This window comes from Marmota flaviventris, chromosome 3, assembly GCF_047511675.1.
Source record: "Marmota flaviventris isolate mMarFla1 chromosome 3, mMarFla1.hap1, whole genome shotgun sequence".
Classification (NCBI taxonomy): Eukaryota; Metazoa; Chordata; class Mammalia; order Rodentia; family Sciuridae; genus Marmota; species Marmota flaviventris.
In genome coordinates this window covers 9,499,460-9,570,308 of record NC_092500.1, presented here as the reverse complement: position 1 = coordinate 9,570,308, position 70,849 = coordinate 9,499,460, and the positions used below count along the sequence as shown (strand labels likewise).

The 70,849-nt window shown below is 49.3% G+C and overlaps 1 protein-coding gene and 1 long non-coding RNA gene across 2 annotated transcripts; both read left to right on the top strand.

The window, feature by feature from the left end:
* Positions 1 to 40,206: 40,206 nt before the first annotated feature.
* Positions 40,207 to 52,074, top strand: LOC114088481 (DNA dC->dU-editing enzyme APOBEC3-like). The gene is made up of 8 exons (XM_034635773.2): positions 40,207 to 40,469; positions 41,418 to 41,574; positions 42,752 to 43,034; positions 43,199 to 43,319; positions 50,069 to 50,327; positions 50,900 to 51,167; positions 51,413 to 51,589; positions 51,836 to 52,074. The coding sequence occupies exons 1-8, from the start codon at positions 40,339 to 40,341 to the stop codon at positions 51,886 to 51,888; spliced, it is 1,449 nt and encodes a 482-aa protein (XP_034491664.2). The 5' UTR covers positions 40,207 to 40,338; the 3' UTR covers positions 51,889 to 52,074.
* On the top strand, positions 47,376 to 48,675 carry LOC114088366 (uncharacterized). The gene is made up of 3 exons (XR_011707014.1): positions 47,376 to 47,758; positions 47,878 to 48,124; positions 48,380 to 48,675. It is a non-coding gene; the product is annotated as an uncharacterized lncRNA (long non-coding RNA).
* Positions 52,075 to 70,849: the final 18,775 nt, after the last annotated feature.

The following is a 70,849-nucleotide window of genomic DNA, read 5'->3' as shown; positions in this document are numbered from 1 at the left end:
TAAAGCAGTTCCCGCTTCAACCTTCAAGTTGCTTGTCACCTCCCGGTTATTTGGCCCAGCGGGACTGCGGCATCATAGTAGTTTCCTTCTCCACTGTTCTCATGGCCTGGCCCGGGCAGGGCACATACCGCACCCTCCCTCCCCTCCCCTGTATCTCTGAGATACACGTCCTTCCAGCCTCTCTCCCCCAGGCCGCAGGGTGGGCCTGGAGTAGCCTGCTTCAGCCTGCTCTTTGCAAGATCATCTCAAGTGAACTGTTTTCATTCTCTGCTAGTTTCTGTAATCTCAGTAGGTCTCTTCCTCTCAACAGGCCAAGCCAGCTCTTAGCTCAGCGGGTAACAGTTAAAAGTTCAAAATGGGTAAAGATGTGCTACTTGTTTCCTTCGCTCACAACTTGTGCCACGTGACTAGACACTTAAGAAGCAAATAGTTGCTGGCAAGGGGTTGCTCGCCTATAATCCCAGCAGCTGGGGAGGCTGAAGCAGGAGGATCTTGAGTCCAAGGTCGGCCTCAGCAACTTAGTGAGGCCCTAAGCAATTTAGCAAATCCCTGTCTCTAAATAAAAAGATAAAGGGCTGGGGATGTGACTCAGTGGTTAAGCTGAGTTCTATCCCTGGTACCCCTCCCCCACAAAAAACCAAACAGTTGTGAGCAAGTAGGTACCAGATGGTTCTGTATGCAGTGGAGCCCAGGTCTTTGTCCTGTTAGGTGCTCCAGCCATCATCTTATACAGAGGGTTGGAGAAGGTGGATGTGACACCACCCCAGACCAGGCTGGTGCTCCTGAGGCTGGCATTAAGCAAACAGCAACTGTCCTCACCATTGTTTAGACAGGAGACCTTTCAGGGCTTGGGCATCCAGCCACATCACTAAGTGTGCAGCCTACAGGACTTGCTAGATTTCTCTACCCTGTTTATACAAGGGTAGGGAGTGTTGCTCAAGTAAATTGACAGATCTTTGATGTAATCATTAGAGCCTTTTACTAAGAGTCATCATGCCAATTAATGTTAATTTCATTTTTTGACATTCAATTTACCAATTAGGAAGCCTGAAGTGTGGTCTAGGTATGGATAGCCCAGGTGGTTCCTGCCTTTGGATCTGCCTTCTAATATGATCCCAACCACCCCCATAGTCCATGACAGACACACCATCCATGATGAAATATTTTAAAGTGATCACAGATTTTTTTTTTTTTGTACTGCAGATTGAACTCAGGGGTGCTTAACCACTGAGCCACATCGCCAGCACCCCCACTTTTTTCCTTTTTAAGTTTTTATTTAGAGATAAGTTCTTGCTGAGTTGCTAAGTGCCTTGCTAAGATGCTGAGGCTGGCTTTGAATTCCCGATCCTCCTGCCTCAGCCTCCTGAGCCTCTGAGATTACAGGTGTGCGCCACAGCACCCGGCTGATCACAGATATTATAATAAGCATTTTGAAGAAGTTCTATAATGAGAATTAATTTTTGTGGGGAGGTGTCCTCATTTTGCCTCCATCTTGAAAGATAGTGTCACTGGGTATTAAAGTCCAGGTTGAGTATTTTTCTCTTTTTATCATTTTGCAGGTGTCTTATAGCTACTGGTCTGCTGCTGAGAACCAGCCATCCCTATTCTCTTGTGGGTGACCTGTTTCTAAGTTGCATTTAAACATGTCTGGAGACTGTCGTGGGCACAGGTGAGACATAAAGTACAACAGTGTGGCCCAGAGTGAAAGCTTAGGTTGGTCTATAGGATTTCTGAATTAAGGTCAAGCAGAGAACTTACCAAGCACACAAGAAGCCAAGCTAGCCTGAGTAAGAGCTGGGAGAACGGCAAGAACAAGAACGTGTGGACCGCAGGGACTGTAGGTAAGGGAACTGAGGGGTGATCTCAGTTTAGGGTTCTAGATGAAACTATGTTGTAAAGGGTTTGAGGAAATAAAAGACATCAACACCAAAACCATGGATGAGCACCAAGAGACTAGCAGCAACAAGCAGGTGTGTTTGAACAAAATAAGCAGATGAGACTTTAAAAGATAAAAACATACCAGTGGAACAGAATGGATTAAGCAGTAGATTAGAAATAACTACAGAGAGAATTGGTGAATTGAGAGTTGCGTCTGAAGAAGTTTCCCCACAATAAAGCACAGAAAGACAAAGGTGTCCATAATGTGGAAGAAAATTTAAGAGATGTGGAGGCAACAGAAAGGTCTTTCTGTCTCTAAAAAGACCAGAGGGTGCCAAGGAGAAGAAGCACTGGAGGAGGTAAGAGAAGTACATTTTTCAGAACTGAAGAAAAAGAGATGAGCCCAGGCGCCATGGCCCACGCCTGTAATCCCAGCGGCTGGGGAGGCTGAGGCAGGAGGATGGCAAATTCAAAGCCAGCCTCAGCAACTTAGAGACTATCGGGTTAAGATGTAGGAGAGCAAAAATAAGAAAGACTTTTATTCTAGTATTAAAAAAAATAGCCAAAGAAACCCTGAACAGAATAAAAAACACATTTTATAAAACAGGACTAGCAAAGCGCAATGGGGTCCAGGAAGCCGGATGAAGAGATCACAGAGAAGGAGTCCTTCACCTGCTGCCAGAGCTGCCACAGCCTCGCCCCAGAGCCACCGCCTCGTGGGCGGGTCTTCCACTGATCAGGGGATCCACGAAGCTGGACTCTGGGAAACACTCAGTTAAAAACATTTTCTAATTTTTTTTTAACTGCTTTGACCTGAGAAGTATAGGAGTGTGTTGTTTAATTTCCAAATTTAGATATTTTCCAGGTGTCCTTTTCTTATTGATTTCTAGTTTAATGCCATTTGAATAAGAGGACACACACCATCTGATCTTAATTATTTTAAATTTATTGACGTGCCTTATGCTCCAATATGTGTTTACCTTGGCAATGTTTCATGTGACCTTGAAAAAAGCAACTTATAGTTTTTAGGTGTAATATTCTTTTTAAAAATTTTAAAAATATTTGCTTTTTAGTTTTAGGTGGACACAATGTCTTCATTTTATTTTTATGTGGTGCTGAGAATCAAACCCAGTGCCTCACACATGCTAGGCGAGCGCTCTACCACTGAGCCACATCCCCAGCCCCTTAAATTTTTTTTAATATTTAGTTTTTAGGTGTAGTTGGACACAAGACCTTTATTTTATTTATGTTTATGTGGTGCTGAGGATCGAACCCAGGGCCTCATGCTAAGCAAGTGCTCTCCCACTGAGCTACAACCTCAGCCCCTTAGGTGTAATATTATATAAATGTCAATCAAATTGAGTTAGTTCATATTTTTATTGTTCAAATCTACTACGTTCTTACAGATTTTTTTGTCTTATGGTTATAACAATTACTGAAAGTAAATTGTTCAAATCTCCAATTCTTTTTTTTTTTTAATTTTCTTTTAGTTGTAGTTGGACACGATACCTTTATTTTATTTATTTATTTTTCTGGTGCTGAGGATCGAACCCAGCGCCCTGCAGGTGCCAGGCAAGCCACAGCCCCAGCCCCTCAAATCTCCAATTCTAAGTGTACATTTTTTTCTATTTTCCTTTTAGTTTTGTCAACATTTGTGGGATGCAGTTAAAGCAATACTTACATAAAATTTTATAGCTTAAAAATGTTGTTATTAGAAAAGGGAAAAGGTTGACTACAAATGCTCTAAGCTTCCATTTTAATTATATAGAAGAAGAGCAAATTAAACCCAAGACATGTAGAAGGAAGAAAATCATCAAGAGAAGAATGGAGTTACAGAGAAATAGAAAACAGACAATTGAGAAAGATCAACAAAACTGAAAGTTAGTTCTTTAAAAATGAGTAATAAAATTTATAAGTAAAGATATAATATTGAAAAACAAGCCAAGAGTGATGGTGAATGCCTGTAATCCCAGCGGCTTGGGAGGCTGAGGCAGGAGGATCTCGAGTTCAAAGCCAGCCTCAGCAAAAGTGGAAAGTAAGACTAAAAATAATGAACCAACCATCTCAAGAAGTGAACACAGAGAGGGAGAGGCAGAAGATGAAGACAGATGAAGACGAAGAACAACAACAACTATAGCAAAACAAACTCAAAGAAAGAGAGGGCAAGTAATCACTATGGTCTGAATGTTTGTGTCCCTGCTCCAAATTCAGATGGTGATGGTGTTACCAGGTGTAGCCTTCAGAAGGTGAGTAGGTCATAGAGGCTGAGTCCTCACAAATGGGCTTAGTACCCTTTTAAAATTGGCAAGTGACCCATAATTCCAGGGCTTGGGAGGCTGAGGCAGGAGGATTGTGGGTTCAAAGCCAGGCTCAGCAATTTATTGAGGTCCTAAACAAATCAGCAAGATTCTTGGTCTCTAAATAAAATATAAAAAAGGGCTTAGGGTGTAGCTCAGTGGTTAAGTGACCCTGGGTTCAATCCCTAGTACAAAAAAAAAAAAAAAAAAAAAAAAACCATATTGATGTAAATGTGTCATAGTGTCTCATTATCTTATTGATACCTGCAACACCTGCAGTGTGTCACTCTGCTTTTTCATTCTTGGTGTCATTCCATATTTGTACCACCCCTCTGTCTCTTGAGCAGTCTCAGGGGGAAGTTTACCAAGTCTTTAATATCTTTAAAGATATCTACAAAGATCTTCTCTACGATATGTTCATTTTTTTCTTTCTTTAATTTCTACTTTATTATTTTTTCAGTTTCTTTGAGCTGCTATGACAAAATACCATAAACTGGATAGCTTAAAAACAGCAGAAATTTCTTTCTTTCTGTTCTGGAGGCTGGTTCATACATGGCCCCTTCTAGCTGTGCCAACATACAGCCTCTGCTGAGTGGTAGTGACTCAATTTCTCCTTGTAATCAAGACCAGTCCCCCTTTTTAGCCCCCCTGAGTCAAAGGCATGAAGACCCTAAGGGCTGACAGCAACCCCAAATCTGATCCGATGGAGCTGAAGCTGCGCCCTCTTGTTTTGGAAACTCCACCTCCAAACCTGCTGAGCTCAGCGTAGTGGGAATGAGAAGTAAAAATTCTGCAATCAGGTTTCTGGGCGCCGTGGTGGGAGGAGCAGCCCGTCTTCTCTCCCTTGATTGATGGGAGGGAAAGCAACACACGTGGGTGGCAGATCCAGAGCACACACCACATCCGGTGCTGGAAGACCTCCTCCTTTCACGTTCCTGCTGTCTGGAAAGTTCTCTCCTTAGAGATCATGTTATTTATTTTTTTTTTTTTAAGAGAGAGAGAGAGATAATTTTTTAAATATTTATTTATTTATTTATTTTTTAGTTCTCGGCGGACACAACATCTTTGTTGGTATGTGGTGCTGAGGATCGAACCCGGACCGCACGCACGCCAGGCGAGCGCGCTACCGCTTGAGCCACATCCCCAGCTCCGAGATCATGTTCTTGAGTAGGAATCTGGGATGGTAAAGTTGAAGAGTTTTGCTTTGGCATGGAGAATGGCTGTGATCACTATAAAAGCAGGGTCTGGAGGAGGGAGGACCAACAGTCCCAGGTGGTGAGGACAGTCCAGCAGAGAAGGGTCAGCCCTACTTAGGGCTCTGGGCTTCCCTTGTTAGGGCACCCCTCCTGTCAACGCCTGTGCCTGAACGTCATTGACCGTACTCTATGGCTGGGTTTAGGAACTGCTTCGGCAGCTCTTCACACCCCAACTCCTTTGTGTCTGCTGTCTCCAGAACGCAGCTGGCGCTCCCTTTCTCCACTTGTGGGGCAGAAGGGAATGTGTACCTGGGTACTTGGGTTCTCAGACTCGTCCTCCAGTCCAGGTTGGGGTTGGAGTTGTAACAGTCCACAGCTCGAGCTCCGGTGAAGATCCAGCCACTCCGGCAGCTGGAGCCCAGCCTGCGCGAGGCAGGGGTCTCTGCCCTCAGACTGGCTCTTGTACAGGGACAACAAGACCCTGGGCTAACAGGACCCACCACCTGGAACCACAAGGGACCTTCCTGGTGCTGTTCGTGGTCCTGAACTGCGGCTGCTGGTTTCCGGGACACTGTCATTACACTTCCCACTGAGGGGGACTCCATCCCGCCCCGCCCACCCAAGGACTAGAGATCACGTAAGCAAGGGTGTGAGGAGTGGCTAGGAGACCGGGAAGCAGAGTTCTTCAGAGAATACTGCTGCTGAGGCACTTCCAGGGAGAGAAAACGGGACTTTTATTTTGGCTGCCATTTACCAAATTTTACAGTTGCCAAGACCTCTGAGAAGTTGGGAATCACATCACCCCCACCACACCATTTTCACACCATTTCTACAAGTTTATAGAAAGGGATCAAGGCTGGGTGTGGTGGCACATATCTGTAATCCCAGCATTTCAGGAGGCTGAGGCAGGAGGATCATGAGTTCAAAGCCAGCCTCAGCAACAGTGAGGCACTAAGCAACTCAGTGAGAGCCTGTCTCTAAATAAAATACAAAATAGGGCTGGGGATGGGGCTCAGTGGTTGAGTGTCCCTGAGTTCAATCCCTGGTACCAAAAAAAAAAAATTAGGGGGTATCAAGACCCAGGACTGCACTTTTTTAAAATATTTATTTAGTTGTAGAAGAACACACAGTTATCTTTATTCATTTTTATGTGGTGTGGGGATTGAATCCAGTGCCTCACACATGCGAGGCAAGCACTTTACCACTGAGCTACAGCCTCAGCCCCCAGGACTGCCCATTCTTGAACTTCAGGGTCCATGTTGGATTCCTTATCACTTTGTCAGCGTATATGGTAGGTGTTCAATGATGTTGATCGAACTGATGGGATGTTGGGTTAACTTCATTCCTGACTCTAAGGAGAGCGGGAAGGCTAATGAGCGAGTTCCAACAATGTGTCAGTCATTTGTTCTTAGGTTCTTTAATGTAATCCCCATGGGAGATTTGTCACACCTTTCCCAAGCAAGAACCAGGCTTACAGCGCCAGGCCCCCTAGGGAGAGGCAAGGTGAGTCTGAGGCTCAGACCCAGTCATGCTGATCCCAAAGGTGGTGTTTTCCTCATCATCTACTGTATCCCTCTGGACACTTCCTTTATGTGCGAGAGAGAAGCAGACTCCATAAAGGTGAAGCAGCTTGCCATCCCGACAGACCTTGGTTAGCATCTGGAGGTCATGTTTAAAGGTTAGACATGGACTTTGTGCTGATAACTATGCTGATCAGGGTGTGGAGCCAGGGGCTCAGTCTAGGGCTTGGGGGAGTGGGGGGCTGAAACCCCATCAGCACTCAGCGTTCCTCCTTGTTTCAGTGCCTCCCTCATGGTCAAGTTTCAGACCAGCAAAAGAAATAAATGACTTCTGACAACAGGAGAAGTCATTGGGAGAGCCAATAAAGATGCCATAGATCTGGCAGGGGAACAAGAAACAGCTCGGGTGCTGTGCTTGGAGGCCACAGGTAGGTGGTTTTCTTGGGCTCCTGGATGAATCAGCTTGGCGGCCACCCAGACTTCCAACGGGATCCAGAGGTGCAGCCAGCTCTGGGTCCATGCAGGCCAGCTCTCTCCTCACATTTCCCTAGGTGGAGGCTGTTTCCTAGTCGGCGGTGCCTCCCCTAATTCCACTTGATCTGCCTGGGTGCTGCTGCGCTCCATGGTTGGCCTCCTCCAGGTGTCCTTATGACCTGTCTTCACAGAGTGCATTTAGACTGTGTCTCCCAGAGGATTTGAGACATGTGCCTTTACTTCATCATCCCTCCTACACCACGTGGGGCTGGTGCTGACCGCATTGCAGTCCCATAGCATCTGACTGGTGCGGTCAGCAGAGTCAGGATGATGGGATGGCTGACCCCAGGAAAGACGGCATTGGACTGTCTGCCAAGCGCCGACACCATTCTCCACGAGGGGAGCGGACGAAGGAGAGTTTTATTAGGGGGTGTTATTTTGTAATAATTGTTTAAATGTTTGCTTCTTAGGAGAACATGGATATGCAAGGGGTAGAGGTCAGGTTTGGGGTCTGAACCCATCCTCTTAAGGTACAGTTTCTCAATGGGTTCGCACCACAGACCACTTCAAGGATGTCCGGCACAGCCACAAATCATCAATTTATAGTTTTTTAAACTGTAGAGTTCCAGCAAATAAGTTTACCTTGAACGATGAAACATCATTTTCTTCTGTTTTCCATGAACTCTCCGGTGATTAAAGTTGCCCAGGGTGGCCACGAAAACACGATCCTCCTGCCTCAGCCTCCCTTGTAGCTGGAAACGTCATTTACAACATTAATAATCGTTTTGAGTCAGCGAGAAGACCTTCTTCAGCCCTCCCTTGCTCCCGAAGGCAGGGGCGGGGCCATCACACTTAGCCGCACCGTGATTCGTTCAGAATCGGACACGTGACTGTGCGGATCCAATCGGAGGGAAGCTCGGACTTCTGGGAATTCTGGGACGCGCCTCTCCTTTGGTCTGGGCTGCGGGGAGGGGCGTGCGATCCGGCTCTGCGCGGCCGGGGCCGTTTTCTTCCGTCCCCGGAGACGCTAGTCTGAAAAGAAGCCAACGCGAGGAGGAGGACCGAGCCAAGGCACCTGCAGCGAGCCGGAGCCAGAGCCCTGACATCACAAATGCCCTAATTAGTTCCATTTATCGTTCAGTCCAGAGGGAGCTGGGCTCCGTGGTCCACGCACTGAGCCGCGCGTACCCGGTTTTTCTCGCCGCGTGCTGTAAAGGTGTGCATGGACCCGGGCTGCGGTGAGCCCACGTCCAGTTTTCAGATTATTACTTCCTTTAGCCCCGAATCAAGGTCCAGGTGCATTTTGTTGACCATGAACTCTGCGGTGATTAAAGCCTCAGGAGGAACCCCCTCTGGCTTTCGCAGAGCGGGGCCCCTCCTCTCGCAGCCATCGCTGCTTCAACCTGGCCCGGATCCCAAAGCGCCATTTCTGGCCCATGACTCACAAAGCAAATAATCTATAAGTGAAAAGCCTCTTATCATACTTTGGCAGGAAAAACAAGATGACAAGCCAGGCAGCATTTTTCCTTCACGTTTGAACCCCAAATGTGCCAAGGGCTGTTTTATGCTGTGCACAAGAGCAATTTTGGCTCAAAAGCAAAGTATTAGCTCGCATGTGTACGCACTAATAATTGCTTTTCTACACTGTGTGCCCTTAGCATTGTGCAATGTCCAACAGTGCTATCTGATAAAAGAGCTTTGTCAATGTCCTCTTGGCTCTCTTCCCAAGCATAGGCTTTATCTTTATCTTTACAGCTGGTCTAGGAGCATCTTGGCAACGATAAGAAGCACTTTTATGTGCATTTGTGAAGGGGGACAGTAACTGACCCTCATGGCTCTGTAGCTTTAACCACCTCCGCACCTTTAGAAACAGGAATATTCAATGTTACATTAGAAAGCATTATTTTGTGCTTGTTCTGGAAAAACTGGATTGGTTGCTTTTTTTTTTTTTCTTTGCAAAGAATAGAACATTTTTATGGCCTCAGATTACTATTTATCAAAGCTTTAATTTTGACAGTAACATATTGAAGACTAGGGACAAATGCGTTGCTGGTCAAATAATGAAATTTTCCAGTATTCCTCTTTGTATTTCCACTCACCATTTGAATTTATGGCTGTTACATGTGAAGTCAATATATAGGGATTTGTATGTCTTATTTTTTTTTAACTTTTTTTTTAAAAATATTTATTTCTCAGTTTTCGGCGGACACAACATCTTTGTTTGTATGTGGTGCTGAGGATCGAACCCGGGCCGCACGCATGCCAGGCGAGCACGCTACCGCTTTAGCCACATCCCCAGCCCGGGATTTGTATGTCTTAGAAAATGCAGCTTTGCTTCCATAGTCCCACTGGAGAACTATTTATTCATTATGTTTACATTGCTCTTCGGAGGATTTATGCTACCATTCTCATTATTTTACATTTTGAAGAACATCTTTGGAGTCATTGATCCAATTTTTGTGAATTAGTTCTCTAATGCATTATAATAGTGACCAACACACACACACACACACACACACACACAAAACCACCATAAAACATAAGCACTAACTTGGGAGTGTCAATCGGATTTCTGTTCTTTTCTGGGCAATGTAACTCTTCTAACTGGTAGGTTCTAAGATTTTATTTTTACTTCCAGTGTTCTAAGGTTTCCCAATGGTAGTTCTAGGGGTGTCTGTTGGGGGAAGGAGGAGTAGAAGTATATGCTACAACAGCAACTCTTTGGAAAAACATCTCAGGAATCTCAAAATATCTCAAGACCCTGAACACTTTGCCTTAAGTCTCATTCCCCCAGTTCTGAAGTCTCTCTAGAAGCTTTTTGCTTTTTCATTGACCAGGAGGTGACTGGTAGATGAGGACACTTGGCAACTGGTCATGCAGTGCTGTGACCCTGACACAGACTCCTAACAGGCTGTGTTCTGCTTAAGTGGAGATAGGATAGAAAAGAGACCTAGAAATAGTGGCAATGTGGCAGACCTCTTCCCTCCCCTCTTTACCTTTACTTTTAACTTAGCTCAGACCTTCATAAAGTCCAGCATGGTGACAGGATGATGTGCTGCCCCTCAGGGCCACTTGACAACATTCCTGTTCTTCCTCTTTGGACACATGGCAGAGTCACATTTTTCTTACATCCTGAGATGAGGTGTGAACATGTGATTTGCTCTGGCCAATGAAATGTGAGGAAAGGTGACCCCACTTCCTTGTAGAAGCTTCCAGAGCCAGAGTACACACACACACACACACACACACACACACAGGCTGCAATGATTTAACCATTGTGTCCCATCTGCCTATGTATATGACACCTACCCAAATTGAGCAGCTTTATAGGTGTCCTATAAATTTTAATAGCTTTTTATAGATGTTTTCTATAAAGGTTGATGGGGCATAATGGGTAAAGAGCCACTGAGGTCTTGGGATTCGTTGGTTCCTACCCCATCACTAACCTTCTCTGATCCAAACGGGTGGGAACGCAAGTCATAAAGGAGCACTGACCCATCTGCCAGGTTCCCTTCCTGAAAGCCTGCACCCCCTGGTCCCAAGCAGCATCCCACATGGGAAGCTGCTCTCCACTCCCCAGGACCCTCTCTCATAGCCTCATCAGCTGTATCTTCAAGCTCTTGTTAAGCTAACTGCCAGTCTTTCGTTTTCCCTTTGCCAACAGCACACCCCAAATTGGGAACATTTTCAGTATTGGTAGGGACGTTTAACAAGCAAAAATACTCTTAATTGCATTCTTTCAAAACTAAAGATTAGCATTGAGTCTAAGGTCCACAGTGGTCATTAAAATACAAAGATCTATTTACTATTCGGAGATTTGTGGTGCGCGGCGCTGCTCCAAGTCACGCAACAGTGGCGCGAGGCGCCAGTCGCTGTACCTGGAGGCGGGTGTGGGGAGGGGTGCGGGCGGAGGTCGCGCTGGCAGGGGCGGGGCTGGGCTGGGGCGCCCCCCTCGGGCGGCCGCCAGAGCTGCAGCTGCAGCAGGAGCCAGGCTCGGCGCCGAATCCCGTGATGGAGCCGAGGGACTTGCCACCAGCGCCCAGGCCCGCGATTGCCCAGCGGAGGGAGGAGCGAGGCGCCGCAGACCCCCCAAGTGCGCTGGGAGGGGGCTTACGGAGCGGCCGGAGCCCAGGGAACATAGGGGGCCCCGGGGTCGAGGGCGGAGAACCGGGACCGAACGCGCGGGCGCATCTGCTCCATCTCCACCATCACCGAACTAACTGGACCGGGAAGATTCGGCGACCGAGGGCGGGAGATGGAGTGACTCCACGTACAAGACGCAGAGCTCTCCGGGACAGAAACCTGCACGTCCGCGGGGCCCGGAAAACGGGGTCCGGTTCTCTCCCCGGCCGCGCAGCGCCGCGACCCCGGCCAGGAGTGGAAGCCAGCTCCGCGCGCGACCCGCCGGAGGGGGCCCAGGTGGGCTCCGAGGACCTGGCATCTGAATTCGCCGTGCATATCGATTCGAATATTTTCCAGATACTTTGAAATCCTAAAAAAAAAAAAAAAAAAAAAAAAAAATGGAAGTCACGTGTCGATTTTAGCTGTGTCCCTCCTCCCTTGTACTTTTTGGTTGACATTCTCCCCCCCCCCCCCCGCCCATTATTCACATTTTTGTCCACTCGACATCGGTCTGTGGTTTTATTTTGTAGTAGTTGCTTCTAGAAGTCAGATACGGTGACTCCTGCGGCATTTTCCCCTTCACGGCAGGAACAGATGCGACAACTCCTGCGGGCGAAAATGGAGAAATTTTGCATCTCTCCAAAACGGGCTTCATAGATCACAGGTTTAATTCTTGAATTTCAGATTTGAGACAGTTTTGTATTTTTCTGTAACTATTTTTCCAAATGGTTTCATTGGCCCTTTTCAGGAACTTGTCAACTCATTTGCCTCATTTTTTTTTTTTTTTTTTTTTTTTAAGAGTCGTTTTAGGCTCACAGAAAGATTGAAAGGAAAGTACAGCGATTCCCCACCCCCCACACGCATCCTCCCCCACGGCCCGAATCTCACAGCCCTGGTACATTTGTTGACACTGATGAACCTAATTACTGCGCCTTCGGTACCCGGAGTCCGCAGTCTCCGTGAAGGGCCACAAGTATAGTGAAACATAGTCACCATTATCGTATCAAACACACGTTGTCCTTGTCCTAAAATCCTCTGTGTTCAATCAATCCTTCCCAACCCCTAGTTTTGCCTTTTCCAAAATATCCTACAGTTGAGATCATGCAGTATGAAGCCTTTTCAGATCATCTTCTTTCTCTTAGTAATATGCATTTTAGTTTCCTCCTTTTCTTTCTTATATTATGAGAGCTCATTTCTTTTTAATGCTGAATAATATTTCATTTTAGGATGTATCTAAACCTAATTCAGGTTTAATTATCCATTCATCTACTTAATTGTTTCCCAGTTTGTTTATTTTTCCCTGCTGGAGACAGAACTCAAAGATGCTCTATCACATTCCCATGCCTTTTTGTTTTTCATTTTAAGACAAGGTTTTGCTGAGGCTGGCCTCAAATTTACAATCCTTCTGCCTTAGCCTCCTGAGTAGTCAGGTGTATACCATGGAGCACTGCTTCTTCCAAGTGTTGACAATTATGAATAAGGCTGCTATATGCAATTGTGTGGGGTTTATGTGTGGGCATGTTTTCAACTCCTTTGGGTAAATAACCATAGAGTGCAATTGCTAGATTGTAAATAGAAAGAATATTTTAAATTTTGTATGAAACTGCCCAACTGTCTTCCAAAGTGTTAATTCCTACCAGCAATTGACTACAGCTTCTGCTTTCCAACCAGCATTAGGTATTGTCAGTATTCCAAATTTTGGGCATTCTAATGGGTGTGTAGTGGTATTTCATTTTAACTTAAATTTAATTTTACCTAATGATGTATGGTGTGGAACATCTTTTCACGTGCTTCCTCACCATCAAGTATCTTCTTGGGTGGTGCATCTGTTAAGATCATTAGTTCATGGGGGTGGGGCTGGGGCTCAGTGGTAGAGCACTTGCCTAGTATGTGTGAGGCATTGGGTTCAATTCTCAGCACCACATAAAATAAATAAATAAAATATAGATAGTGTGTCCATCCATAGATAAAAAATATTTTTAAAAAATCTTTGGTTCATTTTTTTGTTTTGTTATTATTATTAAGTTTTAAGAGTTCTTTGTTTACTTTTGGATAAAATTTCTTTATCAGATGTGCCTTTGGCAAATATTTTCCCCCACTCCAATGCTTGTCTTTTTATCCCTTTGACAAAGTCTTTTGCAGGGAAGGAGTTTTAATTTTGATTCTATTCTTGGAACTGGGGATTGAACCCAGAGACATGCAACTATTGAGCTGTATCCACACACCTTTTTATTTTTTTATTTTGAGACAGGGTCTCACTACTTTGCAGAAGCTGGAATTCTCTGGCCTCAGTCTCCCAAGTGGCTGGGATCACAGGCATGCACCACTGCATCCAGCTAAGAGTTTTTAATTTTAATGAAGTCCAGCTTATCAACCATTTCTTTCAGGGATCACGACCTTGGTATTCTATCTAAAAAGTCATTGCCTTACTCAAAGTCATCTGGGTTTTCTCCTATTTTATCTTCTAATATTTTTTAAAAATCTTTTAGTTATAGGTGGACACAATGTCTTTATTTTACTTTATATGGTGCTGAGGATCGAACCCATTGCCTCACACATGCTAGGAGAGCGCTCTACCTCTGAGCCACAACCCCAGCCCTCTTCTAAGATTTTGATGGTTTTCCCTTTTACATTTAAGTCTATGATCCATTGGGTCAATTTTTGTGAAAGTTGTGGTTGTATCTAGGGTTTTTGTTTGTTTGTTTGTTTTGTTTTTAATGAATGTCCCATTGTTGTTGCACCATTTGTTGAAAAGATCATCTTTGTTACATTGTATTCTTTGCCCAGTTTTCAAAGATCAGTTGACTGTGTGAATCTATTTCTGGGCTCTCTGTTCTCTCTTTTGATCTCTTTGTCTATGATTTCACCAATACCACACTGTCTAAATTACTACAGCTTTATAGTGGGCATTAAAGTCAGGCACTGTCAGCCCTTCAACTTTCTTCTTCTTCAATAGTGTGTTGCTAGTCTGTGTCTTTAGACTCTCCATATAATCTTCAAAAAAAGTTTGCTGATATCCACAAAATAACTTGCTGGGATTTCTTGACTCCGTAGATTAATTTGGGAAGCAGAGAGCCCTTGACAACATTGGCAACATTCTTATCCATGAACATGGACTACCTCTCTGCTTATTAGTTCTTTGAGTTCTTTCATCAGAGTTTTGTAGTTTTCCTCATGGAGATCTGGTATATATTTTGTGATGTTTATACCAGAGTATTTCATTCTTTTAAGTGTTAATGTAAATGGCATCATGTTTTAAATATCAAATTCTGTTTTTTCACTGTGGATATGTGGGGAAACTATTGGTCTTTGATTATTAACCTTGTATCCTGCAACTTTGTTATAATCATTTACTAGTTCCAAAAGTCCTTTGGTGCCTGTGTCAATTCTGTCAGAATTTCTGCATTGATGAACATTATGTTCTGGATGTTTGTGACCCTCTAAATTCTTATGTTGAAAACTAACCCCTCCTGTGCAATAGTACACAGTGGTGATGGAAGGTGATAAGGTCCTCGGAGCTCCATCTTTATAAAAGAAATTTGGGGGAGCTTGATCATCCCTCCGCTGTGAGGGAATAAATAGAGGGTGCCATCCATGAGAATGGGCACTTACCAGACACTGAAGTTCCAGCATCTTGATCTTGGACTTCCTATCCTCCAGAACTGTGAGACTAAGACAGCAATTGTTTATCTGCAAATGAAACACTTTTATTTCTTCCTTCCCAATCTGTGTACCTTTCTTTTCTTGTCTTATTGCATAAGTTATGACTTCCAACACGATGTTGGGAAAGAGGATGAAGGGGGATATCCTTACCTTGTTCCCAGTCTTAGTGGGAAAGAGTCCATTTTCTCCATTTGCCTGTTTTCACAGCTGGTATTTTGTCACCAGTCACATTTCTGGTATGACCATTTCCCCTAGAAACTCAAGAGTAGTTTTAATGCAAGGCATAACTCCATGGAGCTGGTGATTTCTAGGGAGATAGTGTTGATAAATGGCAAGTAGGGAATACATCTTATGAAACTGCATTCACAAAATTTGATTTCCTGTGTTCAGTTGCCAACTCCCTTGAACCATTATCTCTCTTTACATAGAATACCTTAGAAACATAATTCCTTCCATGTTAATTTTCAAAACTGCATTTTCTGTTTTGTTTTTCTTTTTTTAATTTAGTGACAACTTTTCAATTAAAGTTACCTGACTATTGGTGACTACAGGAATGGAATCTAAGCTTGCAAACTGCCTGAATTTGCCCAGTCAGTGCTACTTGTATGAGTAAGTGACGTTTCCTGCTGTCCTACTCTTAGAGGTGAATCATCTTGCCAGATGCCGTGGGATGCCTATGTTCTGTAGATTCCTGACAGGTCCCATCTCTTCCACGATGACCCTCTGGGATACTGTAATATACCTGGGCGTAAGAATTTTTTTCTCCTCTTACATTTTCCTTCATGTTTCCTTGAAATTGAGAATTCCATCTAAAATAGCCAAGAACCTTTCTGAAACTTGCTCTGCCAGGTTAAAAGTAAGTGGGCAGAGGGGCAGGGGTTGTGGCTCAGCGGTAGAGCACTCACCTAGCACATAGGAGGCCTGGGTTCAATCCTCAGCACCACACATAAATAAATAAAATAAAGTTATAAAAAAAGTAAGGGGGGAAAATGATGATGGAACTTGATGGACATTATTATCCAAAGTACATGTATGAAGACACGAATTGGTGTGAATATACTTTGTATACAACCAGAGATAAAAAAAAAAATTGTGCTCTATCTGTGTAATAAGAACTGTAATGCATTCTGCTGTCATATATAAATTTAAAAATAATTATTTTAAAAAAGTAAGGGGGGAGGAAAAATCTTTGAGTAAAATATGGGGTGAAAGAAAGAAAGATCATTCTGTGGGTAAATTAAGATTTTTGCAAACCATAACTGGGAAATCATGGATATAATGATATAATGTAGAAAATAAATATAATTGAAACATTCTATGCTACACATTTTATTCACTAAAAATATAATTACTATTAAAATTGAATGCTGTTACATATAATGAAAATTGGTGCTACTGGTTTTTCAGTATTTTTTTTTTAGTTGTAGTTGGACACAATACCTTTATTTTATTTATTTATTTTTATGTGGTGCTGAGGATTGAACCTAGTGCCTCTCACATACTAGGCAGATGCTGTACCACTGAGCCACACCCCCAGCCCCAGTGCTATTGTTTTGAAAATGAGATCTTGTGCCATTAATGCAGCTGAACTGAATATTATGCACAAACACAATATTTGGTGCACAAATTAATGCTGTCAAAAGAATGGTTAAAATTTACCTTTTGTTCAAAGAAATAATTTCATTCTAAATCATGCAGCATGATCAATTTTAGCCATCCAAGAGTTTGCTAATTTTCTCATACAGAAAGTTATATATTCTGGATGTCTTTTAAAAATAAAATATTTTAATGGGGCTGGGGTTGTGGCTCAATGGTAGAGCGCTTGCCTAGCATGTGTGAGGAAATGTGTTCGATTGCCAGCACCACATAAAAATAGAAATAAATTTTAAAAGGCTTTATTTTTTAAAAAGAAAGAAAAAACATTTTAAATCTCACAAATTGACCTTTTATATCCATCTCTAATAAACCAATATTTTTTTCCTCAGTAATCTCTTGAATGTCTTTCAATGGAATGACAAAAATGACAAATGACACCATGACAAAACTGGAATATTTTTGCATAAGAGACTTTTTACACCTGAAGTGCTGTCACAAGCACTTGTAAATTGTATTATTAGAGGAAATAATGCATGATCCTATTTTATAGATGCTCAGTGTTAATTTGACTTAAAATATGTGTAGTATGAGGAACTCTCTCTTAAAAGATGATCTACTATAAAATAGTCTCAGGTCATTTGGATTAGGTAATGCCACTTGGGTCTTTCTTTCCAGTGACATTTAGCAGACCGCTGTCTTTATTCTAGGAAGCTTACAGGATTCCCCAGTTTTCTAGTTGTATAATGCAACAGAATTTAGTTATTACACTTGGAATTTGTGGTCCTTATTCATTTTTTTTTTTTGTACTGGGGATTGAACCCAGGGGCACTTAGCCACCGAGCCACTTCCCCAGCCCTTTTTATTCTTTATTTTGAGACAGGGTCTCCCTGACTTGCTCACAGTCGTGCTTAGCTGCTGAGGCTGGCGATCCTCCTGTCCCAGCCTCCCAAGTCATCATTCTGCAGCTCAACCCAGTGGACTGAGAGGAGAGAACTGAAGAGATTTATTTTTATCAAGAGAATAAGTCCAAAAATTCAGGGTAAAACCTTCAAATCTACCGTAGACAACAAATAGTGTGTGAACTTGGAATGTAGCTCAGTGTAAATCACTTGCTTGGCGTCCCCCTCACCCCACACCTAAGATAGTGGGACTGCTGTTTGTACTTTGTTGATTAAAATTAGACAACCCAAAGATCATCTGATGTTGATATGAGCTTAAAAAAAATCAGACAGAAAACTTTTATGATCCTATGTGCCTCCCAAATTGAAAAAATAAATAAATAAATAAAAAGCATTAGTTGTTCATCAATTAATACTTGCAGGAATGAAGTGGGCACTGTCCTACATGTCTCATAAGCAGGTGGCATTTTACCAGGAGCTAAAGCAGAGGGGAATGGGCACTTAGTGTTTAGCAGATGCAGAATCTCAGTTTGCAATGATGAAAAAATTCTGGAGGTGGAAGGGGGTCAAGGCTACACAGTATTGTGCAGGAATGGTGACTCTCATGTTATGCATATTTTGCTACAATTGTTTTAAAAAGGCCTCCCTCCAGGGTCCCAGCAACCTGCCCAGTGCTGCCTGCTCAGCCCCATCTCCACCCCGTGGCCCTGGGGCCACCTGCCTGCATCATCAGTGGGCTGCAGCTCTTGGCCCCTCCTTCCTGCCACCCTGCTCTTCTTGGCTTCCCACTTTAGCTGGGCTATGCTCCCCGTCTTCTGTGCCCTCCTCTTCCTCCTCACCCGCCTCCCCTCCCTCCCACCTTTCTGAATCAGGAGCCGGCCATTTGGGAACTGCTTGCCAAAAACAATCAACTGCTGGGGGTCACCATCCCTGAGCCCTTTCCTGTCTTTCCTTTCATCTCTTATCAGGTATCCTTTAAGTCAGGTGCATGGGCAGGTGCCAGGGACCCTGGAGTCACTGGCGCTCACGCTGGCCTAGCCCCAGTGGGCTGTGGTGCCAACTTCCCTTTTGTTTGGAAGTCCCACCCCTGCCTCCCCACCACAAAAATGCACCAAGAGCACTTTCAGAAGAGAGGGCATTGAGGAGCATGGGCAGGGGTGAGGTTCAAGTCTGTTCCTGTGTTGGATCCTGGGAAGTCTCAGGCCTCCAGAAAATCATAAAATCTAGGCATTATAGAATGTCTTAGTCCATGTTGTGTTTCTATAACAAAATGCCTAATGGTGGGTAATGTAAAAAGAAAAGAGGATTTTTTTTTAGCTTATGATTCTAGTGTCTGGAAAGTCCAACAGCATGGTGTCTGGTGAGGGCCCCCTGGCTGCGTCGCAACATGGTGGATGTTATCACATAGCAGGAAAGGAAGCAAGAGAGTGGACAGGGGCCAGACCCGCTCTCTTCTAGTGACTCAATCCAACCTGACCCACCCCTGGAGACCAGCATCAATCCATCACTTTCCACTGGTCCCCACCTCTTGAAGGTCCCACCACCTTGGACTTGGATTGACACCTGGTTATGAAGGAACCAGTGACTGAGAAGGTCGTGTTGTTGTGATCACTGAGGCCTGTGACCCAGGCTGACCCCAAGTTCGTGGACCTTGAGGTTTTGAAATGGAAGCAAAACTTGCTTCAATCCCAAAATGGCAGAAAGTTCAAAAGCAAACAAAAAACAAGGCGCTCTCTCTAGTAGCCTGGCCTCTGCTCATCAGCTCCACCTCCCACTGCCGGGCTGCTCCTCGGGAGGAGGCCCTGGTCCTGCCCACCTCTGGGCTGCTCACCTGGAGGCACCTGGTCCTTGTCTCTTCTTGGTCTTATGGGGGTGAGGGCAGCACTTGCTGAGGAATGTGGTCCTTGGAACAAAGGCAGACAGCAAAACACCACGCCCCTGAAATGCCCCTTCCCTTTCTCAAAAACCAACTCAAGGAAACAATGAAAGCAGGCCCCACCGAATGTCCAGAGGCTTGATCTCGGGGAACTCGGACTCTGTCTCACCCACCGGGAACCGGGGCGGTGCAGTCTGTGGACACTGCCTAGACCCTGCTCTCCTGCTGATGCCCCTGTGGCCCCTGGTGCAGAGCAGAGCACTATGGAGGGACAGTGCTTGTGTGACACTGGACACCGTGTCCTGGGGGACGGAGGTGCTACATTCTGGCAAAGCCCCCAAATTACCGTGAGAACCTGAGATGCTACCTGTCCAGCCTGTCACCCCCAGTGCCCCTCAGCAAGCCATTGCACGTCCCAACAAGCCTGACATCTCGCATCTCATCTTCCTAAGGTCTCCTAGCACCTACCTCACTGCCCCAGCAGAACTGGGCTGTGGAGGGTAGCAGAGGGCTCCCCTCGCCTCCCTGAAAGGGCTCTTGCCGACCAGAGGGAACCACAGGGGCTGGGCCTCATTAGAGGTGCCTTTGGCTATCCCACCCCAGATGGTTTAGTGACCTTTTCTGATTATAAAAACACACTTACTCGCTGTAGGCAGTTTGAGAGGCAGAGAGAAGTTGCAAAAGACCAACCAAAGAAGGGAACGTTTTTATTTTTTTAAACCTTTGATTGTATTTCAAACTTCCAGAAAGTTGCATAAGAGGGCACCTGGGTACCCTTTACCTAGATTCACCTGTTGGAAATGTTTTCCCCATTTGCTCAAACATGGCAAGAACCCATCACCAATCCATCTACCTACCCACCCGCCCATCTACGCATCTCTAGTAACTATCATTCATTTCTCATTTACATTACAAAATTGTTATTTTGCTACACTCAGGTCTTCCTCAGCTTTGACGTTTGGACACCAGACATAAACAGTTGTGTGACCGAAGTGGACTGGGGATCTCAGGCCCCTGATCTTGTCCTAATTTGTACAATGGAACGTGACCATCCACACCGCCCAGGGCCATTCCAGAGCTGGGTCCTGTTGGACAGGTTGGCGCAGATGCCCACGGGCTCCCCTCTGCAGCTGGGTCAGCACGTGGCTTCACTCTTTGGCCTTTTGCTCTTGTGACCTTGTGAGGAAAGGGGGCGAGGAGGGCAGGGGACGCAGCTCAAGCGGAGTGGACGCCTCGAGGCAGGCGGGGACGCTCTTGTCTCACCCGAGGCTGGGAAGGTGTGTTTTCATTGAAGAAATAAACAATATCTTAAAACATATTTTACATGCTGAAACCAAATGGGCCTCAACAGTACCTAGGAGGCGAGATGTAATTAGATTTTGAGGAATATTTGAGTTCTCCGGGAATCCACCTGATCACTCTGGAGAGCCCCTGCCCACAGCCCTCCCGGGGCTGACCAGCAGGTGGCGTGCTTCCATCTGCGAGGCTCAACACACCCCGGGCCCCAGGTCTGTCAGAAGCTGTGGCCACATGCACCGAAAAGAATCAAGGTGACCCAGCGCCCAGGCCAGGGGAGTGGGAGACTTGGGCTGAAAGTAGATCCGGGGACTCAGCATAATCATCACGTCTGCGACACAGGGCCAGCCTCTGGGGGAGAGGGGCCCCTTGGGAGGATGGCTGGCCAGGGCTGTCCTGGAGAAGACCCAGGACAGAGGCCAGGAGGAGAGGGGATGTCCTCAGGGATGGAGCCATGTTCCCTGGGCTGGGAGCTGGGAGAGCGGAGAGGGGAGCACGTATCCTGCTGCTGCAGGGCTGGGGCACCGGTGTCGGCTCTGCTGCGACTCCATGACGGGCCTGAGTCCCCAGTTCAGAGTCCCCCCGGGTCCCTGTTTCCATCCACCTTCATTTGCATTCTCTGTCCTCAAGGAAATGCTCTTTGGTCTCTGAAGCTTCATGTATCCTCAGTAGAGGGCCCTCCTGACCCGTGGCTGGGCCACCCCTTCCTGGACTCACCTACACACACACAGACACGCAGAGGAGGTCAGAACAGGTGCCCTTGGACCTCCCCTGGATGGCATCTCACCTGGATGCGTCTCTACACATGGAAGCTGCATGCCCAGCCCTCTCGGGAGGTCTTGGGCTCCCAGGCTCTGACTACTGACCACTGTCATTCCCTGAAGCCAGAGGCCTGCTGTTTGACACGATCACGCAGGCCCAGGGGTGAGCAGGTGGGCAGAGGCAGCAGCTGGACACAGGCCAGTGAGTGGGTGATTGACCAGCTGTCCAGCCTAGATGGGCATCCACACCGTCAGGGTCCCAGTCTGAACTGCCCCACTGCACAGGCACACTGAGTCGGGCTGACCTCCCAAGGAGGCAAGATTGACGAGGGAAGCTGGCCCCTGGGATTCATCCCTGGCTCTCAGGAGGGCAGGGAAGGACCCTGGCAGAGGTCCCCACCCGTTGTCAGGCCAGCACCACATCGCCCTGTCCTGTACGACGTCATGAGAGTCAGTGTTATTGCCACTAAAGATGTGAGGAAACAGCATCCCCAAGGTCACCCAGAGGGTGCATGCAGGTGGGCAGTGAAGAAAGGTCCAGAAGGTTGGAAAACCTGTGCTAGACCCCTGCAGCCTGGTGCCCTGGAACTGTGTTAGCCAGAGCACTGGTCCAACAGCAGGCTGTGCCTGGGCTGCCTGCCCTCCTCAGGCCCTCGGAAGTCCTGGCTCAGCTGACCAGTGAACCTCACCTCTCCATCTTTTCAGGTTCTTTTGGGGGGCTCATCTCCTGCCCCTGACCAGATTCCTGTCTACTCTTTTTTTGGGGGGAACAGAGACTGAACTCAGGCACTCAACCACTGAGCCACATCCCCAGCCCTATTTTGTATTTTATTTAGAGACAGTCTCTTATGGAGTTGTTTTGTGCCTCGCTCTTGTTGAGGCTGCCTTTGAACTTGAGATCCTCCTGCCTCAGCCTCCAAAGCCGCTGGGATTACAGGCCTGCGCCACGGCGGCTGGCTTTGGTCTACTCTTCCTGTTTTGTTTCATTTTTGTTGTTTTAAACAATCTGGGGACAGATACTGGGCGTAGTGAGGCCTCAGAGACCACCTTCCGACGCAGCTCCTGCGATCTGGGAGCCTCCGCCTTTGCCAGAGGGCGGCGGCGGGTTCCAGACGCGGGAGTGGGGTGGGGAGGCGCAGCTCGGCTTCTCTTGGCTGAAAGGGGCCAGAAGAGGTGGCTGAGAGAGGGTGACAGCGGCCCCTGTGAAGAAGAGGGGTCCAGCCCACAGGACCCTGTTGTCATGAAGATCTGTGCCTCGGTGGTCAGCGACACCACTGCACGGACGCCCTGTTCCTGCGGCGGAGTCACTCCCCCTGGTCAGAGGCTCGGCCCCCTGTAGGCTGGTGTCAGTCTCTTTGTGCCATGTTCCTGGTCCCTTTTTCTGGTCCTGGCGCGTACCACGCTCTGCTGCTTATAGTAGCTGGACAGCTTTTCTAGTTTTTGATAAATGGTGAATGTCCCCTCAGATCCTGATCTTAAAAATGTCTTCATTTCAGTCCCATTTAGTCTGTCATTTGGACTTAAATAGCCTCTCTCTAATATTAAAAAAGAAAGACTGACATCAACCATGGGGACTGCATTTCAGTCCATCTATTTGAGATATTTTATGTCAATAAATGAAATGTTTTTTTTTTCCTTAAAAATAGAAGCTTTGTGATTTTTTTTTTTAATTTTTATTGGGTCCTGACTTAGAGTTAACAACTAAATAATAGGTTTCCAGTTAGTGTAACTGCTTCCCAGACTGGAGGAGGGGACTATTTCCAGAATCCCAGATGCACAGGGAGCCTACCTCTCCACTTTTAAGATCAGAAGCTGATTTTGCCTGTTTTTGAACTACATACCAGTGGAGTCCCACAGGATGAACGCACTTACCTGCGCCTTCTTTCATTCAGTATCATATTTATGTTGTTCAGGAGTTCGTTCCTTTTTTATTTCTGTGTAGTGTTCCAGTGCTGGATATACCACCGTGTGTCTACCATCCTGTTGTGGCTGGAGAGATCAATTGTGTTATTCACTGTTTGGGGCTGTGGTGAATAAAGTTTTGTGGGCATTCTTGGGCACGTCTTGTGTTGGGTATAGCTTTCATTTCAGTTAGATTTTCCCCAGCAGTGATGTTGCTAAGTCACAGGGTAGGTTTCTCCAAAGTCCTTGTCCCAGTTTACACTCCCCTCAGCAGTGTGAGAGAATTCCCGGGGCTCCACACCGTGGACAGTATTTGATATGGCCAGTCTTCTGAGTTCCGGCCACCCTGGTGGGGGAGGCAGTGGCATCTCATCATGATTTCCGTGTCTCTGATGGCTAATGACACTGCGCACCTTCTCCCGTGTTTGCAAGCCACTTGACACCCTCTTTTGTTAGCTACTTCAAGCTCTTTGCCTCTTTACAACTGGATCCTTCTCCTACTGATTTACTGGAGTCCTTTATATATTCAGATGAGGAGTCCTTTGTCAGATAGATGTGACGTGGACACTGTCTCCTGGTCTGTGATGCACCTTTTTACTCTCTTTCAGATGAAAATCTGTGCTTTTCTTATTAGATTAATTTCTAGTTGTTTTATGCTTTTATTCCATATTGTGAGTGGATTTCAAGAGTTCCCAGGTAAAACACTCATCAAGGCTTTGCATTAGCACAGCTGAGAACGTCTATATCAATCCATGGCCGTACCTCAGAGCAGAGAGGGCTCCCCACCCACAGGCCCTGCTGCTCTTCCCAGGAGTCACCTGACCCTCCTAGTTTCTGTTTTACTGGAACTTTCCTTTGACACTATTTTTTTTTTTAACCAGGGATTGAACCCCTGAGCCCCACCCCAGCCCTTTTTTGTATTTTATTTAGAGTCAGGGTCTCATAGAGTTGCTTAGCACCTCGCTAAATTGCTGAGGCTAGCTTTGAACTCATGATCCTCCTGCCTCAGCCTCCTGAGCCGCTGGGATGACAGCATGCGCCACTGCGCCCGGCTGTTGCTATTCCTTGATTTACCAAATTTTGGTACTGCCTGCTGCCTCCTGGCCGAGAACACGGGGCCTTGGCCCTGCACACTGCTGGAAGTTCCACTGCCCTCCCTCCCTGCCTCCCTGTCACTGCCCCTGGGTCCTCCATGGGCCGACGACTGGCCCACTCCCGACCTTGTCCATCAGCAGAGGCCCTCCCCTTCTCCTCCCCCCCCATCCGTCTTTGCATTAGCACAGCTGAGAATGGTGATATCACTACAGCGGCCACATCTCAGCCCGCGGCGTCCTTGGGCAGCCTGTGTTCTTGCTCGCTGTCTTGCTGGGACCACAGATACACATCTGGGCCTCTGCTTTCTCTGGGATGAGGCCAGTTCAGTGCTCAACGTCAGCCATTCCCACATTGATTTTGAACAAAATAATACAAAAATGGAAACCACAGTCACGACATTTTTCACCCCATTGGCCAAGCCCCCCAGGACTGGCCCCTGGTCCCTGCTCCCAGGCGCTGGAGCTTCATGGCTCTTGAGCTCAGAGTCATCCCTCCCCCTGTGAGAGCCCCTGACTCCACCGGGGCAGCGGCCAGCTTCCCTCCTTAGCCATGGCCAGCATCTCTTGCCTGCAGCCAGAGATCCTTGCTAGGAAGAGGAGGTGTCAGAGACGGCAGGGAGCAGGACACGGAGCATGCAGCCGGGAGGCAGACCCAGAGGAGCCTGGGGTGGGACCAGGGTCCCCAGCTCTTTCCACAGTGCCTGCAGCCCCCATGGTCTCTGGTTTCCAGCCTCCCTCTTCTCCCCAGCAGGGCCTTCCTGATCCCAGGCCTGTCCTGTTCTCCCTCCAGCCTCCCTCCTTCTGGGACCCTGTCCTGCCTCAGGCCTCAGCTCCCCCTTCCCTTCTTTTTTGGGGGGTACTGAGGACTGAACCCAGGGGCGCTTAACCACTGGGCCACATCCACATCCTCAGCCCTTTTCATTTTTTATTTTGAGACACAGTCTTGAACTTGTGATGCTCCTGCCTCAGCCTCCTAAGCCACTGGGATTACAGGCGTGGCCACAGCACCCAGCCAAAAATTGAATCTTCAGTTTATAGACAGAGAGGAACTTGTTATTTCTAGAATTCTTAAAAATTTCTAGGAATTCTGATTTCTCTTCCCCCAATCCTGAAGATGAATGCCTTCAGAGGTCTCCTGAGGTTGCCATGTTAACCCTGTGGTGGTGGGGGGGCTCCAGAGCACAGAAAACCTCACCTCCTGCAGCCTGAGGCTGCTGTGAGAAGGTCCATCCCCAGCAGCCTGTCCCCCCTCAGGTGTCGGCCACCCTATGCTTCTCCTCACCCCCCACAGCTGGCCCTGGATGGTGACAGGACTCATCAAGCCCTGAGTCAGGTTTAAATTGAGTGTCATCCAGATGCTTCTCCAAGTGCCCCGGAATTCAAACTTTGTTTGAACTCTGAAATTACTGTTTGCATAGAATACCTAAGCCTGGGAAAGCTCAGACTTCCTGTTGAGTGCTACTTAGTATCAGAGGTCTTTACAAAACCGTTACAGACAGTAACAGTGTGACTCCCAGGTATCAGATACTTTCTCTATTGTTCCCGTTCTTCACTGTGATGAGGGAGTTGCCTTCTTACCCCTGAGCCACATCCCCAGCCCCCTTTATTTTCTGTTTGAAGACAGGGTCTTGCTGAGTTACTTAGGGCTTCACTAAGTTGCTAGGCCAGCCTCAAACCTGTAATCCTCCTGCCTCAGCCTCCCGAGTTGTTGGGATTACGGGCCCGCAGCCCCATGCGAAGTTCTTCTCTCGTCTCTGGTAGTAGTGTTATTACTTCGTTAATTACCAAATAATTCAATAAAATAAATATAATGGAAATGTAACTGTCTCCCCACCACCCAACCAACTGGATCCATTCACCGCCCTGGGGCTAATCAATGATTTGGCCATGACTTTTTTATTCCTTATATTATCTTCATCATTCGCTTTTCTTTCTTTCAATGAATTTTGATTGATTCCCAAGCAGGTGGCCCTGGAGTTAGAGGTGAGGGCAGGGAGGGTGGACACTGACTCCAGCGTCTCCTCATCTAAACCAAGCCCAGGTATAGCGAGGGCACCCTGGGTTCGTCTCTCGGGGGGTGACCTGTCCCACCCACGTGACCTCCAGCCACGTCACGTCCAGCACATGGTGAAGCCGGGGTGAGTCAGTGGCTATAACAACACCGCTTTCGAGGAGCAGGCACTCAGGGGCGAGGGGCCTGTGGAGCCACCCGACCTGCTGAGATTCTGGAGTCCGGCCAGGCACACGTCGGCAGGGGGGTGTGGAGTGGGGTGGGCTTCTCCCCACTTGACTGGCTCCCTCATCCCTCCTCGGAGGGGCACCTCCTGGCTTCTCTCTCTTGACGTCCCTCTTTCTCCTGGCCAGTATTCGCAGCTGACAGGGCCTCTGCCGGCTCCCTGACCTCACCTTTTCTCTTAACCGCCTGTCCGCGTGGCCCACACCATCCTTGAGCCACTTGGCCCACACCATGTTCTTAAAGGCTGTGGATTTTCTGGGATGTGACTGTGGCTTGCTCAGAGACACACTCCTTCCAAGACAAGCCTTACTGTCCCCAGGCACATCAGACTGCAGAGGGACAAAGATCTTCATAGAAGCCTTCTTCCACTGGTGAGGGGCTATCAGGAATAGGCTTGAATCTTTTTTTTTTTTTTTTTGTGTGTGTGTGTGTGGTGCTGGGGATTGAACCCAGGGCCTTGTGCATGCGAGGCAAGCCCTCTACCCTCTGAGCTATAGCCCCAGCCCTTTAAATCTTTAAGAAGTCTACCAAAGGGGGGCGGGATCTTGAGTTGTACTGCTCAATTACAACCCAATAATGCACTTGACTGGGAAAACCCTAGATTTGATCTTCCCCAAATTCAAATTTTTTTAATTTTATTTTTTAACTAGAGACTGTCTTCAGCTCTCCACACTCCCCAGCCTGGATCTCTGTGTGTGTGTGCGTGTGTGTGTGTGTGTGTGTGTGTGTATCCCAGGGATTGAGTCCAGGAGTGTTTAACCACTGAGCCCCATCCCCAGCCCTTTTTTAGATTTTATTTAGAGACAGGTCTCACTGAGTTGCTTAGGTTCTTGCTAAATTGCTGAGGCTGGCCTTGAACTCGTGATCCTCCTGCCTCAGCCTCCCGACTGCCTGAATTACAGGTGTGCGCCACTGTGCCCAGCTCTGGATACATGGTTTTGTTTCCTGCAATTTCAGTTACTGGTGGTCAACCATGATCTAAAAATATTAGTGTCTGTATTTATCAAGAGTCAGAGAGAGAAACCACGTTCATATTTTTTTGACAGCATAATATTGCAATTGTTCTATTTTTTATTAGTGACCATTAATCTTTTACTGTGCTTAATTTTACTCTAAAAGGCCATTTGGGGGCTGTGGTGTGGCTCAGCGGTAGAGCACTCACCTAGCACATGCAAGGCCTTGGGTTCGATCCTCAGCACCACATAAAAATAAATGAGTGAAATAAAAAACTAGTCTCTCTCCTTTCATTCAAAAAAAAAAAGGCCATTTGGTTCTTTATTCTGCTAGGAAATCTCTGAGAGCCACAAATTTAACAGGACATTTTCCATCTTCTATGTCACTGCACCCAGTCTTCCAGTTTTTCTGCTAGTTTCTGAAAACATGAGACCCCACCTTCCCAGCTTTGATGACAGCTCCTGAGATGCCTGTCCAGCCTCCACGCAAATGTTGGCCAGTCCTTGGGCCTGCTCCCCTCCCTGCTGCCTGGCCCAAGGGCAGTGTCACAGATGTTGAGATCTTCTTGTGGCAGTTCTAGGTGTCTCCATCTTTTTCTAATCAGTTCTTTATTGCTGCATACTAATCCACTCCCAAAACAAAGATGGCTTTGATGACTTCAGATAGTTCTGGGATCTTGTACTGATCTCTCACCTGGGTGGCCAATATGGTGGCCATCAGGTATGGCTGGACGGGGCTGAATTTCCAGGATGGCCTCCATCATGTCTGCCTGGGGCAGCTGTCCCTGGGGTCTTTCACCTCTCTCTCTCTCTCTCTCTCTCTCTCTCTCTCTCTCTCTCTCAACATGCAGGGGTGTGAGTTTCCTGCTTTCCTTGCATGGTGGTAAGCAAATCCCAAGAATGTAGTAAAGGACCCTATAAGACTCTTCGAGGCTCCGCCTCAGAAGTTACATGATATCACTTCTACCACATTTTATGGGCCAATGCAAGTGCCAGGCTGGCCCAGGTACAAGGGGACACAAAATGGACTTTTTGTCTGTTTGTTTTCAGTATGGGGTTGAACCTAGGGGTGCTTTGCCACTGAGCTACACCGAGGGTCTCACTAGGTTGCCAAGACGGACCTCCAACTTGTGATCCTCCTGCCTCAGTCTCCCAAGTCACTAGGGTTCCAGGCATGCACCACCCTGCCCAGCATAAAATAGACTCCTGGTGGGAAGAGTGTCAGAATTCCACGCCAAAGGGCCAGGAAACTAAGGAAGACAGGAAGAAGACATAAACTGTCCCCAGCCCCGAGTGTGAGCCCTGAGAGCCGAATGAGGAAGAGCTGCTGGTGTTGATATCCCCACGTCTGGACCTGTCAGGGTCCACATGGACAGCTGGGCCTCTGGACCTGTGCTCTCTGGGAGCCTGGGCTCAGGGCAGGAGGAGGACGGGCCTGGAGGCCTGGGTAGAGGGGGACAATGGCCCACCCAAGCCCAGTGCACCCTGGAGAGGGAAGCAGGGTCGCACAGTACAGAGGGGCAGAGGCGGCGGGTGCTGGGACAGGCTTGGTGCCACCCTGGGCAGCACCGAGAGACCCAGGTTCCGGAGCAGACAGAACTGCTGCCCAGGCCCGCTGTCACCAGCTGTGTGGCTTTGCCCTGTCACTGATGCCCCTGACACTCGCATTAGTCAGCTGTAAGGCAGAGAAGGGCCTGCCTGCCCTGTCACACTTCTCTGGAGGGTGAGCCCCGCAGACGCTCTGGGAGCCCCTGTCCCCTGCAGGTGCTTGGGTGACGTCGGGCCACAGGACGGGGGGGGGGGGTGGGGGCGGGGGGGCGGGGGAATGTAAGACCCACCATTTAGGGGGGCGCCGCCATCCTCCAGCCCTGGCTGAATCTGGAGTCTGTCTTGGTCTTCGCTGTTCTGGGGCAGCAAACTGCACCTCCGCTCCCTGATGCCGATGCCCAGCTGCCCCCCAGCTGCCGGGCCCCTGGGGCAGGGGGAGCAGGTCAGAGACCTCCCAGAATCTCTGCTCCCCCTGCCCCCAGCCCTTGGCTCAGTTTCTCCAGCCAAGACAGTGCCCTTGGACTTGAACTGGAGCCCGAAGAAGAGGGTGGTTCTTGAAATGGGGTACACGAGAGTCCCCACAGGGGTACCTCCAAGGCCCCCAGTGGAAGCCTGAAGCCCCAGACAGTACTGAACCCACATAAGCCAGGGTTTTCCTATATATACCCAGGATAAAGTTTGATTTGTAAATGAGGCAAAGTAAGAAATTAACAATAACTCATAAAACAATTGTCACAGTGTACTTACTGTAAGGAGGTCTCTCAACGGCCTCAGGGTGGGTAAGATACACACCACGACGAATATGTTGGACAAAGGGCTGATTCACGTCCCAGGAAGGACAGACAGAATGGAAAGAGATCTCATCATGCTCTTTAAAACTGTGAATTATTGCCAGATGAATTAACACGTCCTTGAAATCCCAGCAACTCTGGAGACTGAGGCAGGAGGATCACAAGTTTGAGGCCAGCCTCAACAACTTAACAAGAACTAGTCTCAAAATAAATTAAAAAATAAGGGCTAGGGGTGCAGTTCTGTGGTAAAGCACCTCTGGAGTCAATACCAATACCACAAAACAAAACACAAAAGAAAGTATGAACTATTGATTTCTGGAATTTTCCATGAATATTATCAGACCTCCATTGACCACAGGTAACTGAAACTTGGGAAAGCAAAACCTTGGATGAGAGGGAATAATGTGCACTAGTTACCATAATAATGAAAATCAGTGGGAAACTACTCATATGTATACTTTTTTTTAAAACACTTATTTTTTAGTTTTAGGTGGACACAATATCTTTATTTTACATTTATATGGTGCTGAGGATCAAACCCAGTACCTCATGCATGCTAGGCAAGCACTCTACCACTGAGCCACAACCCCAGCCCTCATATGTATACTTTTAAGTGTTTCATACAGATGAACCAAACTATGGGCCTCCAGTTTGTTATAATCATCACAGCAAGAAAGAAGCCCTCCTTCTGCTCCCCTCCCATCCTGCTCACGGCCAGCTCAGCCTTCCAGTGGTGTCCTCTGCTCGTGAGCGCACCTGACCGGACCCTTTGCCATGAATTAAACGTGCAGACAGGAGCTTGCAAGTGTCTCTGGGTTCCTAATTCACACACTGGGATCCTCCCTACACTAATGTCTGAAATGTATTAAGAAAAAAATTGAGCAGGGGCATCAGTAAATGCAGGTCAATGCTCAAGCTGTGGGGACACCTTGACAAGTTTCCCTGCTGTGTGGAGGGCACCTGGGGAGCCCCTTCTGCTCCCCGTCCCTCCCCCCCATCTCCCCCAGGAGATCCACTCTCCGGATTCCTAACACAAGTGAGTTTAGTTTCCCCCTCACTTCCTACAAATGCCAGCACAGGACAGAATCCTCCGTGTCTGGCTTCTATCCCCAAACCCACAGGTCAGGCCACCCTCTGTGTCCCTGAGGAACTGTGCTCCTCACGGCTGGTTGCTGAATACTCTTCTACCAGGGAGTCCACTGTGTTTTCTCGTCAGCTCTGTTGTTAAAGGACATTTGATTCTGGGCATGGTGACCTTGGCAAAGGGGTGGAGGATTTAAAGAGAGCCAGGGAGCTCGAGATGCTAAAGCCCACCTCCACCGGAACTGTGCTCTTAATACAAAACGTGCCCACTCCCCTGTGCCCACTCCCCTGTCCTCTCAGCCTCCTTAAACTTTTCCATCAGAGTGGGAATGGGCGGACGCTGTACTGTCTTGGTCCTGATTCATAGTTCCCTGATTTCGAGGGGATAATTAAAGTGATCTTTGCTTTTAACTGTTTTTAAGGGAAATCCTACACCCTTTCTTCTGGAAATATTGAGTTTTACCAGCCCGCTATTGGCTTTCCTGCCAACTCATTAGATTCCATAGCCTCATTCTTAAAAATTGGCAAATCTTCATCAATACTGTTAAGACAGAGATGAAAATGCTCCCCCTCCCCTGGGAGCAACTGGGAGAGGGAGGTTATGTCCAAGAGGCATCTCAGAGGACCCATTCAGTAAGCCTACACGTCAAAGTCTCCCATTCACAGAGGTCAGCTCCCATTTTCTCTGCTGTTGGACATTTATGTGAACACTCATAGCTCAGAGGGGTAAGAGCCCAGGGTCACAGCCTGAATTCCAACCCTGCTCCTGCGAATCAGTGGATTTAGACATTTGGCAAGTTGCTTGGCTCCTCTGTGCTTCAGTCCGGTCACATAAAGCGAAGATACTAAAAGAACTTCCTTATTGGTGGTTGTGGAACCCAAATGGCTTTGCTTCTGAATGAATCTGTAGCTTCACATAGGAAGAATGCTCAATCCCCACACACTGAATATTGTAGAAGTATTTTCTGTTATCTGTTATCAGAAATCTGTCCCTGAGAACATTAGAATTCATCTTGCAAAATGTATTTGATTTACTATAAAAACTATAAAGCTTCACTGACAGAAAGTAAAATAAATGAATAAATACCTGAATAAATGGAGAGGTATACCATGTTCATGGATTGGAACACTCAATATTAAGATGTCAGTTCTGTGGATTCCATGCAATCCCCATCAAAGTCTCAGGATTGGCTAGGGGTGGTCAGCTCTTCTCCCCCCTATGGTAACTCTGTAATGTGTCCCAGGCAGAACTACATTTCCCAGAACTCCTTTTTGGTAGTTTCAGTTCAGGGTGGGTCACCAGAGAGACAATTCTGGCTGACTTTGAGGGAGGAGTGAAGTAGCCACCATTTTGTAGCATGTTCACGTGTCCTTGGTCTGCCAACTCTCCCCTGTGGTGTGAAGCAGCAACTAGGTCTGCAGTTGCTAGAACTTTCCCTACATGGTCCTTGATTGCCCTGGGCCAGGTGTGTGTCCTTAGCCCCTTGAGGAAGGGCCCCAGCAAGGCACCATTAAGTCAGAGGCAAGAACAATGCCCCTGGTCTCCAGCCTCGTTACTCCACCACTGCAGTGTGTGGGTTCCAGCTTGTCCTTGCTCTTCACACCATGCATCCATCATCCCAGCTGCCTACCCTGGAGACGTCACATGGAGACACTCCACAGAGGTGTCTTGACCAATCGCATGAAGTTGGATTCCTATAAGAAATCCTTACTGGAATACATCACTGTGGTTCTGCTCTGGGTTGAACCCTGTCCAACTCATTAAATTTTTTTTAAAAAAATACTGTTTTTTTAAAAAAGTTGTCAGATTTGTGGAATATAAGTTAAAGAGTACATGAAGAAGTTTTGCTTCATCAAATGTACATCTTAGAAAAGAAATATTTAAGGTAAGTGATCCATTCAAGAAGTTGAAAGAGGAATAACAACAAAATCAAGATCTAGTTCTTTGAAGAAAATAAAACTAAAAATCTGCAAACAAAGCAAAGGTAAAAATAAACTAAATATGAATGAAAATGGCAATGGAATTTTAGAGAATGTAAAAAGTCAGAAGGGAATATGAACACACTTGTTCCAAGAGACTCGAAAACTGAGGCACAATGAACAATGTTCTAGAAAAAAAATGATAAAAGGACACTAGAAATAAAACACATAAATCAACCCTGAACTATTAAAGGAAGGTGAATTGTGAAGGCTTCCACATAGGCAACGGCATCAAAGTACAACCAGGAGGTTTCAGGGTGAGTTTGAGGGACCCTGTAAGAAATGGAACTGAACTCACACAGGAAAGGGGAAAAAGAAACTTCCATAATTGATTTTGGGAAGTTAAAATCATCTTGATTGAGAGCCGGGGGAGGTGGTGCACGCCTATAATCCCAGTGGCTGGGGAGGCTGAGACAGGAGAATCGTGAGTTCAAAGCCAGCCTCAGCAATGGTGAGGCACTAAGCAACTCAGTGAGACCCTGTCTCTAAATAAAATACAAAATAGGGCTGGGGATGTGGCTCAGTGGTCGAGTGCCCTCGAGTTCTGAGTTCAATTCCCGATACAAAAAAAAAATCACCTTTATCAAAAACTGGTCAAGAAGAATTTAAGAAAGACCAATTCTAGCCATGTGTGATGGTCAGCTTTTCTTTGCTGTGCCCAAAATACCTCACAAGAGCATCCTAGAGGAGGAAGAGTTTATTTTAGCTCATGATTTCACAGGTTCATGGTGGTCAGCCAAGTCCATAGTTTGGGGCCCCAGGCAAAGCAAAACATCCAGAGGAAGGGTGTGATGGTGCTCCCCCTGGCAGCCAGGAGACAGAGAGTGGGGGAGGGACGTCAGGGAAGATGGACCCCAGTGACCCACCTCCCATAGCCACAGGCCACCTGCCTGCAGTCACCATCCAGCTCAAGGTAGGATGGACTGATCAGTTGGGCTGCAGCTCTCACATCCAATCATCTCATCTCTGAATATTCCTGCATCGCCATAGGAGCTTTTAGGGTGACACCTCGTATCCAAACCGCAACACCACACTTATTTACTTTTAAAAAAGCAAAAAAAAAAAGCAATTAAAATGCTACTAAACAGGCCTTTAGCCAAGGAAGATTTTAAAAATCTCAGGCTTATAATTTCCTATTTCTGGGAAGGCAGTCTCTGCTAGGTCTGCAGCTTCCAATATGAGCTGGGCTGGGGTCAATGTCACACACCCCACAGGTTCTGCCCAGCTTGGGGACTTGGGCCACCTCACATGGGTGCACCTGTTCCTGCCTGTGAACCTTGAATCCCTGGATGGCAGAGGTGGCCAGAAGTCCCTAGTCTCCCTCTACGGTGATGATCAGGTAGAGGTGCAGGTGAAGCTCAGTGTGGCAGAGCCCAGCACGAACACTGACTTACGGGCTCAGCTCTTCATGATGACACGCAACCGCAGACGCCCCCCAGACAACCAAGGCTGCGGCAGCCTCATGGCAGGATTTTTTTGAGAAATGAAAGGGAAACATAGGAGGCTGAGGCAGGAGGATCGCCAGCCTCAGCAACTTAGCAAGACCCTGTCTCAAAATAAAATTTAAAAAAGGGCAAGGGACATAGAAAAGAAAAGGAAAGAGGTCACATTTCTTGGGAAGAATGTCCCTCAGCTGCCCTTCCCCAGGGAACCTCATGTCCTTCAGTCCTCTGTTCTCTGCTTCTCAATGTCACTCACCCCACACGCTCACTCCTCCCACCCCAGCCCCTGTAAATCCCCTTGGAAACCTGGCTCTGTCTCAGTCCTTTCTTCATTACCCCCCTCCACCCAGCACCCCGACTTCCTCTGTTTCAAATGCCTGGCGGCTGAGGCCTGTGCAGCCTCCCCCACCCCCATCCCCTGCTCTGTGGGACCCCACCCCAGGGGCTCCACAACGCCCTGCCTGCAGAAGGCCACGAACAGAAGCACACCCCCTCCAACTTTTCATTTCTATAAATATTTATTTGTTTTTAAAAGATTTGGCATTACATGGGGCTGGGGCTCAGCAGTAAAGCTCTTGCTTAGCATGGGAGAGGCCCTGGGTTTAATTCCCGGCACCACATAAAAATAAACAAATAAATAAAGGTATTGTGTCCACTTGCAACTAAAAAAAAATTAAGATTGGACATTATAAATCAGTGGGAATGAATAAAATGTACTCGATCATGTCAATAATTCTCACTATAAATATGTATATGCACATATAGCTCCTGCACACACACACACACACACACACACACACAGTATATAGGTGTACGTGTGGTTTTTCTAGTCAATATAATTGGTGATTGGTGATTTGGGGTCTATCCCTGTGCCCTACTTCCCTTTCCGTTTTCTAGAGGTGAACTCTGCATCCCCTGGGAAGGGTGCGGGGCGAACACTGTCCACTGTGCGTCTCCCTGAGGGCCACTTGCTCCCACCAGGGCCCTCCCGGGGCTGTGCTGTCTTCCTGGCCTCCCGCTGACCTGAGAGTCTCCCCTAACCCTGACCTGGGCTGGGGAGGCCGGTGGAGCCCGCAGGCGGGAAGGGCCCAGAGTCCACGCTGCGGATCAAAGCAGCTCTGCCGGCCTCCCAGACCCTCCCAGACCCTCCCGGCTCCTCCCCAGGCCCTTCCCGTCTCCCTGGCCTCGGTTCTCCTTGTTCCTGAAGCCAGCCCCGGAGCCCTGGGAGCCAGCCGGGGGGCGCAGGGTGTGTGCAGGAGGGGAGTCCCAGAGGGCAGCAGGACCCACGGACCCACGGACCCACGGACCCACGGAGAGCTGGGCCTGTTGAATTTTCTTCCTCAGGTCGGGGGGGGAGGCAGGGGACAGGGACTGTGTCTGCCACTTAATTGGTGCTGCTGTTCCTGGCTCTGGGCCGTCCCTGCTTCTCCAAGAGCCCACGTGCACCCTGCTGTTGCCTGTCCATGGTACCTGGTAGCTGGTGTCTCCTGAGGTGCACAGAGGACATTTCAGTGAGGTCCTAAGGTGGAGGGACGTCCCCTCATTTTCTCTGACACGGAAAAGCTGATCCAGGCCACCTCTTCAACATCTCCGTGGCCCCACCCCAGGGACACGGCCCGCAGTGGCTAGTGGCTGGATCTCCTGGCCAAAACTCCCACCCCAGTCAGTCCAGTCACTAGCCTTTTGGTGGCGTCTTTCTACTGGACGTTGTTGAGGGTGCCAGGTGCACTGCCCTCTGCAATGGCGGTTTTCACTTCCCGACACAAATTCTGGAGCAGCTGGAAAGATTCCATATTCCATTCCACTTACGCAGATGTTCTAGGAACCGGGAGCCACCGACACTGACCCTGTGTGGGGAAGACCATTCTCAGACTCATCCTTAGAGAGTACGTTAAGCAGGTGACCAACCGCCATGCAGCCTCAGGCCTCAGACTCGGTGTCAATGTACAGGATGCAGAAATTACTCCAGAGGAAAGAAAATGACGAAGGCTTCCCAGATCCTTGCAGAACCAGCACCACCTTGACCCTAACAAGGGCAGAAACAGAATACATGAAAAAAAAAAAAAATCTAGGGGCTGGGGTCAGTTGGTAGAGGGCTGGCCTCGCATGCACAAGGCCCTGGGCTCGATCCCCAGCACCACCACCAAAAAAAAAATTATAACTAATTAGTGACGGTCATTGATGAGCAGCCCAGGAGCCACTGACGGGCCACCTGACTTGCCGGGAATCAAATCTGAAGGTCCCCAGGGCTGGGGAGGCCCACACCCCCAACCTCAGAGTTCAGGTGAGTGGCAAGGGGCTGGGAAGCTGCACAGAGGAATCGCAAGGCCCAGCTCTGCGCCACCAAATGCATCGTGTCACCGTCTCCGAGTCTCTTCTTAAAGCCGAGGAATCATGTGCACAGTGGAGCCTGTTATGTCTGTGAGTTTGATAGAAATCACTGTGTGTGTGTGTGTATGTGTATGTGTGTGTGTGTGTGTGTGTGACACAGCTGTGATCTCAGAGGCTCAGGAGGCTGAGGCAAGAGGATTGCAAGTTCAAAGCAGCCTCAAGAGTTAGTGAGGCCCTGTCACAAAATAAAGTATAGAAGGGCTGGGGATGTGATTAAGTGCTCATGGGTTCAACCCCTGGTACAGAAACGAAAGAGAGAAAGAGAGGAAGGGAGGGAGGAAGAAGTGAATGAGGAAGGAAAGAAAGAAAGAAAAAAGGGGTGGAAGAAAGAAAGGAGGGAAGGAAGAAAGAAAGAGATGGTCAACTTCATTAGCCATGGGGAGATGAACGTTGAAACCACAGTGTCACTGTAAACCCACCAGAGGTTTCAAATAGAAAAACAGTGATAGGGTCACATGCTGGGAAGGAGGTGAGGAAATTGGATCAACCATACATTGCTGGTGAGAATATAAAATGGTACATTTATTCTAGAAAATATTTCCATGGTGTCTTATAAAACTAAACACACACTAAACGTAAAGCCCAGCAATTACACTCTTGGGCACTTATCACAGAAAATGCAAATTCATCTTCACACAAAAACCTATACTCAAGGCCTAGCCTGGTGGCACACACCTATAATCCCAGCAATGGGGAGGCTGAAGCAGGAGGATCACAATTTCAAGGTCAGCCTCAGCAACTTAGCGAGGCCCTGAGCAACTTAGAGAGACTGTGTCTCAAAATAAAATAAAGGGCTGGCTCTGTCTCTATGGTAACATGCCTCTGGGTTAAATGTCCAGAACCCCCTCCAAAAAACAAAAACAAAACAGCATATCCATGCCATAAATACTATTCTGTACTAAAAAGAAGCAAATTATTGACACGACCCGTACAACACTTTGAATGAATGAAACTATCACAAACGGTCACTTATGGATATATGTGTTCATGTTTTTCATATATATATATATCATATCCTAGAAATGAAACTACACACACAAATTATTTTCCTTTCTTGGGCTGGGGATTGAACCCAGGTGCGCTACCACTAAAGTACATCTCCAGCCCTTTTTGTGTTTTATTCTAAGACAGGGTCAAAGTTACTGAGGGTCTTGCTAAGTTGCTGAGGTTAACCTGGAACTTGGGATTCTCCTGCCCCAGCCTCCTGAGTCACTAGGATTACAGACATGCATCCCCAAGTCCAGTGGGAAATTTGTGTTTTTTTTAATAAGGTATTCTATTTTTTTATTTGTATTCTTGTATTCTAGTGAGGTCTAAGGTGAGGCACTTTTTTTTTTGTTTGTTTGTTTGTTTGTTTTTTGTTTTTGGTACTGAGGATCGAACCCAAGTGTGCTTAATCACTGAGCCACATCCTCAGCCTTTTTTCACTTTTTATTTTGAGACAGGGTCTCACTAAGTTGCTTAGGGCCTTGCTAAGTTGCTAAGGCTGGCTTTGAACTCAAGATCCTCCTGCCTCAGCCTCCTGAGCTACTGGGATTACAGGCATGGGTCACTGCACCCTGATAGTGGAAAACGTTTTTAAACAACAAATTAATAGGGGCTGGAGATATAGCTCAGTCGGTAGAGTGTTTGCCTTGCATGCACAAGGCCCTGGATTCGATCCCCAGCACCACCAAGAAACAAAACAAAAACTAACGGGGCTGGAGATGTATCTTGGGGGTAGAGCACATGTATAGCATGGGGGAGATCCCCTGGTTCAACCCCCAGCTGGATCATAACTGTTAGGTCTTCCGTTCTTTTAACATTCTAGGTGCTTTGCTAAATTCTTTACATAAACCAATCACATTTGACTTTCCCAATAACTATAAGATGCATATTATTTATGGCCTTTTAAAGATCAAGGATATTAGAGATTCAAAGACATTCAGTAAGTCACCCAAGGCCACACGGTAAGGAAGGGGCAGAGTTAGGATGTGCCTGGCTATAAAGCTGGTGCCTCCACCACAGTACCTCCCTGTCACCCACAGCTGGGTTCAGGGATGACTCCTGGGTCTGTGTTCTTCACTTCATTTTCTTATAAAATGTGTCTGCTTCTGATCAGTGGAAGTATGTATTTTCTACTGATGTCCTTATCCTGTGCCCATTTGTTCTCCAAGGCAACAGAAACCCACCTTGAAAGTTCAACCCTAAGTTCTACCTTGTGGAGAGGTAGGATTGCCTTCCGCCAGGAGAGGGCGCTGTGGCACATCCTAACAGCCGTTCATCAGCCTTCCCAATGGGTTCTGCCTTCAGAGGAGCCCAGGGCCTGGCACAGAGCACACCTTCATCTGGGACAAAATCCAGTTGAAGGACATGATATTCAGAATGATTATTTGGAGGACACAATAGACCTTGATTCCTCCAAAGAATTCTAGGTTTTAGGCTGGGAAAGATGGTGCATGCCTTTAATCCCAGTGCTCAGGAAGCTGAGGCAGGAGGATCTCAAGTTCAAAGCCAGCCTCAGCAATTTAGCGAGGCCCTAAGCAATTTAGAGACCCTGTCTCAAAAATAAATAAAAAGGCCTGGGGATGTGGCTCAGTGGTTAAGCACTCTAGGTTTTATCTGTGGATGGACTTAAACAATTAGAAAGAAAGCTGTGTGTATTGTATGCTCCTGTGTTTGTGTGGCATTTGTTGGCTCATACCTCCACCCTTGAGAGGTGGCAAGACTACTGTCTCTGATTTTGCAGGGAGAAGCAGCCTGGACTGTGGAGAAAGCCCACAGCATGAGATCGCCAATTCCAGCTCTGCCACCTGTAGCTACCTGATCCTGAGCTGTCAATCACCAGCTTGGAGTCTTTGTGCCCATCGGTCCCATTGGGGTTACTGGCTGGGAAGTTGGATGAGGAGACAGATGGGAAGATCCAAGCACAGAATCAGGAACCCAATCTGTGTCTGCCCTTCCCTGCTCCGGTGCAAGGACCGGACACAGGAGGCCCTGTCTGGAATCCACACTGTCCCTGCCCATCACCCTCCATTCCCCAGGCAGGTACAGCGCTGGGCTCTGGACCCGGATGAGAGAGACCCAGACTGTCCAGCCTGCAGGGGGGGGCGTCTGCCCTGCTCCCTCTCCAGGCCCACGCCCTCCTCCTGCTCTGGGATCAGTTACTTTCTCTTTCCCTTTGCGCTTCCTGTGGTCCTGCAGCTCCGAGGGGCCTGTCTTCATCAAGGGGCGGTGTCCTGCTCTGCCCAGCGGGGGGGCAGAGGGAAGGAGAGAAGGTGTCTGAGCCTGAGGCAGAAAACCCACCCTAGGCCCTCCCATTCCGGTGCCAAACCAGGAAGAAGGTGGGGCCGGCACTCAGATGGCCCTGGAGGTCACTCACAGATCGATCAGGGGGCTTCCAAGGCAAAGGCCCTGGAATCAGGAAATGGAGCCCCAGAACCGGAGACCCGGGGCCTGCCCAGGATGCCACAACCCAGCCCCAGACATCAGGTACCGCTGGCCCTTCTGCCCACCGGCCCCGTCTGCAGCACCTCCTGTCCTGGGGTCCCCCCCGCCCCATAGTGCTTTTCTCCTGGTCTCTCCCCCACCCAGGCCTGGGTTCTCTCTCTCCAGGCTCCTCCACAGCACCCCCGAGGGTCTTTGCCGGTTTGGAGGGGGCCCATGGCAGCTTCTGAAGGTGCCACCCTCCTCCCCCTCCCCCAGCCCCTGGCCGTTTCTTTGCAGCTGTCTGAAAGTGCCCCCTGGCTGCCCCTCCTGCCCCGTGCGGGCAGCCTGGCTCCATGGTCTGCCAGTCTTGTTATCAATCAGAACCCAATGCAAACTCTGATTGAAGGAACCCGCACTCGTGTTCTAAGCCCTTTGAGGAGTGTCTATTCTCCGTGCGGCTGTCAGCCTGAAGTCTTAGGAGAGGGAGGGGGAGGAGGGAGCTCTGAGACTGAAGGAGTCACCTCCACTGAGCCCAAGAGGGACTGCCCAGGGTCCCCAAGCACACCCACAACCGCAGAGATGAGACCTCTTAGAGCTGGACCACCCAGATGACAGGAGGACACAAGAATGAAAGATGAGGAGAAATGTGCAGAACAGTAGCTTGTGCCCGAGACCTCAGGTGGTACCCTGATTAAAAAAAAAAACCAGCATGCACAGTGTGAGTCAGGAATGAACGGAGGAGGAGGAGGCGAGATGTTCAAAGCTCATATTTGGGGTGAGGGGGTTTGGTCTTTTTCTTTTGGGTTGGGGGTTGAGTGGGCAGGGTGGGGGGGCATCCCACTGGAAGGATCAGAGCTGGGACCCTGGGTGGGTCCAACAGGCCCTCCATGGCGGAAGTTCTCAGAGCTGCAGAGGATTGGGGAGCACCTAGGGGGACCCAGGGAGCCGGCTCAGTGGACAGCAGCTTAGAGCAACTTGGGGTTCGCTGGGTGTCTCCTTTCTTGCCCCCAGAAACAAGATAAGTCGTTTATATCGAAAGACATTCCTCTTCCACTTCCGGAATCTTCGCTGGGCCCTGGGCCGGAACAACACCTTCCTGTGCTACCAGGTGGATAGAGAGGAGCGTGACTCGACTGTCCCCATTCACAGAGGGGTCTTTAAAACCCAGGTATCCGCCAGACTCCTCTCACATGGTAGACAGGAGCCACTCCAGTTGAGAACGCAGAAAAGATCAGTAAAAAGCCAGATGTTGGGACTCCCATCCTGTGACCTGATACACAATGGCATCTGACTCCCCCAGAGGCCTTCTTCAGAAGTCTACAGGCAAACCTTGTCCTGAGGCTCCGTGTGTCTAACAGTCCTGAGGAAAGGACATCTAGCAGGTTGGGGCCCTGAGCCCCCAGAGTCTTTTTTTTTAACATTTATTTTTTAATTGTAGGTGGACACAGTACCTTTATTTTATTTATTTATGTGGTGCTGAGGGCCTCGCGCATGCTAGCGCTGTTTCTCTGAGCCCCAACCCCAGCTCCCCAGCGTCTTATCTGGCCCTCATGTCTGTGGGGCTGCCGAGCCTGCTCCGCCACACCCCTGACCCCTGCACAGAGAGGACCTGTTACCACACACAGGGCGCTGTGCCTGCCCCTGCCTGCCCCCAGCCCGCTCAGAGCCCAGGCGCAAGGGCCTCCCTGGGCCCCCTCACGGCAGCCATGACCAGAACCGGCCATTGCTAGATCCAGTGCCACCCCTGCAGCCCCTACACAGAGCAGTCACATCCCCTCCACACACCTGCCCGCCTGCCCGTCTGCCACCCGTGCTCAGCTGTCCCAAGCGTTTGGAGGGCAGGGAGCCCTTTGGGTTGGGCAGGCCTGCTCTGCAGCACAGCTACCCAATGGAAGGCGAATGGGTCATGTCTCTCATTTAAACTCTTCCAGTGCCCACAGTCCACCAAGTGGTCAGGAATGGGCGGAATTCATTTAGTCCAATATGCCTAACAGCATTTCAACCTATAAAACTCTTCCCAGGATGATGTTCTTTTTTCTTTTTTGCAATGAGCTGTGTGTTTTATGCAGGGCCCAGGGTCTCAAATTCAGATGAGTCACAAGTGCTTGGAAGGCACCTGTGGCCAGTGGCTCCTCCCCGTGGGGTGGTGCAGCTTGGTGCCCTCCCCCGACCTGGCCAGAGCAGGGCTAGGCATGCTGGCCCAGGGCCACCTGGGAGCTGGGAGAGTGAATGGATTCAAAAGGGGAGAAGGGAGCGACGGAGAGAATGGATGAAATGCCACAGCCCCGCCCGGCCACCCTCCACCGGCCACCCTCCACCGGGGCTTCCGCCTCCCCCACCCCCAGGTCTTCCTGGAGACCCGCCTGCATGCCGAGCTGTGCTTCCTCTACTGGCTGCACGACTACCCCCTGCAGTTCCCCGACCAGCACTTACAGATCACCTGGTTCGTCTCCTGGAGTCCCTGCTCTGACTGTGCACAGCAGGTGGCCGCCTTCCTGGCCAGCCACTCCAACTTGAGCTTGACCATCTACGCCGCCCGCCTCTATTACTTCTGGAATCACTCACACCAAGAGGGGCTTCGCGCCCTGCAGCGGGAAGGAGCCAGGGTGGAAATCATGTCCCTCAGAGGTGAGGAGCAGAGGGTCAAGGTGGCCCGAGGAACCAGGATGAGGGTCAGGCCAGGCCAGGTCTCCAAAGCAGTGGGAGGGGACCCAGGGAGCTGGTGCTGGGGCAGCCTGGGGGTGGGGAGCAGGCTGCAGGGCTCTGACGTCCCCTCCTCTCCTCCCTCACAGAGTTTGAGCACTGTTGGGAGAACTTTGTGTACCCCTACGACGGACGGCCATTCCGGCCTTGGAAGAACCTGATTAGAAATTACCACTTCCAGGTCAAGAAGCTGCAGAAGATTCTCCCATGAGGAGCTTCCTTGTGCTACTTCCATGGCTGTTTCCCCGGCCTCCTCTGGCCCTGCCCTCTGGGGCTGCCTGGATGGCTCCCACCTCCTGCCTGCTTTCTCAAGAGCACCCTCCTGCATCCGCAGGGCCCCTCCCCCATCAGGATGGTGCCTGCCACAGGAACTTCTGACTCAGTGACAATGAAAATGAAACCAGGCCTGGTCTGGCCAGGTGCAGTGGGCCTGTAATCCCAGCGACTCTGAGGTAGAGGCTGAGGTAGGAGGATTGAGAGTTCAAAGGCAGCCTCAGCAATTTAGCAGGGCTCTGTCAAAAAATAAAAATTTAAAAAAATAAAATAAAAGGGTGGGGATGTGGCTTCGAGGTCAAGCGCCTCTGGGTTTAATTCCTGGTATAAAAAAATAAATAAAAGAAAGAAAAAGAGAGAGAGCAGGCCAGGCTCTAACTGGGAAAAGGAGGGGGGCTTCAGCTCCAGAAGGAACAACATTGATGGAGAGAAAACTCAGGCTGGTTCCCGAGCAAAGGAAGGGACAGCCCTCGGGTGGAGAGCCCCGGTGGCCTGGGGGCTGCTATCCCACAGGCCGTGAGTGTGGTAAACATTCTTAGGAATTTCTTACCTGTGGAAAATCTTGGTGGCATCAATGGGGGTGGGGGGATGTTAGTGGGACCGGAAGGGTGGAGTAAGGCCAGGGAACGTCTCTGTCCTTTTGTCCCTGATGGTCGCAACAACAGTCACTGAATGTGGTTCTTGGGCTGAATGTAAATGGATCCGTGGGCGAGCGTGAAAACCGCCAGGTGGGACGGACCCCCTTCAAGGCTGACTTGATTTCTGGATAATAAGAAGCCGTCAACCAGCTACTTAGCCCCAGAATTTGCGCTCTCACTGTTTTGGAGGCTGGAAGCCCAAGACCAGCCAGCCTCCTTCTGAGCTCTCCCTGGCTTGAAATGGCCACTGCGGCCACTCCCCACTGTATCCCCACGTATGTGGTCTTTCCTCCCATGCTGCCGGGCTCCCTGGGCGGGGCCCCTGAGGGCAGAATCATCGGTGGTACTGCCCGGCTGCTTCGCATGTCTGACTTGAAGATGTCCTCCTTCCAAATTTGCTCCAAGGAGGGAGGCACAGAGGGGCACCCATCAGGTCACATGCTCCTTGATCACTACAGGCCCAGGCCAGGCTGTCTCATGCTCCTGGAGAAAAAGAGCTAGATAGAGGCCATTCTTGGAGACCCACAGGCCTCAGGTGGCCTGCTCCAACCCAGCATGGCCCCTCAGATAAGTAAGAATGTTCTCAAGGGAAAGGCCAGAGAAGGCCTCCCCACCCCACTCCTTTGTTTTTGGTCTGGGGTAATTGAACTCAGGGACACTCAACCCCTGAGCTACACCCCCAGCCCTATTTTGTATTTTATTTAGAGACAGGGTCTTACTGAGTTGCTTAGTGCCTTGCTTTTGCTGAGGCTGGCTTTGAACTTGGGATCCTCCTGCCTAAACCTCCCAAGCTGCTGGGATTACAGGTATGTCCCACTGCACATGGGTGGCAGGCTCCGCTTCTTTTCCTTCCAGCCCACTCCTCAGCCTGGGGTGGTTAGAGACCAGTGTGGGGACCAAGGGCCAGTGCACTGCTGGCCCTTCACGCCTGGCCTGGTGGCTGCAGGGTAGACTCCAGTCAGGCTTGAGATTCCTGAAGGGGAACCCAGAACCACCCAAGAATGCCGGAGGCAGCCTTCCCCTACCTCCAATCTTCAGGTGGGGATCAAAACAGAAAGACCTTGGCCGCAAAGTAAATTGTATACCCCTAAAACATCTGAAGAAAGCCCCGGTGCTGTGGGCAGGCCACCCTTCCTGCAGATACCCCTGCTTCTCGGCTCAGGGCAGCCCTCGGTCCTATCCCAGTGGCTGCTGCCAGGAGCACAAATAATAAAATATTAGACCCGCTCCCGGGTTTTTCTTTGGAATCAGAAAATCTACTGGGGCCTTTGCAGCTCTGGGGTTGAACAACAGCCATCAAAAGGTGGTGTCTGTGTTTTATTTTCCCCTCTTGTCTCCTCAACTCTTAGGAGTTGAAAGCTTGGTGTGTGCTTTGCCTACCCACTTCAACGACCTTACCAGAGACCAGGGCATCAGCATGGCCAGATGCTTTTGCCATGACTCTCCCAGGACAATCAAAACTGCTGGAAGGGTGGGGGGCACCTGGAATCCCAGTGGCTCAGGATGCCAAGTTCAAAGCCAGCCTCAGCAACTCAGTGAGACCCCCTGGGTTCAATGCCCAGTGGCTGGTTCCCAGGCCCCTGAACTTGTGTTCTCCTCCAGCCCCCATGTGGTCTCTGAACAGTGACAGCAGTTCACCCTCATCACAGGACAGAGATGTTTATACAGAATGCAGTATCAATATAAAAAACAACTTTGGGGCTGGGGCTGGGGCTCAGCGGTGGAGTGCTCGCCTAGCACATGCGAGGCCCTGGGTTTGATCCTTGGCACCACTTAAAGATGAATAAAATGAAAGTATTGTGAGCAACTACTACTAAAAATAAATATTTTTTTTTTTTTAAAAAAAAGAGCTTTGGCTCCAGGTGACCCTCTGACCACGCCTTCCTCTGCCTGCCTTGGAGTTAAAGGGCTCTTGGGAAAGAAAAGCACACCTTGGAAAAGCGCCTAAACACAGCTCCATTCCCAAGCCTCCGCCCCCTAGGAAACCGCCCTCTCCCCTGCGAACAGCTGCCCCCCAGGACTTGCTCTCCTGCCCGACTAGTTTCCTCCCAAGACACGCAGCCAGAGTCCCTGTGTCCAGCATCAAATCAGGGGGCGGCCCAGCTGCCCGACACTGACAAACACCCTATTGTGCAGATGTGATCTCTTTTCCTGGAAAGGCCCAGCTCATTCTGGAATCTTCCTCGGGCTGTGATCCTGTCACCAGCTCAGGGGACCCTTCAGCTCACACAGGACAGAAGTCAGCACAGCTGACAAAGAGAGGGTCAGTCAGGATCATTTGTTGTGGCTGCCCCTCCACCCCCGTCTTTTAACATGTAGATGTATTTAAATGAGGGTCTGGGGTCCCCGGGACTCCGGTTGGAGACTTTCCTTTTTGTCTTGAAGGAGGATGGGGGTGGGGCTTCCTGCCACCTCTCTCCAGCTTACCCTGAGCTCCTGCCTCAGCCCCAGGACCTGAGGACGGACAGGGTGGAGGGGACACAGTTCTTGTGACCCTTCAAACCCAAGCTCCTGGGGCCTGGGGCTGCAGGGGGTGTGAGAAGAGCAGGCGGCGAGGGGGGAGCAGGCCTTCCTCGCTCAGGATCCGGCTGTCACAACATGCTCTTGGTTTTGGGTTTTTTTTGTTTTGGTTCCATTTTGCTGTTTCTTACCGAGGATCCTGGCTCAGTGTGCCAAGCAGGCAGAGCTTCCAGAACACACACTTGAAGTCCAGGTCCTTCAACCCCGGGCCTGGGAATCCCTGCAGGGTGGCAGCTGCCCTCCCTCTGTGCCACTCCCCCACTCCTCTCCTGGAAACCTCAATTCCCAGAGTTGCTTGCAGCTAGTTGTGGGGGGCAGGGGGGGGGGGCAGCAGCCCGGAAGACCTGGCCCGCACTCCACTCTGCTGTTTGCTGTGTGATCTCAAGAGGGCATCTAAGCCTTTCTGTGCTTACTTAAGACCTCCTCCAAGGACTGGGGTAGAGGACATGGCCCAGGATCTGTCCACACCTGCCTTCTTTGGGGCAGGAGATGAAACCCTGTATCCCAACCTCCCACCCTGTCGGCATCAAGTGAAGTGGGCACCCCCTTGCTCCACAGAAAAGCCCTCTTCACCATGGCTGATTTTGGAACTGTCAGCAAAAGAGTCTCTGCGAAAGAGTCCAATGTAGATAAACTTCCTATTTTCGCCTCGCCCTGTTTACTTGGCCACTGGCCGAGAAGATACCAGCACTCCAGGTGCTGGACACTCCCTGACTAGTTTTTCACAAACATGTATCCAATATAGTAGTTTGTAGAAATGTGCAAACCAGGCCTCTGGCCTTGAGCTGGGCTTCACAGAGCTGTCTACATTTTTAAGATAAGTTACAACTGGGCTCCATGGTGACAGCTGGCAGGGGAGGAAAGAGAGGGGAGAAGAAGCTCTCCCCTTCTCAGGTGCTGTCCTTGAAGGGTTAACTTGCCCAGAACAGAGAGAGAAAAAGCTGCTTTTATGTGAACTTCTGCAGACTGTGAGCTTCTGAGCCCCTCCCCTTACACGCTGGGGATAAAACTCTGAAACTCCCTGAACTCGGGGTTCAGGGGCTTGACTGATTACAGCGAAGGCTGTGCCCCCTGAACTTGGCTGCAGCCAAATAAAACTGTTTCCTGCTGTCTTCGGTGCCCTGCCTCGGCTGTCCCTACAACACAAGTACAGAGTCCTGCTGGGAAGCTGAAGGGGCCACAAGACGGATGTGCCAACCAGGGACGGTGCTGGGCCAGGTCTGGACCCAGACTGCCCTGCCCCCAGGGAGGGGCGTCTGCCCCCTGCCCCTCTGGGGACCACTTTCTCTTTCCCTTTGCAACCCGGCTCCTCTCACAAAGGCCTCTCTTCACCACAGGGCAGCCGGGGGCAGAGACGGTGTCTGAGCCTGAGGAAGCTAACCACCCTAGGCCCTCCCACCAACCAGGAAGAGGTGGGGCTGGCACCCAGATGGCCCTGGGAGGTCACTCCTGACCAGCTCTATCGGGGGCTTCCAAAGCCAGGGCCCCTTAACAGGGAAAGTGAGCCCAGTGTCGGAGGTGACAGCCGAGCTACCTGGGACAAGCCTGTCCTGGGGGCGGCGGGGACACTCCACGGATCAGGAGGTGAGGGGCCCTGAGAGGGGAGGGGTGGGCAGGGGGGAGGGAACGCACCCCAGGGCCCTCTCTCCTGGTGCCCGAGGCGGGAAGGCGGTGTGTAGGAGGACACTCCCAGGCAGGGACTTTCCCAAGGCCTTAGGAGAGGAACTGGAACCGAGCACCCAGTTCTCTGCCCCTGGAGCCTGGGACTAGAAGCCCCCCTGAGGCTCCCCCACTTCCTGTGCTTCCTGGGCCCAGCACAGCCCTCTGTCCGCCCGCCAGGGCCTTCTCAAAGTCCTTTCTCCAGCTCATTCTCGGTGGCAGAATGATGGAGCGAAACTTGGAGGCAGCTACGGAGCACCTTTGTGAGCTTTACTGGACAGACTGACCCCGTTTTGCCATGGAGCTGTGTGGACGAAACCCCCCACCAAGACCGGGAGCGCCATGGTTTCCCAGAAGGAAGATGGGGCCACTGGAAGAGGAGAGGCAAATGGCTCTTAAAATCAATTCTAGTTTGCTTCTGGCAAACCTGTTCTTTTAGCTCTTCAAGGTCAAGGTTCTTGATTTGCTGTTAAGAATGTGACTGTCTAAAATTGTGTCCAAATACTCAAGCCTTGAGCGGGCAGGCTGGAGGGTTCCCGGAGCGCGGGAGCTGGGGGCCAAGGTGGAAAGTCCCAGACCACAGGGAAGCACAGGCTGTGATCGGGCTGGTGACGGAGAGGCCGCACGTCGCCCGTCACCTGATGTGGGGCAGACTGGCCACTTATCCAAGGCCACAGCCCAGCTCTTCATCTGAATCCACCGAAGCCTTCCTAATGGGCATAAGAGGTGTCAAAACCAGGTTTCCGCTGATGACATCAGTGGCATTGTTAATTAGCATCCCAGATGCTAGCAGGGGTTTGGTCGCTGGTGCAGGAAGCAGTGTCTTCTTGAGATTGCGGGAAATACCCAAGGAGAAGAGTGCTGGCCCGGCAGGCAGCCACAGGAAGTGGACGTCATTGGCACCTGTGGTCTGTGCCTTAAGGACCAGCACCCTGAATTCTGGATGCAGACACGGTTTCTGAGGGTCCGTGATCACCTGAGCCCAACTGGATGGTCAGCCAAGTTGCATTTGCCTAGGACAACGTCAGAACGGCCGGGAAGACAGAGCTGAGTGTCCTTTGAGATTCCTGAGCAGCTGGCAAGACGGATATCCGCTTAATCATGATGCCCTCATGATGTGGGGCTCTGGCCCAAGCACCCCTTCAGTGGCCTCGCAGTGGTGGGGAGCCACTTCTGCCCACATACCAGAGAGAATCCAGGAGGGCTGCGGTTCAGTGGAAGGACTCTTGTGGCGCTGGGTTTGATCCCCAGTGTAACCCAGGGTCTGTGAGCTCTGGAGGGTTCTTGTGTCATGCACCCAAAGAATAAAGTGCACAGGTGGCAGAGAGTGAGAATTCAGTAGCAGATTTATTAGAAGCCAGCAAGGAAAGCTCCCAGAGCAAGAGAGGAGACCAGAGAGGGCCCTGTTGGTGGCTCTCGGTCTGGAGGGTTTTCTATGCTCTTTTGCTGGGGAATGAACCTCTCCCTGGCAGGTTCCCCCGACCGGTCTCTGACTCCGTTGAGGGTGTATGGTTTTAATCTCTCATTCCCTGATGGGATGGTTAGTGTGTTTGACACCCTGAGTTTCTCCTGTACTTGTTCCTTAAAACAATACAACTGCTTGGCTTCAAAGCAGCCCTCTGGGTTGACTAGTGTTAGGGTCATAAGGAAGCCGGGGCAGCCCCAGGAAGCAGGGCAGTTAGGAGGGATGCCCCACCCGGCCCAGGCAGAAAGGTGACAGGGATGGGGTGGCCCCAGAGGACGGTCTCAAGGCTGGACAGTGAGAGTGGAGGGGAGGCACTGGGCACGGTCAGAGGGAGAAGCCACCCACTGCCACAGCTCCTGGTGGCCCTGCTCCTTCCCTCCCTGCTCCTCTGTCACCTCCCTCAGGGACCCAGGCACCACGGAGTTGACTCCTGAAGGCAGAGGCCATCTGAGCCCAGCGCAGGTGACTCCAGAGGAAGTTCCCGGCTCCTGGTGCCTCCTTGTCACACGGAGGGTCATGAAGCTGCTAAAGAAAGAAACGTTCCACCAGCAGTTTAACAACCAGCACCGGGCGCCCAGGCCCTACTGCCGCCGGAAGACCTACCTGTGCTACCAGCTGCAGCTCAAGGGCTCCCCGTGTGACCAGGACTACTTTCAAAACAAGGTGCCAGGCAGGGGCTCGGGCTCAGGGGGCAGGGAAAGTTGCCTCCCAGGAGCCTGGAGCCTGGGGTATGGTCCTGAACTGCCCTTGAACTCCCAGGGTCCCAGCCCTGGACTTGCCAGAGGCCTGTACCCCAGAGCGTTCTTCCTTCCCTCCAGGAGAATGCGCTTGGGCTGCCCCATCTCAGCTCACGCTGCTCTGGAGGAAGCAGAGTCCTTGCCCAAGGGCTGAGCTCCACCAGGCTCCCGGGTGGCCCACCTGCCTTGGGCGCTTCCCCTCCCACCTGCTCCTGAGGCTCCTGGGCTGAAACACAGTGTCCTTTGGTCACTCTTGAGCAAGAGTCCCAAGGAGAGGCGTGACCATGCCGTGGGGGTGGGGTCTGTCTGCTGACCCCTCCCCTCGGGGCACGGGGATCCTCGTGGGACTTGGGGTGTTGGGTTTGTGGGTGAGTGGAAGGGGGGACATGACTATGCTGGACAAGCCTCCACACTAGAAGGTTGACAAGTCACAGCCCCATCCCGGCCCCAGTCATGTGACATCTAACCCTCCTTCTCTCTGCTGGGGTCCCCCCCCAGAAGGATCGCCACGCAGAGATTCGCTTCATAAAGAAGATCCGTTCCTTGGACCTGGACCGGAGCCAGAACTACGAAGTCACCTGCTACCTCACCTGGAGCCCCTGCCCCAACTGCGCCCAGGAGCTGGTGGAGCTCACACGAAGCCACCCCCACGTGCGGCTGAGGCTCTTCACCTCCCGCCTCTACTTCCACTGGCTCTGGAGATTTCAGGAAGGGCTGCGGCTCCTGTGGAGATCCGGGGTTCAGATCTGGGTCATGAGTCTCCGAGGTAGGAAGGAGGGACCCGGCTGTCAGTGGACAGGGGCGTGTCAGGGGCGTGTCCACAGGAACAGGGGACAGCCACAGGGGCAGGGCAGGTGGACAGAAGAGGGACTGGGCAGGAAGGAAGCCCCTGCAAAGCCCAAGATTTGACACCTCCTGGAAGGAGGATCCTGGGGACAGGAGATGCCCAGGAGCGGAGGGTGGGGCAGGAAGGGACCTGTCCCCAGGCTGCGGCTCCCCACTACATTTCAGAGTTCACCCACTGCTGGGTCAAGTTTGTGAACCACGGGGGATGTCCCTTTGAGCCTGAGCTCTGGGACAGGCTGGAGCAACACAGCCAAAGCATACAAAATCGCCTCAATCGCATCCTGGGGTTGACACCTGTCACTGCCACCTGTGCCACCTCCTGTCCCCACCCATGCTGCTCAGGTACTCTCCTCCTCCTCCTCTCTCCCTACAGCCCCCATGTCTCTCTTTTCTCTAGACACCCTCTCCCATGTCTTCCTGGTCTCCCTTTTCTCAGATGCTCCGGCCCCCTCTCTGTGGCCCCCTCTCTGCGCCTCTCAAGGCCCCTGGTGGCCTTGTCCCTCTTCCCTGGAGCACAGTCACCTCCATGCTCCTCTTCCTCACGGGCGCTTCTCACCCACCGGCACATCCCGATTTCTTCTGTCTCAGCAGTCCTGAGTCTGGAGGATCTTACAGCTAACTTCAGGAACCTGCAGCTTTGACCCGCATCACCCTCCGCAATAAGAAGGGACTCTGAGAGCAGAGAGCATGGCGGACCCCGCGCTGGTGGCCTTTGGGAGGAAGTACCACACCCCACAAGTCCAGAAGGCCTCACTTTCCCCCTTCATGTATTTGTGTTATAAGTGGGTGTCTAATTTTATGATTAAAATACTCAAGGTCATTTTAAAGTCTGTAAAAACTGGGTTATTTTTTAAGGAGGGAATGGGGCTATATCTGTTCTCCATCACCAGGGGGGAAATGTTTGGAGAATTCCCTGAAAAGTGTGGGATAGTTGGGTCATTTTGTGGTCCAAGTATCCTCTGTCCCTTCTCGGGCTCTAATCACGTGTCTCAATGAGTAGATGAAAACTATTGAGCACAGGTAGGCGCTCGGTAGAGTTGATTTTAAAAAATGAAAGCCAAACCATTTTGGAATTGCATTATTCAGGCTTCCTGGTTAGAGCAACAAGCAGCAACTCCAGCCAATTAAAAGAAAACAAAACAAAAATTTAGTTAAAAAGATGTTGGTTGAGACGGGTGCACTGGTACACACCAAGGATCCCAGCAGCTCGGGAGGGAGGCTGAGGCAGGAGCATCGTAAATTCAAAGCCAGCCTCAGCTATAGCGAGGTGCTAAGCAGCTCAGTGAGACCCTGTTTCTAAATAAAATATAAAATAGGGCTGGGGATGTGGCTCAGTGGTCGGGTGCCCCTGAGTTCAATCCCCAGTACACCCCCCCCCCCGCAAAAAAAAGATGCTGGGTGGCTCAGTGAGAATCCAGAAGACAGAAGATGACATTCCAAGGCTGCAAAGTCAGGAAGGAGCCTGAAGCTCTGTTGCAAAGCTGGTCTGAAGACAGCACAGTTTCCTCTGGCACGAGGTTCCACACGCACTGCCCACACCTGGACACAGGACACCACCCAGAACCTCTGCCTCGGCGACCTCCACTGTGAACACCCCTCCAGAAAGGAAAAGCAGAGAGGAAGTAAGTTGCAATAAATAATGAACATGGCACAGGATGAAAGGGGAAAATCGAGTGTACCACACTAAATGCGAACAGAACAAATTCTTCCTTGTTGTTTAATAAGAAACATCTATAAAAAGAAGAGAAATAGCAGCTGAAGATAAAGGAATGAACAGAGAGATACCAGGCAAATTAAAATTTAAGAAGAAAGCAAGAGTGGCACTATTATTCCAGGTAGTGTTTAAGGCATCCAACGTGGTAAAGAAGGGCTTAATGTAACAACACAAAGGAACAATTAAAAAATAAGACTCAGGACAGGCATGGTGGCACGCACCTGTAATCCCAGCGTCTTGGGAGGCTGAGGCAGGAGGATCGCAAGTTCAAAGTCAACCTCAGCAACTTAGTGAGGCCCTAGGCAACTGAGCAAGACCCTGTCTCAAAATAAAAAGGGCTGGGGATGTGATTCAGTGGTTAAGCATCCCTGAGTACAACCCTGTACCAAAAAGAAACGAAAAACCATGAAGGTGCCCTGTTTGCACAGGGATGTCCAGAGTTGTTTCCCAGGACTTTGTCCGTTGGGCTCACCTGCCAGGAGCTCAGAGGCCATCATAGCTGAGGTCCTGGGAGGCCTGTCTCCTGCTGGAGCTGTGGGTAGGTTCTTCAGGGTGCTGAGGTTAGGTGGTCTTGGAGGCTTCTACTGACACTTCAGAGGAAGAAGGCCTGGGGCCAGGCAAAGTGCAGCAGGGTCAGAGCCTCGCGGTCGTCCCCTGGGAGGCAACGTGTGAGTCTGAGAAGGCGAAGCTAAAGCTGGGTGAAGACCCCAGGAATGAAGAGATGCCCTGAAGAGAACTGCTGGCTGCAGAGAGCACCAGGCGGAGAGAGGCAAGGGGTCCCGCGCCAGCAAGGCCAAAGGGCAGGACTGCTGGAGCTCTGGAGATCACTTCCTGCCACCATGTGCCACAGCCGCTGGATGTGGCTCTACAGGAAATGTCTGCCCAGCTGTGTTTAGGTCTGGCCGTGGTCCCATCCCTTCTGTCTGTGCCTCTATTTCTACTCTTTGGAAGGAGGTGTTTACCCTCTGCATTCTGTATTGGTCTCAGGGACTCACAGCTCCGCGTTTTCAAGTCTCCTGTGGGACTTTGGACTTGGACTCCGGGGCAGTGCTGGAACTCTTGAGACTTTGCAGATGACCAACTTCATTTTACACTGAGGGATGAGCATGAGCTTTGGGGACCAGCAGCAGAAGTTATGGTTTGGATATGAGGTGTCCCCCAAAATTCCCCGTGTTAATCAGAAATAGTCAGAGGGAAAATGATCAGGTCATAAGAACTGTGACTAATCAGTCCGTCCTAGCTTGAACGCACTGAGTGGTAACCGTAGGCAGGTGGGCACGGTGAAGGAGGTGGGTCACTGGGCATGCCCTGGAGGGGGGCATCTCCCTGCACCTCCACTTCTCTGCTCCCTGGCTGCTAGGAGCTGAGCAGTTTCCCTCTGCCATGGCCTTCCGCCATGACGCTGGACCTCACCTAGAGCTCACAGTGATGGAAGCAGCCAACCGTGAACTGAGCCCCACAAACCTGAACCACTGAGCCACATCTCCAGCCCTATTTTGCATTTTATTTAAAGACAGGGTCCCACTGACTTGCTTGCTTAGTGCCTCGCCATTGCTGAGGCTGGCTTTGAACTTGTGATCCTCCTGTCTCAGCCTCCCGAGCCGCTGGGATTACAGGCGTGTGCCACCATGCCTAGCTCTAAGTTCTTGTTGGGTCCCTTCGTCACCACAGTGAAAAACTGACTAACACAGAGAGGAAAGGTCTATACCCAGAAAACTATAAAACTCTGCGGAAAGAAATTGAAGACATAAACGGAAAGCCTCCTCTGTGCTCATGAATCAGAAAACTTAATATTGTTAAAATATCAAGACTTCCCAAAGTAATCTACATATCTAATGAAATCCTTATCAAAATTCCAATGGTATTTTTTTTTGCAAAAGTAGGAAAACAAAAAAACATCTCAAAATTCATATGGAATCTGAAGGGAGTCCCCACCCCGCTAAATTCCCAAAATAATCTTGAAAATGAACAAAGCTGGAGCCCTCGCACTTCCTGACTTCAGAACATATTGAGAGCTCAAGACGGTGTGATTGGGTTGGCATAAGGACAGACCCAGAAACCAAAGGAATGGAATAGAGATTCCAGAAGTAAATGTCCCTGTTTATGGTTGAATGACCTTCCCGACCTTCACAATGCTGGGAAACCACCCAAAGGGGAAAGGAAAGCCTCTTCAACAAACCGTGTGGTGAGGCTGGATATTCACATTCAGAGTGATGAAGTTAGACCCTTCCCATCCCCTAAATGCAAAAAATAACTTTAAAAATTAACTTAAATGGGGGGCTGGGGATGTGGCTCAAGCGGTATTGCACTCGCCTGGCATGCATGCGGCCCGGGTTCGATCCTCAGCACCACATACAAATAAAGATGTTGAGTCCGCTGAAAACAAAAACTAAAAAAATAAAATAAAATTGTTCTGGTCAGATCCTTTAGTCACAGCAGTGAAAAAGCTGACTAAAACATGAGTCTGCCTCATTCTCAAAAATTCGGTGCAGCAAAGGAAATAATAGAGTGAATGGGATGAGATAAAATCAGTGCAAATCATTAATCCGATCAGGGTTAATATCCAGTTTATATAAAGAATTCAGACACCTTAAACCAAAAATGTAATCTAATTAGAAAATGGATAGAGGACCTGAAGAGATATTCCCATAGAGACCAACAACCATGTAAAGCGATTCTCAAATGTAAGTCATATCCACAAAAGCACCCCACACCCATGAGGATACCACTGTCCAAACAAAGTAGAGTATAACGTGGGTGAGAACCTGGAGAATTAGAACTGCTAGTTCCAATCACGTCCTGCTGGTAGGAATGTGAACTAGTGCAGCCACTATGGAAAACATTATGGAGCTGGATGCGGTGGTGCATACCTGTAATCCCAGTAACCTGGGAGGCTGAGGCAGGAGGATCGTGAGTTCAAAGCCAGCCTCAGCAACAGCAAGGCACTAAGCAACTCAGTGAGACCCTGTCTCTAAATAAAATACGAAATAGGGCTGGGGATGAGGCTCAGTAGTGGAATGCCCCTGAGTTCAATTCCTGGTACCCCCCCCCCAAAATTAAAAAAATAATAAAAGAATTTTAAATTCAGCAAAATTGCCCTTGTAATTTATTGGAATAGTTACGGATTGCTTAATAAATGGTACAGACACAACTATCCTTCTGCAAGAAAATTAATATGTCATATGCAAAAATCAATGTGAGGGCTGGGGATATAGCTCAGCTGGTAGAGTGCTTGCCTTGCATGCATAAGGCCCTGGGTTCAATCCTCAGAACCACAAAAAAAAAAAAAAAAAAATCAATATCAATGCAAGATGAATCACAAATTTCAACATAAAAAAATTAAACTCTTAGAAGAAAATCCAGAGAATGTGTTCAAAATAGAGAATCCAGAAACCACCCAAGAAAATATAGACCTGTTTGGTTACATAAAAATCTAAATCATTTATATGGGAAAAGATAATACCCCACAAAGAGAGCAAGCCTCAGCAGAACATAACGTGGGTCATTTTTGGCAAATGCTTATGTTAGACTGAAAGAAAAACATCCCCTCAGCCAATCATAAGTAGACAAATAACATATGATTACGTGAATTTTCCAACCAGGTGAACTACAACAGCAAAATCAAAACCAAGCAAATATTTCCTCTATTTTGCTTTCACATTTACCCATAAATTTTCACATTTACAGTCCCTTGTCACCTTGTCATTGCGATACTAAACCTCTTTCCATTTGGCGTTTCCCGCTTAGCCAATTGCCGCTCACAAGCTAAACTTTTTAAAATCTCCGTGTGCCTCAGGTCACCTTTTCTTTTAACAGTGCATAAAACTGAGGAAATATATCAAGTTTCAAAAAAATCTCTAACAGAGAGATTTTATAGTCTCTAATGCCATAAAGAAATATTATTACTTGAAGAGACTCAGGTGACCAAAGGTTCAGTTTAAATCTCTAGTTTGTGCATCTCTGTAAAGAATCCATCATTAAGCCGGGCGCGGTGGCTCACACCTGTAATCCCAGTGGCTCGGAGGCTGAGGCAGGAGGATTGCAAGTTCAAAGCCAGGTCAGCAAAAGCCAGGTGCTAAGAAACTCCAGGAGACCCTGTCTCTAAAAAAATACAAAATAAGGGGCTGGGGCTGGGGCTCAGTGGTAGAGCAGTTGCCTAGTGTGTGTGAGGCACTGGGTTTGATTCTCAGCACCGCATATAAATAAATGAATAAAATAAAGGTCCATCAACAACTAAACATACATATAAAAATAACTTTAAAAGAAGAGTTAGTCCCATTATTAAAAATATATATATATATATATATATATACAAATAGGGCTGGGGATGTGGCTCAGTGGTTGAGTGTCCCTGAGTTCAATCCCTGGTACCAACAAAAAGAATCAGTCATTAGCCGAGCCCACACCAGTCATCCCAGGAGCTCAGGAGGCAGCAGGAGGATTGCAAATTCAAGGCCACCCTCAACAACTTAGTGAGGCCCCGAACAACTTAAGATCAGAGCTCAAAATAAACACTGAAAAAAAAAGGGGGGGCTGGGGACGTGGCTCAGTGGTTAACCACCCCTGGGTTTAATCCCAACCCAAATAATCATGAGGTATCTCAGATTCTACCATTTGTGTCAGTGTGAAATTTTTGTTTGGCCGGTTATTTGAGATGTCTGGAATGTTCAAAAGAATGGGTCATGTTAAACTGGGCGCATTGGTGCACGCCTGTCATCCCAGCAGCTCAGGTGACTGAGGCAGGAGGATCACTAGTTCAAAGCCACCTCGGCAATTTAGCAAGGTGGCAGCCCTGGATGAACACTCAAGTCCAACAGAAAGGTCCAGATGTGAAAGGGCCGGAGCTTCCTGGGAAACTGAGGCATGCAAAGCCTCACTGCTTCACCTCCATTCTTGCAATCAAGTCAGAGATTTCAGACATGTCGCCCAAAGGAACAGGCTTGAGTTTATTAGAAGGGATGGGAAAGAGGGAAAAGGGACACTCTCCAGGGAGAGAGTGGGCACTCTTGTTAGCGAAAGCTTGTTCCTTGTCCCCAGGGCCAATCCAATAATGAGGACAAGGTTTTGAGAAAAAGAAAAAAGGAGGTTTATTGCTTTGCTAGCAAAGGAGAATCACAGGGGACTCCTGTTCCAGAGGCTGTCATTCTGCCCATTGGGCAGGGACAGCGGGCTTTTATAAAGGAAATCAAAAGCTACATTCCATGTGATCTCTGTTGGAGGTGTCACTCACCTGTTAATTTGAGAGATCTTTTTTTTTTTTTGAGGGGAGGGGTACAAGGGATTGAACTCAGGGGCACTTGAACACCGAGCCCCATCCCCAGCCCTATTTCATATTTTATTGAGAGACGGGGTCTCACTGAGTGGCTTCATGCCTTGCAGTTGCTGAGGCTGGCTTTGAACTCGCGATCCCGCTGCCTCCGTCTCCTGAGCCAGCCTCTGGGGTTACAGGCGAGGGCCACTGCATCTGGCCTATTTTAGGAGACCATTCTGAGATCTTCTGGTGCCATCCCCCAAAGTCTGGATTACTTTGTTCCAATGGTGGGTTCAAGGACAGATGAATCTGCCTACAATGGGGAAGAAGGAAATCCTGTTTCCCCTGAGATGGGGGATGAGGAGAGATTAGGGAGGACAGGGAGAGAGGACCAGAAAGAAACATGTCATTCTAAAAATAAGTTGCAGTGGCAGAGCAGCAAGGGCTACACTCAAAGCATAAAGTAGACACTGTAACATTCCCCACGGTCAACTCCACATGCCATTGCTATGGAAAAACGGGCAACGGCATCTCCAAACTGCTTCCTGCTGAAATAGGCCGAGCTGGGGGAAGTGGCCTGAAGTCCTTGTTCTCTATCGGATGGGGCATGGACAGTGAAGGACAGCATCAGAGAAGTCCAGAGGTCCACAGTGGCTGGTGGCAGGTGACTGGACAAGGCACGCCTAGGGCAGGGATCCTGCCAAGACAAACGGCAGCAAAGCATTACTTTTTCGTAAACAGCACAAAAGCAATTAGTATTTAGCTATTTCTCTGAAAACCACGAAGACAGCAGCTCATAATCATAGTGACAAACAGACCAAGTTCATCAGTAAAGGTCAGGAAGGTTTGTAGGTCTATGAGATCAGGCTCAAAGTAACCCTAGAGTCCTTTGTGATCATTATGATTGGGCACTCCCACAGCAACCTTCCTCTCCAGCCCCCAGCTTTACTTACCTTAGTAGGGCTGACACGAGTGTCCATCTTAAGTTACATTAACAACAACAACAACCACATTTTATTTCCTTTTAAATGTCCGTGTGCTCAGGCTCCACGCTCCTGTCAAGTGTTTAAGACCAAGTTGGTCAAAACTGACCTTGTTCCTATCTACTCTTCAGAGTCTGCTGAGATTGCTCAGAGAACACTCTTGGGGACATGTGTGAAGGCTCCTGGTTTCTTTAGCTTTCCTCTAACAGTGGTGCCACCTGCCAGCATGGGTCAGGGCCTTGATGACCATTTGTAGCTTCCCTTGGAAGCATTAGGGACATTTCCCTCTTCAGTGACCCTCCTCTTTGCAGAATGTGCATTGATTGGCTCCCTGTTCTCTAGGGTCCTCCCAATCTCCTGATCTGCAGATCAGGTGACTCACTGGATTTGGAGGGCCCAGACAGGGGTCCTGTCGTTCTCTGGGTCTTGGCTGATGTTAGAGGGCAAGGGTCAAAATGTTGGCTGTTTTTTCCTTGGCCCTTTTACTTTCTTGACTTTGGTCTCCAAGTGTTTAGTTTTAAGCATTGGTAGACCAGTGCACCAGTCATTTTTTTTTTTTTTTTTGGAGAGGGGAACTAGAGATTGAACTCAGGGGCACTTGAGAACACTAAGACACATCCCCAGCCCTATTTTGTATTTTATTTAGAGACAAGGTCTCAATGAGTTGCTTAGCACCTCACTTTTTGATGAGGCTGGCTTTGAACTCAGGATCCTCCTGCCTTAGCCTCCTGAGCCTCTGGGATTACAGGTGTGTGCCACCACCCTGGCTCATTGTATAAACTTTTATATTTACACTTGGTCAAGGGGGCTGTGGCTGTGGCTCAGTGGTAGAACACTTGCCTTGCATGTTCCATCCTCAGCACCACATAAAAAATAAATAAAGATATTGTGTCCATCTACACCTGAAAAAAAACACACACTTAGACAAAACTTAGTAGATATAGTTCTCAGATGTCTACTTATATCTAGTCACATATACTTAGGGTGACAACTATGTTGTTATAACCTAAAATAATAGTTATCTAATCAGTTACAAAGTAATTATTTAAAAGACTCTAAAACAGCTACAAACCTAATTCCTTTAAGACTTAGTTTCTCTAAGTAATAAAACCTAACAGATACAAGAAAATTATCTTGATCGATAAGAGCTAATCAATGTTTTGGATTTTGCTTCATATCAGTACATTAAAGTTAAAATAAGTTTGTGTTAATTACAATTTAATCACAAACACAAAATTTTTTAGATTTATCTTTAGCAACCGTTCTGTGACTTACTTAAATAATCACAACTCATTTAGATCCGTAGTTTTGTCCTTTCGTCTTAGACTTTAGCCCAGGAATATTACTTTACCAGAAAAAATACTTTCTCCTCCAGAAACATTTCTTTTACCTTCTAATTTTCTGTACTAGAATATATTTCCATACCTATAACTTTCTTTTATCTTTTCTAGTTTCAGATCCTTTCTTAAATTCATATTCTGAAACAGACTTTATGAATGTTATCTGTGCATTTAATAATGAGATTTCATCCCAAGAGACAGCTGGACAATCTGCCATATACAAAAACTGTGCCTTAATCTTTTTTTCTCCCACGTGGCATTCAAGGGGTTGGACCACAGGAAATTTTTGAGCCTGACCTGTCCGCCTTATCATTATCACAATGCCATCAACTGTGTCCATTGTACCCAGAGGGGTATTCAAAGGAAGAGGCCTTGTGCACCCTGTTCTTTAGGATTCCTTGAAGATCCCTTGGCAGAAGTTCCCTGCAAAGGTTGGCCTTAGTTTCTGTCTTTCTCTTTTCTGGGTACAGTTATTTATTCTGCCAGTCCCCCCAGACACTTCGTCTGATGGGATCCCATTATAGCAAGAATTGCTTTGTCCCAGTGATAAATATCCCCTGGCCAAATGGGGCGTGTGTCAGTCAGATCTTAACTTTTTGCTGGGGATGGAACCCGGGCCTGTGCTTGGGAGGGAAGCACTCTACCAACTGAGCTATATCCCAGCCCCCATCAGATCTTAAAAAGGGAGAGAATTCCTGTCCCCAGGTCATAAGCTGAGAGTACTGGGACCTACTGACACATTCTTTGTGGCCAGCAGCCTCCACCCCAGGGGCAAAAGGGGCCGGAAGGCAGGAAGAAGCCAGGTTCTCTTTGGCCATTTTTCTACAGCTCAGGCAGCTTTTCTAGGACACCCCTTCACACACACACACACCCCCCTAGTTTAGGCTGGTGTCCCTGACCCACAGTGAGATGATCCCTGGCTGCCTGGGATCAGGCTGAGAAACAGTGGGAGGGGGGGGCAGCACTGGGTTTAGAAGATGTAAATCTTTTTACCCCTTTCTCTGTGTCCTGCTATCCCTGCGCACCAGAGGCAGGGTCCTTGGCCCCTAGAACTCAGCTCCTGAGTGTTCAGACCCCTTGTCATTGTGACTGCATAAATGCTGGCACATACAGAGTCTCTTTCATGTACTTCATGTACTTTACCCCGACAGACCAACTTCAAGATTATAATAATGGTATAGTAATCCAGAATGACCACTCAAAGGCCAGGTTGTGTTACAGTAAAGCCTCCCTCTCTTAGACAGGCTTATGCCTCTGGGTGACCAATGCGCCCAAAGGGCCAGTAACATACAAAAACACAGAGGAGAGAGGATCACCAAAACCCACGGCTGAGAGCCGGGAACCTTTAAAATAGATACCTGCACGTACAGATTTCTTTTTAATATTTTTTAGATGGTGATGGACTTTCTTTTGCTCATTTATTTATATGTGGTGCTGTGTCCCGTCCGGCAGGACACATCAACGTGGGCAGTGAACCTAAGTGAACCTAGATGGGGAGGAATGAAGGGACAAGAGACACGAAAGGTGACAGCAAGACAAAAATTCTGATCAAGCTGCAAACTTTTATTGTTCACACAGGGGTATTTATATGCTGGGGATGGGGAAGCTCTCTAATCAGCAATTGCTGGATGTGGGTGGTAAAACTGCCAGCTGCAAGATGTCTGATGATCCTGATAACCGCAGGATGTTCCAGGGAGATAGGTAGCTGCAGGATGCCTCCCAGGCAGGATGTCTCCCAGGGGGCTGTCAGGCTAAACTTTGAAGGAGAATTTCCTTCTAGTCCCTGACATCTCCCCCTTTCTTATATAAAATATTTGACCATACCTTACCGGCCATGTTTTTAGGGGGTGATAGAGGCTCTGTTCCTCTAGGAGGCCTTAGAATATCTCCTGATCCGAGCGTCTTCACTAGGAGATTTCATGGTGGCCTTGGCATGTTTTTGGAGGAGACGGCTTTGAGGGGTGAGCATGCCAACCGCCATGCACCAGAGCGTGTCACTCAGAGGTCTTGGGTTTTGGATCCGTATATCCATCCTCCTGCAGTCCTTCCTGCACCCTCCGTTATTATGGCCTAACGTCCTCACTCCATGGGTGAGTCCTCCCCCAAGCGGAGGGGCCCATGGAGGAGCGAACCCTTATGGCAAGGGCAGAAGATGGTTGGTCAGAGCTGTTACTTATACTTTTATATAAGAAAGAGAGATCTGTGGGGATGTAAACTTAAGAAATAAGCCTGAGAGAAGGGTAGAAACATCCTTTTAAATGTTGGCAGCACGGTCTTCCATCTCCAGATGATGATAGTGGACCTGTATGGGCTTAGAGGACAAAATATTAATCTGTTCTTTAATAAATTGTACCAGCCTGTTTATAATGCAGGGTCCTATGGACACCATTAAAAGTAAACCCAACAAAGGGCCTAATAAGGGAAGAAGGTAGGGTAAAAATCCATTAAGCCCAGTCCAGAGGGGATTTTCAAATAGTTCCCTTCTTCTCTTTTCTAGAGCTTCTTGAAGCTGCTTAATTTTAGTGCGTACTATGCCTGATTTATTGGCATAAAAGCAGCATCTTTCCCCTAAGGCCAAGCAAATACCTCCCTGTGTTACCGCTGTTGACCGGTGACGAGTTCTTGCTTCCCCAATGTTGAAGAATAACACCAAAGAAGCACGCCGAGGCAAGGTCAGAGTAGAAATTAGAAGTTTATTAAAGGACAGCAGAAAAGACTTCTCCCAGAGGAAGAAGGGGACCCAAGAGGTGGAATCCGTGGAAGGGATGTTGTCTCCCCTTTTTATAGTTCTTTCAGTGATGGAATGTAGGTGGGAAGGACCGAGGGGTGGGACACAGGTGGGCCAAAGAAGTAATCTGGTCAGGAAGGACTTCTGAGTCAGCACCTTTTTGCTGGGGGCTGTTCATTAACCTTTCTTTGAGGTGGACTTTGGCCTAGGGCCTTTTCGGGGACTTCATTAACATTCCATGAGTTGTCCTGTGTTTTCACTGAGTCATTCTCCGCACGGTCTCCATTTTAGATTTCACTGATATTAGACCCATATTAGACCCGATTTACCTAACTACACTGACTACCTAACTTTAAATCTGGCTTCACCTGGTTAGCTGTCAGCAAATCTAAGCCTCGTCTGTTTTGAAGGACCACTTCTGCCAGGGAGTCTATTTGGTCCTGTAAATCTTTAATAGTTCCTGATAGAGTTTGTACATCGTCTATAAGTTGTTGAGATAGGCGACGGTAAGAGTGTATAGCCGTGCCTAAGCCAGCTGTACCTGTGCCCACAGCAGCTGTTATTCCAAGGCTGGCAAGGAGTGGTAAGGCCTGTATTGCCCGCCTGTGTCTTTTGACTAAGGTGTCTAGGCTAGGAATGGGTAGAGGTTCATCTCCTGGGACAATAGTTATATCAGGGAGTAATAAGGCAAGAACACAGCCACCAGTCCAATTCGCTGGAAGCCTGGGGAAGGCTGAGTTTCCTCCACACATAAAAACTGTGCCATTGGGGGGACAAAGAGATGGGGTGGGTGAGGAATAATTTTTAACTGTTGAGAAATTTCCAAAGGAAGTAACTCCAACATCAATATCATAGTGTAAGGGTAAAAGAAATTGAAGTTAAAGCATAAAAGTTAAAGGGTAAAAGACCGGGTGTTGTAAAGTTTCTAAGCTGCAAGGTCTGAGTTAAAATGTAAAGGATTAGGTATTGTTAGGTTTCTATGCTACCTGCAAAACCTGAAATTTCTGTAGCTGTTGAGACAATGCTTGGAACTGCCCAGTAAATATTTCCCCTGACTATTGGTTGTTTAATAAGGGCTCTGTGTGGTCGCACGTAGGCATTGCAGGGCCTGGACCAATCAGTTTAAATGTAACCCCCTCCTTAGGAATGACCTATCACTCCAGCCTGACCTGTTCCCGCCAATGAATGAACCAATCATGTTTAGGAGTTGTTATTCAATTTTCCCGCGCCTAATGATGATTTGTTCTGATGTATACAAAGCCCTCCGCCCTCCCCAAAAAGTGTACTTAAGCAGTGCTCAGCCCCTGCTCGGGGCTCTGGGCTGCTTTCCCTTCTTGAGTGGGCACGGAGCCCCAGCATGCTGGTTCAATAAATCCCCCTTCTGCCAATTGCATGAGTGGTCACTTGGTGGTCTCTTTCTCGGACATTTCGCGGGATCCTTACAATAGGCATTATTCTGCATCGCGCCTAAAAGACATGATGTAAAAGTGCCTATAGGCTGTACTTTAAAAGGAAATCCAGGTTGGCATGTATTATCATTGTCTATGATAGAATTAATAGGAACTGCCATAGGCATGATTGCCCCTGTTGTCATGCAGAGCCAGCAATCACCAGCAAGGGTGGGGTTGGAATTATTAAGCAAGGAGAAGGTAGTTTCCAAAATATCTAATGTATTGGTATCTAAATCTGGGAGCTGGGATTTAGGCAGCATTAAGGGATGATATGTGAGCTCAGGGATCTGGGGTTTCAAAAGTTTGATTATCTGAAGATGCTTGACAGCATCAGTGGGCCATGTCTTAAAAGGGGCAGTAACAGATACAAACAAAACAAACACAGACAACCAGTGGCTCCACAGATGTCCCCACAAAGAGGGACCAGATGTTCACACAAAAAGGAACCTGATGTGTGGAATCAGGGGTCTCCGGGGACCTCTCAGATGGCCAAAGTTGTCACGACATTACTGATTTCAGTTTCCTTTTTCTCAAAGTGGAGCACAATGGGCAGCTGCTGGGACAGTCCCTTCAGTCCCTCCTTTACTTACAGAAACACCTTCTCTAGTTCCCCCTGAGGCAAATCCACCTCCTCCTAACTCTCCTGCAGTTGGCGCTCAATAGGTTTCCCGCTGCCGAGAATCCTCAGCACAGAAGTGGGGTTCCTGGGAGAGCCAGGCCTTCCCAAGAAAGCTGGGCAGGGGCTGCTCTTGGGTCCTTGGGGTGCTGAAATCTCGGTCCTTGTGATACAGGTGATGAGAGTCAGTCTGGGCGGGTTCCACTCCCCGAGCTGTGGAAGACTGAACACCTGGGAAACGCCAGGGCAAGAGAGCGAGTTTTATTTAAAGGATAGAACATTGGGACTTCCCCGCAGAGAAGGGGCCCCAGAGCTGGTGTCCAAGGCGTTGGGGGTGTCCTGCCCCTCTCCAACACGTTCCTTCGTTCTCCCGCCCTCCTCTCCCCTTATCCTAAGTAACTAGTGACCACAGTGGGCCCAAGGTGGGGCAGAACCTTCCAGGAGGGCCTCTCCTCATCAGCGCACGCATGGGGGGCAGGACGGAGCGGCCCGGGAGGCGCTTCATTAACAGCTGCAGTCCCGGAGGCCGAAGGGGGGGGGGCCTGGGGGCTTTAGCATTTATTTCCTTCCCTTCCCAATCCGCCCCCGTCTTCCAGAATTATTACCTACACTATCTTTTTGTCCCCCATCCTCGCTTGTCACCAATGCCAATCCAACAACGAGGACATGGTTTTGAGAAAAAGGAGAAAGGTTTAGTGACTTGCTAGCAAAAGGACAAACCCAGGGGACACCTGTCCCCGAGGCTGTCATTGTCCCCATCAGCAGGGGGCTCTTAAGAGGTGATTCAAAGGCTGCATTCCCATCATTCACTTGTTAATTTGGGAGACACTCCTTCCCCAGGTCTCTGGTGCCGCTGTCCACACAGGATTCCAGGTGCACGGAGAGGAGTCTGGACGGCAGGACACGAGTTCCTTCAGCAGCCGGCGGGACGGCGCCTGAGACTGGGGCTCTGGACGCTTGGAGCCGGGCAGGGGCAGAGCCGGGGTCTAGGCAAGGTCTCTGGTCAGGGTGCGCAGCCTCAGCAGGTACCGATGACTGCGAGCTTCAAGGAGGAAGCTCCCCCATCTCAGAAAAGACAGAGGACAGTGGGAGGTTTAACTTGGCCTCTCACACTGTCCCCAAAGTCCAGATAACTTCGTTCCTGTGGTGGGTGTGTGCTCAAGGACAGATAACTCTGTAGGGTGGGGAAGAAAGGTTTCCCCGGAGATCAGGGGTGGGGAGAGATTAGGGAGGAGCAGGGAGAGAGGAAGAGAAAGAAACAAGTCAGTTTTAAAAGTTAAGTCGCAGTGGCAAGGCAGCAAGACTGTCCTCAGAGCTTAGAGGGGACACTGTTGCACCCTCAGAAAGGAGAGTGTGGGCGCCTCCTTCCCTCCAGTCTCTTTGGGACTCCCCGGGAAGTTTTTGGAGTCCCAACCCAGCCCCCTTCTGACTTTTGAGTGGAGGCTTAAGAACTGCAGGTGGGACTCAGCAGTGGACGTCAGGAAGCCGGGTCCCCCCCCCCCCGTTTTGTCTCAATTTCCGGCCCCCTCAATCAGCTCATCACCCTTTGAATAGCTGCATCGGCTGCAGCGAGTTTTGTGAGGATAACGAGGTTGTTTGTCCATCAGGGTGGAGGGGGTTGTGACACTGTGGTGGGAAGGGAGGGTCCAGGCTGCCTGGTGGGGCGGGGCAGTTCTTTCTAAGGTGCTGCAGCTGGGGCTGGGGGAGGTCAGCACCCGCCCCTCTTCCAGGTGCCGACCTTCAGAAACAGCTCCCTGCGGCTCTCAGTGGCCTCCTTATCTTTCCCCGGAGGACTCCGCGGCCATTCAGAACCCGGGCCACCTCCAGCTCCCTGCAATGCCACCAGCCTTTGTTTCTGCTGTCCCCCAAGAAGTCAATGGTGACATCTAGACAGCTAGATGGCGACCAGCAGATAGCAGCACCCTTGACTCTTCTTATAAGAACGTGTTGGCCACCCTGATCCAGGACAAGTTTATTTTAACCAATTACATCGTCAACGACTCCGTTTCCAAGTAAGGTCGCACCCCACAGTTCCAGAAAGGACATGCACTTTAGGGTGGGATGCTATCCACCCCGTAAAGACTAGTTTGTCCTTCTTCCTTTTTCTTTTATAAACAGAGCCACCTCCCCCAGGTGGCAGGTGAGGGGTCAGTGTTTGGGGTGGCAGCCAGGGACTGTCCCCTGGATTTGGGGCTCCTCATGTTTCCTCACAACCAGACTCGAGTCAGGGACCTGTGGCAGGAAGATCATGGGAACCCTGCTGTGTTCTTCCTGCTGTCCTCTCTCAGGGGACACTGGACTTCCATTGGTTCTGTGGCTCGTGATGTCCATTTTGAACGTGTGATTGGCATGGCGATGGCCAGGCTTCTCTACTGAGAAGTTGCTCTTTTTCCTGAGGAGGTTCATACCTATCTTCTGGAGGAGGCCACTGGAAGCCATGGAACCATCCCCTGGGCTCCTTCCCCCGTCCCCACTCAGCTCATGGTTCCTTCAACTCTGACCTCTCTGTACCTTCTAGAAATTCCTTCCCCTTCCCTTCCCCCCCCCCCCCCCCGCCACCTTTTGTTTTGTTTTAGTTTTGGTACCAGGAATTGAACTCTGGGACACTCAACCACTCAACCACTGAGCCACACCCCCAGCCCTATTTTTATTTTATTTAGAGACCGGGTCTCACTGAGTGGCTTAGTGCCTTGTGAAAAAACAACCTCCACCTCAGAGCAAAGCCTGTCCAAGGAAGGGGGCATGACCCGTGTCCTTGGAAAGACCCACAGAGCACTCCTAGGCACATACCCACCCTGCTGAGTTGTTTATCTACAAATAACAGGAGAGATCTGCTGCCCAGGTGTCCCTGACTCAGTCAGGCCAGGTGGGGACCCATAGCAATCCCCTAGCAGCCACCAATCAGCATGAGACAGGGATATACCTGGGACGCCAGATGACCCTCCCAGGAGTTTATGGTGTTGGGAAACCATGTAGTTCAGCACGAACACCCCTTGTGGCCTAAACCAATCAGTTCAAACTAATCCCCCTCTTGTAGTAACCAATCACCCCTACCCAACTTGTTCCCGCCAGTGAATGTGCTAATCATGTTTTAGAGTTGTTTTATGATTTTCCCGCAGTGTGTGATGATTTGCTAAGAGATGCTATGATGTATGTGGGGGTCCCTGCCTTCTCCAAAGAGAGTATAAAACTGCCGCAAACCCTGGGCTCGGACCTCTCAGCGTCACAGTTGTTGTGTGGGACCGAGCTAGCTCCCAATAAACACCTCTTTGCTGCTTCCATCGATCTTGGTCTCTGGTGGTCTTTTGGGGGTCCCGAATTTGAGCATAACACTCGCAGTTGCTGAGGCCGGTTTTGAACTCATGATTCTCCTGTCTCAGCCTCCCGAGCCGCTGGGATCACAAGCGTGCGCCACCATGCCCAACTATAAAAAATTTTTGAGATGGGGTCTGTATACAGGCTGAGGCTGGCCTCTACTGCCTGTGTGGATGTCTCCTTGCAAGAGGAGAAGTCACCTGTCCTGTGCTGGCCTGAGGAAATGCTATGGCAACAGTCTCTTCAGGAATGCTGAATTTGGGGGTCACCAGCCAGACCTTGCCCTTCCTTCTCTGCATCCCCTCGGCTCCTTGGCAGGACTCCCTGTCTGTGACAGGGAGGAGTCTGAATGCCACCTGTTCCTCCCAAAGCCCAAATGCACCTATGGAGGTGGCTGAAGGAACCCAGGAAGCCACCGAATGAGGCTGGGAGGGGGCTCACACCCGTCTGATGTCTGAGACCAGATGCCATCTAAAAGGTGGGGGCTGGGAGGCATCTTGCAGTTCCAGGATCTGACTGGGACATGGGGTGGGGGGTGTTGCCGTGCCCCCCCCCCCCATTTCTCTCTCTCTTTCTTTCTTCCTTTTAGCTGTAGGTGGACATAATGCCTTTATTTTTATTTATTTATTTTTATGTGGTGCTGAGGATTGAACCCAGGGCCTCACCCGCGCTAGGCAACTGCTCTGCCACTGAGCCACCACCCCAGCCCCCCACCCCCATTTGTTTTCAAGGGCCGCTGAGAACCTTTGGAAAGTGAGGGGAGGCTGAGGTCATGTTCTGAGGTCCTGGAGATCAGGATTTCAACATATGAATTTTGGGGAACACAATTTGGCCCCTGGCAGACGCGGTACTTAAGCTAGGACAGAGATGCTGGACATGGCTTTGAAGGCAAACCTTCAGGACAGGATTTGGAGTGGGATCCCCTACCAGTCTAAGCCGCCCTTAGAGAAGGGAAGGAGGGGAAACACCATGTCCTTGAGGTGCCCCTCACTGTTTCCAAGAACTGAGCCAAGTTAAGGGAACAGTGAGAGTGATCTGGGCCGGAATGTCCAGACCCATATCATCTTGAAGGACACTGTCCTTCTCTTCTGTACGTAGGGAGCCGGGCAGGTGGTGTTATCTGTAGCAGCTGCTGGCTCACATGCACCCCGGGGGTCCTGGGGATGCTGGTCACACATGGGAGGAAGCAAGCCAAGCTGATGATGTCACTGCTTCTCTAACCTCATCTGTCAGTCCCTGCGAATCAGAGCCCTGGAGAGGGAAGCTCTGTCCCCTGGCCATTGGGAAGAGTGATGTGAGGGACAGAGCTATTACTTCCTGGCCAAGCTCCAGAGACACCTCGAGGAACAGAACAGTCTGTCCAGCCTGTCGCCGCTGGACCTTCCCCGTGAGCGTTTCTGCACACACCTGTGTCCGGCACCCCATCTCTGGGCTTCTTCTCGGTCTCTCAGGACCTGTGCCTCTGCCCTAGGAAGGCTGACAGTACAGTCAGACAGCAGGGAGGACCCCGATGCTGGGGAGGGCGGTGACAGTCCTTGATTGTTGCAGCTGTGCTCACTGGGAAGGGACACAGAAGGACGTGCAATGGCTCCAGCCCTGGACGGAGGCCTCGGCCCCACACGAACTCCTAGAGAAGGACATGGTGGCCCAGGCCAGCCTCCGGGCAACTCGCTCACTACACCGCTTGTTTTGGAAAACTGTATTTTTCACATTAGTTCATGTTTCCTCTTGTTTTTCACAGGATGGTGCTTAAAGGGTTCCTAATGTCCCCGGCCACAAGGCAGACTCCGCTGACCATCAGACCAGGATTTAGGCCTCAGGGTGGCAAAGCCACGGAGGAGACTGGACGCCCAGGCCCCACAGGCCTCTCGGCTCTGCTGAAGCCCTGACCGTGAGGGCGCGGAGCCCCGGGCCCAGGGCGGAAGCCCCTGGGGTGAAGGGCTGATGAGCTTGGCCACCAGACTCCTCTGGCACTCTGAGCTGGCAGAAGGCCAAGCCCCTCAGCAGGTGGGAGCAGCCTATCCTTACCCGGTGACCACCTTGTCCCCCAGGGTGATGGTGTCCTCCTCTCCTGCTCATCTCAGCCTAGACCACGGTTGCGTGGGCTCCCTCTGTGCACCAGAAGGATGAGACCCCAGCAGATGCCGCAGAACAGAGGGAAGTGTTTAATGAGGGCCAATGGGGGGACTGACGGCGAGCATGCT

Excerpts from the sequence above, each read along its gene's own strand:
- LOC114088481 (XM_034635773.2), top strand. The coding sequence starts at position 40,339 with ATGGCCCTGGAGGTCACTCACAGATCGATCAGGGGGCTTCCAAGGCAA. Across the intron at positions 40,470-41,417 it reads AACCCAGCCCCAGACATCAG|AAACAAGATAAGTCGTTTAT; the intron begins GTACCGCTGGCC and ends TCTTGCCCCCAG. Across the intron at positions 50,328-50,899 it reads AGGACTACTTTCAAAACAAG|AAGGATCGCCACGCAGAGAT; the intron begins GTGCCAGGCAGG and ends GTCCCCCCCCAG.